The sequence below is a fragment of the Stegostoma tigrinum genome, chromosome X, assembly GCF_030684315.1.
Source record: "Stegostoma tigrinum isolate sSteTig4 chromosome X, sSteTig4.hap1, whole genome shotgun sequence".
NCBI lineage: Eukaryota > Metazoa > Chordata > Chondrichthyes > Orectolobiformes > Stegostomatidae > Stegostoma > Stegostoma tigrinum.
This window is the reverse complement of record NC_081404.1, coordinates 4,417,298-4,489,386: the sequence shown is the minus strand read 5'-3', so window position 1 is coordinate 4,489,386 and position 72,089 is coordinate 4,417,298.

Here is a 72,089-nt window from a genome sequence, read left to right as displayed (position 1 = left end):
CGCTCCCTCAGCACTGACCCTCCGACAGTGCTGCGCTCCGTCAGCACTGACCCTCCAACAGTGCCCACTCCCTCAACACTGATGCTCGGACAGTGCAGCACTCCCTCAGCACTGACCTTCTGACAGTGCGGCGCTCCCTCAGCACTAAGCGTCTGACAGTTTCCGTTCCTTCAGCACTGATCCTCAGACAGTGCAGTGCTCCCTCAGCACTGACCGTCCGACAGTGCTCACTCCCTCATCACTGACCCTCTGACAGTGCAGCACTCCCTCAGCACTGACCATCCAACAGTGCGGCGCTCCCTCAGCACTGACCGTCCGCCAGTGCCCACTCCCTCAGCACCGACTGTCCGACAGTGCAGCACTCCCTCAGCACTGACCCTCTGACAGTGCAGCGCTCCCTCAGCACTGACCCTCCAACAGTGCGGCGCTTCCTCAGCACTGACCCTCCGATAGTGCCCACGCCTTCAGCACTGACCCTCCGACAGTGCAGCACTCCCTCAGAACTGACCCTCTGACAGTGCGGTGCCCCCTCGGCACTGACCCTCCGACAGTCCCCACTCCCGCAGCACTGACCCTCCGAAAGAGCGGCACTCCGTCAGCCTTACCCTCCGACAGTGCCCAGTCCCTCAGCACGGACGCTCCAACAGTGCGGTGCTCCCTCAGCACTGACCCTCCGACAGTGCCCACTCCCTCAGCACTGACCCTCCGTCAGTGCGGTGCTCCCTCGGCACTGACCCTCCGACAGTGCCCACTCCCTCAGCACTGATGCCCCGACAGAGACCACTCCCTCAGCACTGACCCTCCGACAGTGCCCACTCCCTCGCAATGATCCTCCGACAGTGCGGTACTCCATCAGCACTGACACCCCGACAGTGAAGCGTTCCCTCAGCACTGACCCTCCGACAGTGCCCACTCCTTCAGCACTGACCCTCCGACAGTGCCGTGCTACCTCAGCACTGACCCTCCGACAGTGCCCACTCCCTCGCAATGATCCTCCGACAGTGCGGTACTCCATCAGCACTGATACCCTGACAGTGAAGCGTTCCCTCAGCACTGACCCTCCGACAGTGCCCACTCCTTCAGCACTGACCCTCCGACAGTGCGGTGCTACCTCAGCACTGACCCTCCGACAGTGCCCACTCCGTCAGCACTGACTCTCCGACAGTGCCCACGCCCTCAGCAGTGACACTCCGACAGTGCCCGCGCCCTCACCACTGATCATCCAACAGTGCCTACTCCCTCAGCACTGACCCTCCGACAGTGCCCACTCCCTCAGCACTGACCCTCCGACAGTGTCCACGCCCTCAGCGGTGACACTCAGACAGTGCCCGCGCCCTCAGCACTGACCCTCCGACAGTGCCTACTCCCTCAGTACTGACCATCCGACAGTGCCCACTACTTCAGCACTGACCCTCCGACAGTGGGGTCCTCCCTCAGCACTGACCCTCCGACAGTGCCCACTCACTCAGCACTGACCCTCCGATAGTGTAGCACTCCCAAAGCGCTGACCCTCCGACAGTGCCCCACTCCCTCAGCACTGACCCTCTGACAGTGCGGCGCTCCCTCAGCACTAAGCGTCTGACAGTTCCCGTTCCTTCAGCACAGATCCTCAGACAGTGCAGTGCTCCCTCAGCACTGACCGTCCGACAGTGCCCACTCCCTCAGCACTGACCGTCCGACAGTGCTCACTCCCTCATCACTGACCCTCTGACAGTGCAGCACTCTCACAGCACTGACCCTCCGACAGTGCTGCAATCCCTCAGCACTGACCCTCCGACAGTGCCCACTCCCTCAGCACTGACCATCCGACAGTGCACCGCTCCCTCAGCACTGACCCTCTGACAGTGCGGCGCTTCCTCAGCACTGACCCTCCGATAGTGCCCACGCCTTCAGCACTGACCCTCCGACTGCGCTGTGCACCCTCTGCACTGACCCTCCGACAGTGCAGCACTCCCTCAGAACTGACCCTCTGACAGTGCGGTGCCCCCTCAGCACTGACCCTCCGACAGTCCCCACTCCCGCAGCACTGACCCTCCGAAAGATCGGCACTCCGTCAGCCTTACCCTCCGACAGTGCCCAGTCCCTCAGCACGGACGCTCCAACAGTGCGGTGCTCCTTCAGCACTGACCCTCCAACAGTGCCCACTCCCTCAGCACTGACCCTCCGTCAGTGCGGTGCTCCCTCAGCACTGACCCTCCGATAGTGCTGCACTCCCTCGGCACTGACCCTCCGACAGTGCCCACTCCCTCAGCACTGACCCTCCGACAGTGCCCACTCCCTCGCAATGATCCTCCGACAGTGCGGTGCTCCATCAGCACTGACACCCCGACAGTGAAGCGTTCCCTCAGCACTGACCCTCCGACAGTGCCCACTCCTTCAGCACTGACCCTCCGACAGTGCCGTGCTACCTCAGCACTGACCCTCCGACAGTGCCCACTACTTCAGCACTGACCCTCCGACAGTGCCCATACCCTCAGCAGTGACACACCGACAGTGCCTGCGCCCTCAGCACTGACCATCCGACAGTGCCTACTCCTTCAGCACTGACCCTCCGACAGTGCGGTGCTACCTCAGCACTGACCGCCCGACAGTGCCAACTCCCTCAGCTCTGACCCTCCGACAGTGCCCACTCCCTCAGCACTGACCTTCCGACAGTGCCCACGCCCTCAGCGGTGACACTCCGACAGTGCCTACTCCCTCAGCACTGACCCTCCGACAGTGCCCACTACTTCAGCACTGACCCTCCGACAGTGGGGTCCTCCCTCAGCACTGACCCTCCGACAGTGCCCACTCACTCAGCACTGACCCTCCGATAGTGTAGCACTCCCACAGCACTGACCCTCTGACAGTCCCACTCCCTCAGCACAGACCCTCCGACAGTGCGGTGCTCCCTCAGCTCTGACCCTCCGACAGTGCCCACTACCTCAGCACTGACCGTCCGACAGTGCAGCGCTCCCTCAGCACTGAACCTCCAAAAGTGCAGCACTCCCTCAGCACTGACTCTCCGACAGTGCGGCGCTCCCTCAGCACTGACACCCCGACAGTGCCCACTCCTTCAGCACTGACCCTCCTACAGTGCGGTCCTCCCTCAGCACTGACCCACTGACAGTGCCCCACTCCCTCGGCACTGAGCCTCCGAATGTATCCACTCCCTTAGCGCTCATCCCCCGACAGTGAAGCACTCCCTCAGCACTGAACCTCGGACAGTGCGGCGCTCCCTCAGCACTGACCCTCCGACATTGCCGCACTGCCTCAGCACTGATCCTCCGACAGTGCGGCACTCCCTCAGCACTGATCCTCCGACAGTGCGGCGCTTCCTCAGCACTGACCCTCCGACAGTGCAGCACTCCCTCAGCACTGACCATTCGACAGTGCAGCGCTCCCTCCGCACTGACCCTCCAACAGTGCCCACTCCCTCAGCACTGACCCACTGACAGTGCAGCACTCCCTCAGCACTGACCCTCCGACAGTGCCCACTCCTTCAGCACTGACCCTCCAACAGTGCCCACTCCCTCAGCACTGACCCTTCGACAGTGAGGCGATCCATCAGCACTGATCCTCCCACAGTCCCCACTCCCTCAGCCCTGACCCTCCGACAGAGCAGCACTCCCTCAGCACTAACCCTCTGACAGTGTGGCACTCCCACAGCACTGATCGTCCGACCATGCCCGCTCCCTCAGCACTGACGCTCTGACAGTGCCCACTCCCTCAGCACTGACCCTCCGACAGTCCCCACTCCCTCAGCCCTGGCCCTCCGACAGGGTCGACTCCCTCAACACTGACCGTCCGAAAGTGCAGCACTCCCTCAGCACTGACCCTCCGACAGTGTAGCACTCCCTCAGCCCTGACACTCTAACTGTGCCCACTCCCTCAGCACTGACCCTCCGACAGTGCCCACCCCCGCAGCCCTGACCCTCCGACAGTGCCCAATCCATCAGCACTGACCCACCGACATTGCAGCACTCCCTCAGCACAGACCCTCCGACAGTGTGGCACTCCCTCAGCACTGACCCTCCGACAGTGTGGCACTCCCTCAGCACTGATTGTCCTACCATGCCCGCTCCCTCAGCACTGACGTCCGACAGTGCCCAATCCATCAGCACTCACCCTCCGACAGTGCAGCACTCCCTCATTACTGAGCGTCCGACAGTGCAGCACTCCCTCAGCACTGACCCTCCGACAGTGCAGCACTCCTTCAGCACTGACCCTCCTACAGTGCGGTCCTCCCTCAGCACTTACCCACCGACAGTGCCCCACTCCCTCGGCACTGAGCCTCTGAAAGTGCCCACTCCCTCAGCATTGACCACCCGACAGTGAAGCACTCACTCAGCACTGACCCTCGGACAGTGCCGCACTCGCTCAGCACTGACCCACCCACAATGCGGCGCTCCCTCAGCACTGACCCTCAGACAGTGCGGCACTCCCTCAGCACTGATCCTCCGACAGTGCGGCGCTTCCTCAGCACTGACCCTCCGACAGTGCAGCACTCCCTCAGCACTGACCATTCGACAGTGCAGCGCTCCCTCCTCACTGACCCTCCTACAGTGGTCACTCCCTTAGAACTGACCCTCCGACAGTGCGGCACTCCCTCAGCACTGACTCTCTGACAGAGCCGACTCCCTCAGCACGGACCCTCCGACAGTGCGGCACTCCCTGAACACTGATTCTCTGACAGAGCCGACTCCCTCAGCACAGACCCTCCGACAGTGCGGCACTCCCTAAACACTGATTCTCTGACAGAGTCGACTCCCTCAACACTGACCCTTTGACAGTGCCCACTCCCTCAGCACTGAACTCCGGCAGTGCCCACTCCCTCAGCACTGACCCTCCGACAGTGTTAACTCCCTAAGCACTGACCCTCCTACAGTGGTTAGTCCATCAGCACTGACCCTCCGACAGTGCGGTGCTCCCTCAGCACTGACACTCTGACAGTGCCCACTCCCTCAGCACTGACCCTCCAACAGTGCCCACTCCCTCAGCACTGACCCTCCGACAGCGCCCACTCCCTCAGCACTGACCCACTGACAGTGCAGCACTCCCTCAGCACTGACCCTCCGACAGTGCCCACTCCCTCAGCCATGACCCTCCGACAGTGAGGCGATCCATCAGCACTGATCCTCCCACAGTCCCTACTCCCTCAGCCCTGACCCTCCGACAGAGCAGCACTCCCTCAGCACTGACCCTCTGACAGTGTGGCACTCCCACAGCACTGATCGTCCGACCATGCCCGCTCCCTCAGCACTGACCCACCGACAGTGCAGCACTCCCCCAGCACTGAAACTCCGACAGAGCGGCACTCCGTCAGCCTTACCCTCCGACAGTGCCCAGTCCTCCCTCAGCACTGACCCTCCGGCAGTGCCCACTCACTCAGCACTGACCCTCCGATAGTGTAGCACTCCCACAGCACTGACCCTCCGACAGTCCCACTCCCTCAGCACAGACCCTCCGACAGTGCGGTGCTCCCTCAGCTCTGACCCTCCGATAGTGCCCACTACCTCAGCACTGACCGTCCGACAGTGCAGCGCTCCCTCAGCACTGAACCTCCGACAGTGCAGAACTCCCTCAGCACTGACCCTCTGACAGAGCGGCACTCCCTCAGCACTGACTCTCCAACAGTGCGGCGCTCCCTCAGCACTGACCCCCCGACAGTGCCCACTCCTTCAGCACTGACCCTCCTACAGTGCGGTCCTCCCTCAGCACTGACCCACCGACAGTGCCCCACTCCCTCAGCACTGAGCCTCCGAAAGTATCCACTCCCTTAGCACTCATCCCCCAACAGCGAAGCACTCACTCAGCACTGACCCTCGGACAGTGCGGCGCTCCCTCAGCACTGACCCTCCGACAGTGCCGCACTGCCTCAGCACTGATCCTCCGACAGTGCGGCACTCCCTCAGCACTGATCATCCGACAGTGCGGCGCTTCCTCAGCACTGACCCTCCGACAGTGCAGCACTCCCTCCGCACTGACCCTCCTACAGTGGTCACTCCCTTAGAACTGACCCTCCGACAATGCGGCACTCCCTCAGCACTGACTCTCTGACAGAGCCGACTCCCTCAGCACAGACCCTCCAACAGTGCGGCACTCCCTAAACACTGATTCTCTGACAGAGCCGACTCCCTCAACACTGACACTTTGACAGTGCCCACTCCCTCAGCACTGACCTCCGGCAGTGCCTACTCCTTCAGCACTGACCCTCCGACAGTGCGGTGCTACCTCAGCACTGACCGCCCGACAGTGCCAACTCCCTCAGCTCTGACCCTCCGACAGTGCCCACTCCCTCAGCACTGACCTTCCGACAGTGCCCACGCCCTCAGCGGTGACACTCCGACAGTGCCTACTCCCTCAGCACTGACCCTCCGACAGTGCCCACTACTTCAGCACTGACCCTCCGACAGTGGGGTCCTCCCTCAGCACTGACCCTCCGACAGTGCCCACTCACTCAGCACTGACCCTCCGATAGTGTAGCACTCCCACAGCACTGACCCTCTGACAGTCCCACTCCCTCAGCACAGACCCTCCGACAGTGCCTACTCCCTCAGCACTGACCCTCCGACAGTGCCCACTACGTCAGCACTGACCCTCCGACAGTGGGGTGCTCCCTAGGCACTGACCATCCGACATTGCCCACTCCCTCAGCACTGAAACTCCGACAGTGCCCACCCCCGCAGCCCTGACCCTCCGACAGTGCCCAATCCATCAGCACTGACCCACCGACATTGCAGCACTCCCTCAGCACAGACCCTCCGACAGTGTGGCACTCCCTCAGCACTGACCCTCCGACAGTGTGGCACTCCCTCAGCACTGATTGTCCTACCATGCCCGCTCCCTCAGCACTGACGTCCGACAGTGCCCAATCCATCAGCACTCACCCTCCGACAGTGCAGCACTCCCTCATTACTGAGCGTCCGACAGTGCAGCACTCCCTCAGCACTGACCCTCCGACAGTGCAGCACTCCTTCAGCACTGACCCTCCTACAGTGCGGTCCTCCCTCAGCACTTACCCACCGACAGTGCCCCACTCCCTCGGCACTGAGCCTCTGAAAGTGCCCACTCCCTCAGCATTGACCACCCGACAGTGAAGCACTCACTCAGCACTGACCCTCGGACAGTGCCGCACTCGCTCAGCACTGACCCACCCACAATGCGGCGCTCCCTCAGCACTGACCCTCAGACAGTGCGGCACTCCCTCAGCACTGATCCTCCGACAGTGCGGCGCTTCCTCAGCACTGACCCTCCGACAGTGCAGCACTCCCTCAGCACTGACCATTCGACAGTGCAGCGCTCCCTCCTCACTGACCCTCCTACAGTGGTCACTCCCTTAGAACTGACCCTCCGACAGTGCGGCACTCCCTCAGCACTGACTCTCTGACAGAGCCGACTCCCTCAGCACGGACCCTCCGACAGTGCGGCACTCCCTGAACACTGATTCTCTGACAGAGCCGACTCCCTCAGCACAGACCCTCCGACAGTGCGGCACTCCCTAAACACTGATTCTCTGACAGAGTCGACTCCCTCAACACTGACCCTTTGACAGTGCCCACTCCCTCAGCACTGAACTCCGGCAGTGCCCACTCCCTCAGCACTGACCCTCCGACAGTGTTAACTCCCTAAGCACTGACCCTCCTACAGTGGTTAGTCCATCAGCACTGACCCTCCGACAGTGCGGTGCTCCCTCAGCACTGACACTCCGACAGTGCCCACTCCCTCAGCACTGACCCACCGACAGTGCAGCACTCCCCCAGCACTGACCCTCCAACAGTGCGGTGCTCCCTAAGCACTGACCATCCGACAGTGCCCAGTCCTCCCTCAGCACTGACCCTCCGGCAGTGCCCACTCACTCAGCACTGACCCTCCGATAGTGTAGCACTCCCACAGCACTGACCCTCCGACAGTCCCACTCCCTCAGCACAGACCCTCCGACAGTGCGGTGCTCCCTCAGCTCTGACCCTCCGATAGTGCCCACTACCTCAGCACTGACCGTCCGACAGTGCAGCGCCCCCTCAGCACTGAACCTCCGACAGTGCAGAACTCCCTCAGCACTGACCCTCTGACAGAGCGGCACTCCCTCAGCACTGACTCTCCAACAGTGCGGCGCTCCCTCAGCACTGACCCCCCGACAGTGCCCACTCCTTCAGCACTGACCCTCCTACAGTGCGGTCCTCCCTCAGCACTGACCCACCGACAGTGCCCCACTCCCTCAGCACTGAGCCTCCGAAAGTATCCACTCCCTTAGCACTCATCCCCCAACAGCGAAGCACTCACTCAGCACTGACCCTCGGACAGTGCGGCGCTCCCTCAGCACTGACCCTCCGACAGTGCCGCACTGCCTCAGCACTGATCCTCCGACAGTGCGGCACTCCCTCAGCACTGATCATCCGACAGTGCGGCGCTTCCTCAGCACTGACCCTCCGACAGTGCAGCACTCCCTCCGCACTGACCCTCCTACAGCGGTCACTCCCTTAGAACTGACCCTCCGACAATGCGGCACTCCCTCAGCACTGACTCTCTGACAGAGCCGACTCCCTCAGCACAGACCCTCCGACAGTGCGGCACTCCCTAAACACTGATTCTCTGACAGAGCCGACTCCCTCAACACTGACCCTTTGACAGTGCCCACTCCCTCAGCACTGACCTCCGGCAGTGCCCACTCCCTCAGCACTGACCCTCCGACAGTGTTAACTCCCTAAGCACTGACCCTCCTACAGTGGTTAGTCCATCAGCACTGACCCTCCGACAGTGCGGTGCTCCCTCAGCACTGACACTCCGACAGTGCCCACTCCCTCAGCGCTGACCCTCCGACAGTGCCCACTCCCTCAGCACTGACCCTCCGACAGTGAGGCGATCCATCAGCACTGATCCTCCCACAGTCCCCACTCCCTCAGCCCTGACCCTCCGACAGAGCAGCACTCCCTCAGCACTAACCCTCTGACAGTGTGGCACTCCCACAGCACTGATCGTCCGACCATGCCCGCTCCCTCAGCACTGACCCTCCGACAGTCCCCACTCCCTCAGCCCTGGCCCTCCGACAGGGTCGACTCCCTCAACACTGACCGTCCGAAAGTGCAGCACTCCCTCAGCACTGACCCTCCGACAGTGTAGCACTCCCTCAGCCCTGACACTCTAACTGTGCCCACTCCCTCAGCACTGACCCTCCGACAGTGCCCACCCCCGCAGCCCTGACCCTCCGACAGTGCCCAATCCATCAGCACTGACCCACCGACATTGCAGCACTCCCTCAGCACAGACCCTCCGACAGTGTGGCACTCCCTCAGCACTGACCCTCCGACAGTGTGGCACTCCCTCAGCACTGATTGTCCTACCATGCCCGCTCCCTCAGCACTGACGTCCGACAGTGCCCAATCCATCAGCACTCACCCTCCGACAGTGCAGCACTCCCTCATTACTGAGCGTCCGACAGTGCAGCACTCCCTCAGCACTGACCCTCCGACAGTGCAGCACTCCTTCAGCACTGACCCTCCTACAGTGCGGTCCTCCCTCAGCACTTACCCACCGACAGTGCCCCACTCCCTCGGCACTGAGCCTCTGAAAGTGCCCACTCCCTCAGCATTGACCACCCGACAGTGAAGCACTCACTCAGCACTGACCCTCGGACAGTGCCGCACTCGCTCAGCACTGACCCACCCACAATGCGGCGCTCCCTCAGCACTGACCCTCAGACAGTGCGGCACTCCCTCAGCACTGATCCTCCGACAGTGCGGCGCTTCCTCAGCACTGACCCTCCGACAGTGCAGCACTCCCTCAGCACTGACCATTCGACAGTGCAGCGCTCCCTCCTCACTGACCCTCCTACAGTGGTCACTCCCTTAGAACTGACCCTCCGACAGTGCGGCACTCCCTCAGCACTGACTCTCTGACAGAGCCGACTCCCTCAGCACGGACCCTCCGACAGTGCGGCACTCCCTGAACACTGATTCTCTGACAGAGCCGACTCCCTCAGCACAGACCCTCCGACAGTGCGGCACTCCCTAAACACTGATTCTCTGACAGAGTCGACTCCCTCAACACTGACCCTTTGACAGTGCCCACTCCCTCAGCACTGAACTCCGGCAGTGCCCACTCCCTCAGCACTGACCCTCCGACAGTGTTAACTCCCTAAGCACTGACCCTCCTACAGTGGTTAGTCCATCAGCACTGACCCTCCGACAGTGCGGTGCTCCCTCAGCACTGACACTCCGACAGTGCCCACTCCCTCAGCACTGACCCACCGACAGTGCAGCACTCCCCCAGAACTGACCCTCCAACAGTGCGGTGCTCCCTAAGCACTGACCATCCGACAGTGCCCACTCCCTCAGCACTGAAACTCCGACAGAGCGGCACTCCGTCAGCCTTACCCTCCGACAGTGCCCAGTCCTCCCTCAGCACTGACCCTCCGGCAGTGCCCACTCACTCAGCACTGACCCTCCGATAGTGTAGCACTCCCACAGCACTGACCCTCCGACAGTCCCACTCCCTCAGCACAGACCCTCCGACAGTGCGGTGCTCCCTCAGCTCTGACCCTCCGATAGTGCCCACTACCTCAGCACTGACCGTCCGACAGTGCAGCGCCCCCTCAGCACTGAACCTCCGACAGTGCAGAACTCCCTCAGCACTGACCCTCTGACAGAGCGGCACTCCCTCAGCACTGACTCTCCAACAGTGCGGCGCTCCCTCAGCACTGACCCCCCGACAGTGCCCACTCCTTCAGCACTGACCCTCCTACAGTGCGGTCCTCCCTCAGCACTGACCCACCGACAGTGCCCCACTCCCTCAGCACTGAGCCTCCGAAAGTATCCACTCCCTTAGCACTCATCCCCCAACAGCGAAGCACTCACTCAGCACTGACCCTCGGACAGTGCGGCGCTCCCTCAGCACTGACCCTCCGACAGTGCCGCACTGCCTCAGCACTGATCCTCCGACAGTGCGGCACTCCCTCAGCACTGATCATCCGACAGTGCGGCGCTTCCTCAGCACTGACCCTCCGACAGTGCAGCACTCCCTCCGCACTGACCCTCCTACAGCGGTCACTCCCTTAGAACTGACCCTCCGACAATGCGGCACTCCCTCAGCACTGACTCTCTGACAGAGCCGACTCCCTCAGCACAGACCCTCCGACAGTGCGGCACTCCCTAAACACTGATTCTCTGACAGAGCCGACTCCCTCAACACTGACCCTTTGACAGTGCCCACTCCCTCAGCACTGACCTCCGGCAGTGCCCACTCCCTCAGCACTGACCCTCCGACAGTGTTAACTCCCTAAGCACTGACCCTCCTACAGTGGTTAGTCCATCAGCACTGACCCTCCGACAGTGCGGTGCTCCCTCAGCACTGACACTCCGACAGTGCCCACTCCCTCAGCGCTGACCCTCCGACAGTGCCCACTCCCTCAGCACTGACCCTCCAACAGTGAGGCGATCCATCAGCACTGATCCTCCCACAGTCCCCATTCCCTCAGCCCTGACCCTCCGACAGAGCAGCACTCCCTCAGCACTGACCCTCTGACAGTGTGGCACTCCCACAGCACTGATCGTCCGGCCATGCCCGCTCCCTCAGCACTGACGCTCTGACAGTGCCCACTCCCTCAGCACTGCCCCTCCGACAGTCCCCACTCCCTCAGCCCTGGCCCTCCGACAGGGTCGACTCCCTCAACACTGACCCTCCGAAAGTGCAACACTCCCTCAGCACTGACCCTCCGACAGTGTAGCACTCCCTCAGCACTGACACTCCAACTGTGCCCACTCCCTCAGCACTGACCCTCCAACTGTGCCCACCCCCGCAGCACTGACCCTCCGACAGTGCCCAATCCATCAGCACTGACCCACCGACATTGCAGCACTCCCTCAGCACAGACCCTCCGACAGTGTGGCACTCCCTCAGCACTGACCCTCCGACAGTGTGGCACTCCCTCAGCACTGATTGTCCGACCATGCCCGCTCCCTCAGCACTGACGTCCGACAGTGCCCATTCCATCAGCACTCACCCTCCGACAGTGCAGCACTCCCTCATTACTGAGCGTCCGACAGTGCAGCACTCCCTCACCACTGACCCTCCGACAGTGCAGCACTCACTCAGCACTGACCGTCCGACAGTGCCCACTCCTTCAGCACTGACCCTCCGACAGTGCAGTCCACCCTCAGCACTGATCCTCCGACAGTTCCCGTTCCTTCAGCACTCATCCTCCGACAGTGCGGCACTCCCTCAGCACTGATTCTCTGACAGAGCCGACTCCCTCAGCACTGAACCTTTGACAGTGCCCACTCCCTCAGCACTGACCTCCAGCAGTGCCCACTCCCTCAGCACTGACCGTCCGACAGTGTTAACTCCCAAAGCACTGACCCTCCTACAGTGGTTAGTCCATCAGCACTGACCCTCCGACAGTGCGGTGCTCCCTCAGCACTGACACTCCGACAGTGCCCACCTCCTCAGCACTGACCCTCCAACAGTGCAGCACTCCCTCAGCACTGACCCTCCGACAGTGCCCACCCCTTCAGCACTGACCCTCCAACAGTGCCCACTCCCTCAGCACTGACCCTCCGACAGTGAGGCGATCCATCAGCACTGATCCTCCCACAGTCCTCACTCCCTCAGCCCTGACCCTCCGAGAGAGCAGCACTCCCTCAGCACTGACCCTCTGACAGAGTGGCACTCCCACAGCACTGATCGTCCGACCATGCCCGCTCCCTCAGCACTGACCCACCGACAGTGCAGCACTCCCCCAGCACTGACCCTCCAACAGTGCCGTGCCCCCTCAGCACTGACCCTCCGACAGTCCCCACACCCGCAGCACTGACCCTCCGACAGAGCGGCACTCCGTCAGCCTTACCCTCCGACAGTGCCCAGTCCCTCAGCACAGATGCTCCGTCAGTGCGGTGCTCCGTCAGCACAGACCCTCCGACAGTGCTGCACTCCCTCGGCACTGACCCTCCGACAGTGCCCACTACCTCAGCACTGATGCCCCGACAGTGCCCACTCCCTCAGCACTGACCCTCCGACAGTGCAGCACTCCCTCAACAATGACCCTCCGACAGTGCCCACTCCCTCAGCACTGACCCTCCGACAGTGTGGTGCTCCATCAGCACTGACACCCCGACAGTGAAGCGTTCCCTCAGCACTGACCCTCAGACAGTGCCGCACTCCCTCAGCACTGAACCTCCGACAGTGCAGCATTCCATCAGCACTGATTCTCTGACAGTGCAGGACTCCCACAACACTGACCCTCCGACAGTGCCCACTCCTTCAGCACTGACCCTCCGACAGTGCCCACTCCTTCAGCACTGACGCTCCGACAGTGCGGTGCTACCTCAGCACTGACCGCCCGACAGTGCCAACTCCCTCAGCTCTGACCCTCCGACAGTGCAGCACTCCCTCAGCACTGACTCTCCAACAGTGCCCACTCCCTCAGCACTGACCCTCCGACAGTCCCCACTCCCTCAGCCCTGGCCCTCCAACAGTGTCGACTGCCTCAACACTGACCCTCCGACTGTGTAGCACTCCCTCAACCCTGACACTCCAACTGTGCCCACTCCCTCAGCACTGACCCTCCGACAGTGCCCACCCCCGCAGCACTGACCCTCCGACAGTGCCCAATCCATCTGCACTGACCCACCGACATTGCAGCGCTCCCTCAGTGCAGACCCTCCGACAGTGTGGCACACCCTCAGCACTGATTGTCCGACCATGCCCGCTCCCTCAGCACTGACGTCCGACAGTGCCCAATCCATCAGCACTCACCCTCCGACAGTGCAGCACTCCCTCATTACTGACCGTCCGACAGTGCAGCACTCCCTCAGCACTGACCCTCCGACAGTCCCCACTCTCTCAGCCCTGGCCCTCCGACAGTGTCGACTGCCTCAACACTGACCCTCCGACAGTGCAGAACTCCCTCAGCACTGACCCGCCGACAGTGCCCACTCCCTCAGCCCTGACACTCCAACTGTGCCCACTCCCTCAGCACTGACCCTCTGACAGTGCCCACTCCCGCAGCAATCACCCTCCGACAGTGCCCAATGCATCAGCACTCACCCTCCAACAGTGCAGCACTCCCTCATTGCTGACCCTCCGACAGTGCGGCGCTCCCTCAGCACTGATCCTCCGACAGTTCCCGCTCCTTCAGCACTGATCCTCCGACAGTGTGTTGCTCCCTCAGCACTGACCCTCTGATAGTGCCCACTCCCTCAGCACTGACCCTCCGACAGTGCAGCACTCCCTCAGCACTGACCCTCTGACAGTGCCCACTCCCTCAGCACTGACCCTCTGACAGTGCCCACTCCCTCAGCACTGACCCTCTGACAGTGCCCACTCCTTCAGCACTGACCCTCCGACAATGCAGCGGTCCCTCAGCACTGACCCTCCGACAGTGCGGCGCTCCCTCAGCACTGATCCTCCGACAGTTCCCGCTCCTTCAGCACTGATCCTCCGACAGTGTGTTGCTCCCTCAGCACTGACCCTCCGATAGTGCCCACTCCCTCAGCACTGACCCTCCGACAGTGCAGCACTCCCTCAGCACTGACCCTCTGACAGTGCCCACTCCCTCAGCACTGACCCTCCGACAGTGCAGCACTCCCTCAGCACTGACCCTCTGACAGTGCCCACTCCCTCAGCACTGACCCTCTGACAGTGCCCACTCCTTCAGCACTGACCCTCCGACAATGCGGCGCTCCCTCAGCACGGATCCTCCAACAGTTCCCGCTCCTTCAGCACTGATCCTCCGACAGTGCAGTGCTCCCTCAGCACTGACCCTCCGACATGGCCCACTCCTTCAGCACTGACCCTCCGACAGTGCAGTGCACCCTCAGCACTGACCCTCCGACAGTGCAGCGGTCCCTCAGCACTGAACCTCCGACAGTGCAGTGCACCCTCAGCACTGACCCTCCGACAGTGCGGCGCTCCCTCAGCACTGATCCTCCGACAGTGCAGCACTCCTTCAGCACTGACCCTCCGACTGTGCTGTGCACCCTCTGCACTGACCCTCTGACAGCGCCCACTCCCTCAGCACTGACCCTACGACAGTGCGATGCTACCTCAGCAATGACCCTCTGACAGCGCCCACTCCTCAGCACTGACCCTCCAACAGTGCAGCACTCCCTCAGAACTGACTATCCGACAGTGCAGTGCTCCCTCAGCACTGACCCTCCGACAGTGCTGCACTCCCTTGGCACTGACCCTCCGACAGTGCCCACTCCCTCAGCACTGATGCCCCGAAAGTGCCCACTCCCTCAGCACTAACCCTCCGACAGTCCCCACTCCCTCAGCACTGACCCTCCGACAGTGCCCGCTCCCTCAGCACTGACCCTCCGACAGTGCCCGCTCCCTCAGCACTGACCCTCCGACAGTGCCCGCTCCCTCAGCACTGACCCTCTGACAGTGCCCGCTCCCCCAGCACTGACCCTCCGACAGTGCCCGCTCCCTCAGCACTGACCCTCCGACAGTGCCCGCTCCCTCAGCACTGACCCTCCGACAGTGCCCGCTCCCTCAGCACTGACCCTCTGACAGTGCCCGCTCCCCCAGCACTGACCCTCCGACAGTGCCCGCTCCCTCAGCACTGACCCTCTGACAGTGCCCGCTCCCTCAGCACTGGCCCTCTGACAGTGCCCGCTCCCTCAGCACTGACCCTCCGACAGCGCCCGCTCCCTCAGCACTGACCCTCCGACAGCGCCCGCTCCCTCAGCACTGACCCTCCGACAGCGCCCGCTCCCTCAGCACTGACCCTCCGACAGCGCCCGCTCCCTCAGCACTGACCCTCCGACAGTGCCCGCTCCCTCAGCACTGACCCTCCGACAGTGCCCGCTCCCTCAGCACTGACCCTCCGACAGTGCAGCACTCCCTCAGCACTGACCCTCCGACAGTGCCCACTCCCTCAGCACTGACCCTCCGACAGTGCCCACTCCCTCAGCACTGACCCTCCGACAGTGCCTGCTCCCTCAGCACTGACCCTCCGACAGTGCCCGCTCCCTCAGCACTGACCCTCCGACAGTGCCCGCTCCCTCAGCACTGACCCTCCGACAGCGCCCGCTCCCCCAGCACTGACCCTCCGACAGCGCCCGCTCCCTCAGCACTGACCCTCCGACAGCGCCCGCTCCCTCAGCACTGACCCTCCGACAGCGCCCGCTCCCTCAGCACTGACCCTCCGACAGCGCCCGCTCCCTCAGCACTGACCCTCCGACAGCGCCCGCTCCCTCAGCACTGACCCTCCGACAGCGCCCGCTCCCTCAGCACTGACCCTCCGACAGCGCCCGCTCCCTCAGCACTGACCCTCCGACAGCGCCCGATCCCTCAGCACTGACCCTCCGACAGCGCCCGCTCCCTCAGCACTGACCCTCCGACAGCGCCCGCTCCCTCAGCACTGACCCTCCGACAGCGCCCGCTCCCTCAGCACTGACCCTCCGACAGCGCCCGCTCCCTCAGCACTGACCCTCCGACAGTGCCCGCTCCCTCAGCACTGACCCTCCGACAGTGCAGCACTCCCTCAGCACTGACCCTCCGACAGTGCCCGCTCCCTCAGCACTGACCCTCCGACAGTGCCCGCTCCCTCAGCACTGACCCTCCGACAGTGCCTACTCCCTCAGCACTGACCCTCCGACAGTGCCCGCTCCCTCAGCACTGACCCTCCGACAGTGCCCGCTCCCTCAGCACTGACCCTCCGACAGTGCCCGCTCCCTCAGCACTGCCCTCCGACAGTGCCCGCTCCCTCAGCACTGACCCTCTGACAGTGCCCGCTCCCCCAGCACTGACCCTCCGACAGTGCCCGCTCCCTCAGCACTGACCCTCTGACAGTGCCCGCTCCCTCAGCACTGGCCCTCCGACAGCGCCCGCTCCCTCAGCACTGACCCTCCGACAGCGCCCGCTCCCTCAGCACTGACCCTCCGACAGCGCCCGCTCCCTCAGCACTGACCCTCCGACAGCGCCCGCTCCCTCAGCACTGACCCTCCGACAGCGCCCGCTCCCTCAGCACTGACCCTCCGACAGTGCCCGCTCCCTCAGCACTGACCCTCCGACAGTGCCCGCTCCCTCAGCACTGACCCTCCGACAGTGCAGCACTCCCTCAGCACTGACCCTCCGACAGTGCCCACTCCCTCAGCACTGACCCTCCGACAGTGCCCACTCCCTCAGCACTGACCCTCCGACAGTGCCCGCTCCCTCAGCACTGACCCTCCGACAGCGCCCACTCCCTCAGCACTGACCCTCCGACAGCGCCCGCTCCCTCAGCACTGACCCTCCGACAGCGCCCGCTCCCTCAGCACTGACCCTCCGACAGCGCCCGCTCCCTCAGCACTGACCCTCCGACAGCGCCCGCTCCCTCAGCACTGACCCTCCGACAGCGCCCGCTCCCTCAGCACTGACCCTCCGACAGCGCCCGCTCCCTCAGCACTGACCCTCCGACAGCGCCCGCTCCCTCAGCACTGACCCTCCGACAGTGCCCGCTCCCTCAGCACTGACCCTCCGACAGTGCCCGCTCCCTCAGCACTGACCGTCTGACAGTGCCCGCTCCCCCAGCACTGACCCTCCGACAGCGCCCGCTCCCTCAGCACTGACCCTCCGACAGCGCCCGCTCCCTCAGCACTGACCCTCCGACAGCGCCCGCTCCCTCAGCACTGACCCTCCGACAGCGCCCGCTCCCTCAGCACTGACCCTCCGACAGCGCCCGCTCCCTCAGCACTGACCCTCCGACAGTGCCCAGTCCCTCAGCACTGACCCTCCGACAGTGCCCAGTCCCTCAGCACTGACCCTCTGACAGTGCCCGCTCCCTCAGCACTGACCCTCCGACAGTGCAGCACTCCCTCAGCACTGACCCTCCGACAGTGCCCACTCCCTCAGCACTGACCCTCCGACAGTGCCCACTCCCTCAGCACTGACCCTCCGACAGTGCCCACTCCCTCAGCACTGACCCTCCGACAGCGCCCGCTCCCTCAGCACTGACCCTCCGACAGTGCCCGCTCCCTCAGCACTGACCCTCCGACAGCGCCCGCTCCCTCAGCACTGACCCTCCGACAGCGCCCGCTCCCTCAGCACTGACCCTCCGACAGTGCCCGCTCCCTCAGCACTGACCCTCCGACAGTGCTCGCTCCCTCAGCACTGCCCCTCCGACAGTGCCCGCTCCCTCAGCACTGACCCTCCGACAGTGCCCGCTCCCTCAGCACTGACCCTCCGACAGTGCCCGCTCCCTCAGCACTGACCCTCCGACAGTGCAGCACTCCCTCAGCACTGACCCTCCGACAGTGCCCACTCCCTCAGCACTGACCCTCCGACAGTGCCCACTCCCTCAGCACTGACCCTCCGACAGCGCCCGCTCCCTCAGCACTGACCCTCCGACAGTGCCCGCTCCCTCAGCACTGACCCTCCGACAGTGCTCGCTCCCTCAGCACTGCCCCTCCGACAGTGCCCGCTCCCTCAGCACTGACCCTCCGACAGTGCCCGCTCCCTCAGCACTGACCCTCCGACAGTGCCCGCTCCCTCAGCACTGACCCTCCGACAGTGCAGCACTCCCTCAGCACTGACCCTCCGACAGTGCCCACTCCCTCAGCACTGACCCTCCGACAGTGCCCGCTCCCTCAGCACTGACCCTCCGACAGTGTCCAGTCCCTCAGCACTGACCCTCCGACAGTGCCCACTCCCTCAGCACTGACCCTCCGACAGTGCCCGCTCCCTCAGCACTGACCCTCTGACAGTGCCCGCTCCCTCAGCACTGACCCTCCGACAGTGCCCGCTCCCTCAGCACTGACCCTCCGACAGTGCCCGCTCCCTCAGCACTGACCCTCCGACAGTGCCCGCTCCCTCAGCACTGACCCTCCGACAGTGCTCACTCCCTCAGCACTGCCCCTCCGACAGTGCCCGCTCCCTCAGCACTGACCCTCCGACAGTGCTCACTCCCTCAACACTGCCCCTCCGACAGTGCCCGCTCCCTCAGCACTGACCCTCCGACAGTGCTCACTCCCTCAGCACTGCCCCTCCGACAGTGCCCGCTCCCTCAGCACTGACCCTCCGACAGTGCCCGCTCCCTCAGCACTGAGCGGCACACTGATTTTGCCAATCAGCTGATTGCTGTGGCTGTTTTTGTTGTTTGGCTGACTGCTCCTTTGATGACTATCGCACAGCATCAACTGGTCACCTTAAAAATGGTTCCCATTCCACTGCCACCATGTTGGAATAGCAGGATTGTTTATGGTGGTGTTTGCGACAGAAGGTTGTCTGAAAGCAAACCATAGTCATGGAGCAGGTGTGAGTAGAGAGGTTCAACTGGGCATTTTCATGAACCTTGCTCATTCAGGATTAACTAACATGTGATACCACATCCTTTGACATCACTGAAGATGTCATCTCCTTGTTATCCTATAGCTATTCATCCTGCATACTGCACATGAAGGGTTTGGACTGAATGCCTGAAGGTCATTTTGTCCAGGGTGGGGAAAGTGATTAAATTTTCTGGCTGGCTCGAGATGCTGGATCGTGTTTTTCACTTCCTCCAATTGAAGTGAAGACCAATTAATTTTCTGAAACACTTATACAAGTCCTGTGTTACTCAGTGCATGGACACATCATGTCAAAGTCCTTGAAAAGGATCCAGACAGCCCCTTAAGTTCTGGAGAGCGAACAAGAAAGATTTTAATCACGGTGTAACCTGAGGCCACAATGCCTGGGAAACCAAGCCCCCTGAACCGACTTGTTTTCAAATCTGACATCACATGGGGCAGTTATAATGGGGTCTTTGCAGACTTCAGAAGAGCTGACTCATCGAGCAAGCATTTCTCACACAAGACTCATGGTGCCTGACTGAGCCATTGTTTGGAGCCAATGATGGGCAGTGCTCACTTGCCCTTGTAGTCCTGTTTGCATTCATGAGATGCAAATCTTTGCAAGAAGAGTCCCTGGACTGTTAGAATTCCGTTTTAAAGGACACTAGGTGACCCTTGTTGCAGTGCACAGTGGGTCATCTCAGCCAAATAGTGGGTTTTCCTCAAACATGTCAAGATGGCGTCTGCTCCATCTGCTTTTACCTTCCTTTCTTACTTTGTTTTTTATTTTAACTTTAACTATAGACTTACTTTCAGTGGAGGTGCCAGATGACATCAAGGTGACCAGCAGGTCAGAGGCAATGTTTGTTCCTGATGGTGGCAGAGGGAGTCACATTTATGTTCCCAGCCACAGTGTGAGAGGCGAGAGTGGGTCCCCTGCCTGGTGCAAGAACTGGCAGCTTCGGCAGTGGCTGCATTGCCCACATCGGCCCAGAGCGACCTCATGGCAGCGGCACTGGTAAAGACAAGATGGCGGTGGCGAATGGTGACATGGTTCTGCAGTGAATGGGCTCGAGGCTGGCCGACTGCTTCCTGCTGGTAACAGTCTCAGGTGTGGAAGAGCCCGGATCCAGACCATGGTTGATAAGGACTGTAATGATGGACTTCTAACTTATTTCTTTACTGTCCTACTTTAGATTAGATTCCCTACAGCGTGGAAACAGGCCTTTTGGCCCAACAAGTCCACGCTGCCTGCTGAAGCATCCCACCCAGACCCATCCCCCTATAACCCACACACCCCTGAACACCGTGGCAGTTTAGCATGGCCGATCGACCTAACCTGCACATCTTTGGACTGTGGGAGGAAACCGGAGCACCCAGACAAAACCCACACAGACACATGGGGAATGCGCAAACTCCACACAGACAGTCACCTGAGGGTGGGACCGAACCTGGGTCCCTGGCGCTGTGAGGCTGCAGTGCTAACCACTGAGCCACCGTGCCACCCAGGATTAAACTGCACAAACTACCAGTCAAGAGCTACTGCTCAGTGAGACTGCAGTTCTGTCAGTCAATCTCATGTGCCCTACTTTATACTGAGTGCAACAGCTTCGGTCATGTTATTTGTTCCAGGAGCCATCTGTTGTCCATCCTCGACAACCATCTTCTGGGATACGACTGGGTGACTCACTCAGCCATTTCATAGCATATTGCTGTGGGCCTGGAGTCACATGGACACCAGCAGATCTCCTCCCCTGAAGGACATTACTGAGCACGACAGGTTTTGAAACGAAAATTCAATGATTGTGTGTTTACTGTTCCTGAAACTAATTTTTTTTAAATTCCAGATTTGTTGAATTCATTGAATTCAGATTCTTCAGATGCCATGGTGAGATTTGAACTCGTGCTTTCTAATCTTTAGTCTGGGCCTCTAGGTTACTAGTGCTTTAACATAACCATTACGGATAGGCTGGGACTTCTTTCCCAAGAATGAAGGAGGCTGAGGGGTGACCTTATAGAGGTTTGTAAAATAGTGAAGGATTTCGATAAGGTGAATAGACAAGGTCTTTTCCCCAGGGTGGGGGAGTCCAAAACGAGAGGGGCATAGGTTTAAGGTGAGAGGGGAAAGATATAAGAGGGACCTAAGGGGCAACTTTTTCACACAGAGGGTGGAGTGTGTATGGAATGAGTTGCTGGGCAAGTGGTGGAGGCTGGTACAGTTACAGCATTTAAAAGGCATCTGGGTGGGGACATGGATAGGAAAGATTCAGAGGGATATGGGCCTGACGGCATGGACGAGTTGGGCCAAAGTGTCTGTTTCCACGCTCTATGACTCAAAAGACGATACGGATGCTGGAATGCTGGAGAAACTCAGCATCTGTGGAGAGAAACAGTGTTAACATTTCCAGTCAGAACATAACCACTATGCCACTTGATCAGAAAAAGTTACAGCACGTTGTTTCCTACAGCATTCGGGGTTTACAACGGTGAGGCAGTGTAGGTCTCGGTAGGATTAGATTTTGAATTTGTGATGAGCTGTTGTGGACTCCCATCATTTCTCCAACTGCCCGTGGTTATCAGCACATTCAACAATTCAGACCCAGCAATCTTCCTGAACAGCAGAGCAGGCTCCAGGAGCCGAATGGCCCACTTCTGCTCAGAAGTCCTCTGTTGCTTTGGAAACCCCATAGACCAGTGCTGTAAAAGCAGATCTTGACCATAGGATGACCTCATCTCCTTAACGCCATGATGGCACATCAGCATTTATTGCCCATCCCTAGTTGCCCTCTGAGAAGGTAGTGGTGAGCTGCCTTCTTGAACTGCTACAACCCATGTGCTGTATGTGGACCCACGAGGGATTCATAGACATAGAGGTTTACAGGACAGAAAAAGGCCCTTCAGCCCACCAAGTCTGTGCCAGTCAAAAAGAGCCCAATGATTGAAGTTCCTCAATTTGATACTGAAGGAATGATGTTATATTTCCAAGTCAGAATGGTGAGTGACTTAGAGGGGAACATGCAGCATTTGCTTTGCAGTATGCACTCACGAACATGCTAGATTTCTGGAAACCCTAATCATGAGCATCATCTGGAGGGAGGACCTGAGATTTACTAAGAGTGCTTTCGGTAGAAGGAGGGCAAGGTCACGTAACCTTCAGTGTAGACTATTGCTCGGAATGGCATTGAGCGCCGACTCCAGGTGCAGCACCTGCAGGATTTCAAGGCCACTCACCCAGATTTGGAAATGGCTATTCATCCATCATCAACACCAGGGCTTTCAGTTCAAATCCAGTCTTCCTATTCGAATCTTTAGAAGAAAAACAGCAAGTTTACACACTCTGGAAGTGCCCATCCCTTGAAGCTGCCCTTAGCCTGAACTCAACAGCAAGAAACGAAGTACAGGCCACTTCCTTTGGCAGGAGCCCCTATAAATCAGCCTGGGTGCTTTTGGAGCCAGCTGGTACAGTAGGTAAGGGCAGCTTCATTCTGATTCGGGCATGTTTTGAGGTTTCTATCAGAGAGGTTGGGACTGTGGGTTCCTTTCCTCACTGCTGTGAAAATGATTTTTTATCCTCAGCTCCCAATTTTGTCGCCATGGTCGACCAGTGAGCTGTCTCACTTCAATATCTAGTTTTAAAGACAGATTGCTGAAAAGCTTTGCTGAGCACCTGGGTTGACTTATGCCAGTTTGAAAGTCTTTTGATTCTTTGATCAGAGATGAACAGGGGTTGATGTGGATGGCTCAGTGTTTAGCACAGCTGCCTGGCAGCGCCAGGGACCTGGGTTTGATGTTACACTCAGGCAACTGTCTGTGTGGAGTTCTCCAGCCACGTTGTGTTTTTGTCAGAGGGTGGCATAGGTGGTAAAGAGATCATGCCGCAGAATCATCGTAGAATCCCTACAGTGTGGAGGCAGGCCATTTGGCCCATCGAGTCTGCGCCGACCCTCCAAAGAGCATCCCACCCAGACCCACAACCCTACCCTATCCCTGTAATCTTGATTTCTCATGGTTGATCCATCTGGCCTGCACATCCCTGGGCACTATGGGACAATTTAGCACGGCCAATCCCACCCTATCCTGCACATCCCTGGACACTATGGGACAATTTCTGATGGCCAATCCCACCCTAACCTGCACACCCCTGGGCACGATGGGACAATTTAGCACAGCCAATCCCACCCTAACCTGCACATCCCTGGGCACAAGGGTACAATTTCCCATGGCCAATCCCACCCTAACCTGCACATCCCTGGGCACTATGGGACAATTTAGCACAGCCAAACCCACCCTAACCTGCACATCCCTGGGCACTATGGGACAATTTCCCTCGGCCAATCCACCCTAACATGCACATCCCTGGGTACTATGGGACAATTTAGCTCGGCCAATCCACCCTAACCTGCACATCCCTGGACACTATGGGACAATTTACCACAACCAATCCCACCCTAACCTGCACATCCCTGGGCACTATGGGACAATTTAGCTCGGCCAATCCCACCCTAACCTGCACATCCCTGGGCACTATGGGACAATTTAGCACGGCCAATCCACCCTTACCTGCACATCCCCGGGCAATATGGGACAATTTCCGATGGCCAATCCCACCCTAACCTCCACGTCCCCGGGCAATATGGGACAATTTCCGATGGCCAATCCCACCCTAACCTGCACATCCCTGGACACTATGGGACAATTTAGCACAGCCAATCCCACCCTAACCTGCACATCCCTGGACACTATGGGACAATTTAGCACAGCCAATCCCACCCTAACCTGCACATCCCTGGACACTATGGGACAATTTAGCACGGCCGATCCCACCCTAACCTGCACATCCCTGGGCACTATGGGACAATTTCCCACGGCCAATCCACCCTTACCTGCACATCCCTAGACACTATGGGACCATTTAGCACGGCCAATCCCACCCTAACCTGCACATCCCTGGGCACTATGGGACAATTTAACACAGCCAATCCCACCCTAACCTGCACACCCCTGGGCACTATGGGACAATTTAGCACAGCCAATCCCACCCTAACCTGCACATCCCTGGGCACTATGGGACAATTTAGCACAGCCAATCCCACCCTAACCAGCACATCCCTGGGCACTACGGGACAATTTCCCACGGCCAATCCCACCCTAACCTGCACATCCCTGGACACTATGGGACAATTTAGCACAGCCAATCCCACCCTAGCCTGCACACCCCTGGGCACTATGGGACAATTTAGCACGGCCAATCCCACCCTATCCTGCACATCCCTGGACACTATGGGACAATTTCCGATGGCCAATCCCACCCTAACCTGCACATCCCCGGGCACTATGGGACAATTTCCGATGGCCAATCCCACCCTAACCTGCACATCCCTGGACACTATGGGACAATTTAGCACGGCCAATCCCACCCTAACCTGCACATCCCCAGGCACGATGGGACAATTTCCGATGGCCAATCCCACCCTAACCTGCACATCCCTGGACACTATGGGACAATTTAGCACAGCCGATCCCACCCTAACCTGCACATCCCTGGACACTATGGGACAATTTAGCACGGCCGATCCACCCTCACCTGCACATCCCTGGACACTATGGGTCAATTTCCCACGGCCAAGGCCACCCTAACCTGCACATCCCTGGACACTATGGGACAATTTAGCACAGCCGATCCCACCCTAACCTGCACATCCCTGGACACTATGGGACAATTTAGCACGGCCGATCCACCCTCACCTGCACATCCCTGGGCACTATGGGTCAATTTCCCACGGCCAATCCACCCTAACCTGCACATCCCTGGGCACTATGGGATAATTTCGCATGGACAATCCATCCTAACCTGCACATCCCTGAACACTATAGGGCAATTTAGCGTGGCTAATCCACCCTAACCTGCACATCCCTGGACACTATGGGGCAATTTCCCATGCCCAATCCACCCCTACCTACATATTACTGGGCACTATGGGACAATTTCCCATGTCAATCCACACTAACCTGCATCTCCCTGGGCACTATGAGACAATTTCCCACCGTCAATCCATCCTAACCTGCACATCCCTGAACACTATAGGGCAATTTAGCATGGCCAACCCACCCTAATGTGCACATCCCTGGACACTACGGGGCAATTTAGCTTGGCTAATCCACCCTAACCTGCACATTTTTGGAATGTGGCGTCCAATGGGAAATGAATATTTTACTCACAGAGCAGAAGGAGGCCATTTGGCCTGTTGTGCCTGCTCTGGTTCTATCCCCCGAGTGCCAATCTCCTGCCTTCTCCCCATTTACCCACACATCATTTCTCTCCAAATAACCATCCAATGCCTAGGTTGAACCTGCACGCCACCACCCCACCCCCAATCAAATTTTCCCTCAGAATTTCCATCGCTTTCATCATAGATGTAATCAGGATTGGAAGAAAACCCTCAGTATAATGTGCACTTTAACATAAGTAAAGAGTTTACAGGATGACTCTCAGGGCAAGTGAGAGATGAAAGGGACTCGGAGAGTTTTCAATCCAGCCGCACAGCAGAGCCTCTTCTAGAGTGGTACAGATACCCAAAGCCCAAAGAAACCCAAGAGAACGGAATTCCAGGCTTGAGTCTACAGGAGGTACATACCCCACGGATAGAGCACATTCAATTGCATGGTGACAGCAGAGTTCCCTCACAACTCAACAATGAAACCCCATCAGCAAAAGGTTCTTCCTGCTTTATAATCGGAATGGGAATTGCCCCCTATTCTCCTGGACCAAATATTCCAGCAGTACCCAGAGAATTCTATCTTTAAATAAGCAAAATCGAAAGCAACAGTCCAGAGTAAAGATGCCTCCGAGAGCAGAACGTTGACCAAACAGCATCCTCCTAACCTTATGACCAGTAAGTCCTGCTGAAATCCATACTCATTAAAGTTTCACGAGGCGCCGGGGGGGATGGGTGGGGGTTGGAAACGTGGCTTTTACCAGCGAACATTGCTCACAGTTCCCATGGCAACTTCTTCCCGCCTCTCCATATGGCTTCTGCAAAATAATAGACAAAAGCAGTGTTCACAGTGCCGTGCGACAGCACAGAAAGCCATTTTCCCTCCAAACGTTTGGCAAAACAATCATGGAAGAGCTGTTCAAATTTTCCAGGGCGGTGCTGCATTAAGTCAAATAGGGGCATTGTCCGCAGGCTCAAACATTGTTCGACTTCACCGTGTAGCAGGGTCGATGCGGCTGAGGCCCGATGGAAAATTCAGCTCATTCCAGTTCGAGCCAGTTCTGACATTCTAATGGCTTGAACTGCCTTTTGTAGCATTCACATTCCTGCTGCCTTTCAACGCCACTGTCATTTTTATCTGGGCTTCTGCTAGACTCCCCAGGATCGTTCCTCGGGCACCACCCATCACATTCCTTCAGCTTCTGGTGTTGAAAGCAGAATTCAGCTTCATGGCCTCACAAAACTCAACTTGAAGTGTTTCCTTCTAAAAACGAAACCATTTCAGTCGATTAAGCTGGCGAGCACAATTCTATTTATTGTCCAGTTTTTGGGAGATGATTCATATTTTCTGAAGGAGCATGTTCACATTCCTATCAGCTTTCCTATGGAGGACCTTCAGAGCCAACAGTAAAGTATGGTCAAGAGCTGCAATTAGGCCCAAGAAATGGGCGCCTAAATCTGTGAAGTATTTTTATATCAATTCATGTTAACTAGATGCAAGATTTATTAGGCTGGGTGTTGCCAGAAAGCACCAAAGTGCTGTTCATTTCAGGTTTCTCTCCATGAGGCCGAGTGAGGTTTCTCGCACTATTGTCCCAATTGCCTAGTTATCCATAGAAACATAGAAGATAGGAGCAGGAGGAGGCTATTCCACCCTTCGAGCCTGCTCCATCATTCTTCATAATCATGTCTGATCATTCAAATCAATAACCTAATCCTGCTTTCTCCCCATCACCTTTGATCCCATTCGCCCCAAGTGCTATATCTAGTCACCTCTCGAATACATTCAATATTTTGGCATCAACTACTTCCTGTGGTAATGAATTCCACAGGCTCACCACTCTTTGAGTGAATAAGTGTCTCCTCATCTCCATCCTAAATGATCTACCCCAAATTCTCAGACTGTGACCTTACCCACCATCGGGACCCACCCACCATTGGGAACATCCTCCCTGCATCTGCCCTGTCCAGTCCTAATAGAATTTTGTAAGTCTCTATGAGATACCCCCTCAGTCATCTGAGCTCAAGCAAAAACAATTACAGTCTAGTCAAGAGAGACAATAGGAACTGCAGATGCTGGAGAATCCGAGATAACAAGGTGTAGAGCTGGATGAACACACAGGCCAAGCAGCATCTTAGGAGCGCAAAAGCGGACATTTTGGGCCTAGACCCTGCAATCTAGTCAATCTCTCCTCATATGACAAACCTGCCATCCCAGGAATTAGCCTGGTAAACCTTTGCTGCATCCCCTTGAGAGCAAGAGCATCCCTCCTCAGAAAAGGAGACGAAACCACACACAATATTCCAGGCGTGTTCTCACCAAGGGTCTGTATAGCTAACAACACATCCCTGCTCCTGTACTCGAAACCTCTCACAATGAAGGCCAACATACCGTTTGCCTTCTTTACTGCGTGCTGCACCTGCATGCTCACCTTCAGCAGCTGGTGCACAAGGTCACCCAGATCCCACTGCACACTCCCCTCTCCCAATTTACAGCCATTCTGATAGTAATCTGCCTTCTTGTTTTTGCCTCCAAAGTGAATAACCTCACATTTATCCAAATTATACCTCATCTGCCGTTAATTTGCCCACTCACCCAAGCTGTCCAGATCATGCTGAAGGTCACATACTACTCCCCTGATAGTGTCTGTCTCATCTGATGCCAGCCCAATGCTCCCACTGCAGGAGAGATCCCACACCTTCAGATCTCTGGTGCCATCATTAACCACCCACTGCGTACCCGGACAAGCTCTGTCAGTGCGAAGCTGCCCTGCACAGTTCCTGAGATTAGCCCCTGGACGGGGAAGGCAGGGTGAAATTGGTGCCCCACCCCACCAACTATGAGGGCAGGGACCTGCTGGATGGGGACGTGCAGAGGAAAGGCTTCCTCTACCCCCAGGACCAGCTGTAGAGGCCACAATACCAGACCATGCCAGCCTGGTCCAGCCAGAGGTGGGCACCCGGGTCAGTGCAGTCTCAGCTGCCTGGAGGAAAGCCCAGCTCCGCAGGAAGGAAGTCAACAACCTTCTCCACTTCACCAAAGTAAGTGCCACCATCCTCTCCCTGATACCTCACACTCACTCTCTCTCTGCTCCTGTACCCACTACCCACCATGCTTCATGCTCTGACACTCTCACTATCACCTACAACACCTTTTCTCACCCACTCTCACTCACCCTAACCCCTGGCACCACTAACCCTCCATGCCCTCTGTGCTACCCACTGACTCACGCCACTTCCCCAACTTACTCCAACAGTAATAGCCATGCTACCCACTTCCATCTCCTTTAATACCTGCCCCTGCTCCCTCCACCTCACTCCAGGAGGAAAGCAGCCCACATTTGGGCATAAAGTCAAGACAGGTGCTGGCCTGCCTGACATTATCACCCCCTGTGAGGAGAGGATCCTGACCCTGGGTGCTCCAAGTGGTGGACTGACCATGTCCACGCCTCTGGACTGGCATGGGGGTCTGACGTGACTGAAAACACTCTCCCCCGACTTGACTGAGGACTACCCTTTGGATTTGAGATATGTTCTTGAAGCATGTGTTGCATGTTTGGTGTGCACGCTTCTGGCATATGGCGCAGGTGTGAGATTGATGTGGTACAGTTTGTAGGGCTAAGATGTCAACATTCAACTGGTCACTGCTGCCATCCATTACAAGCTGCCTGGCTTTGTGTCTGTGCCAGACATACTGTGAATCTCTATGATCTGGCTGAGGGGGCAAAGCACATAAAGACATCAAAGTAGGCACAAATCAAGTGAGTGCTAAAAGACCAAAGAAGCAGCCCTTGGGGCCGCCCTGGTCCAGTGCGTGAACTGCGTGCCAGACCCTTTACACAAAGCATCCTTACAATGAAAGATGCCAATCAACACCATGAGTGCAGTATTGACGGACAGAAGTGCCCTGCAAGTGAATTGGAGGTATGCCATGGTGATGTGGAGAGGCTGGCATGCATCGGGCGCCAAGATCCATGGACATGAGATGCATGCATTCTATGCCCATGGAACATGCCTCAAGTCATGGCACCAGTGTCCAAGATGGAGGATCATGTGACAAGCTGCAGTCACCAGGTATTTGCTTGGAATTTTGTTGGGAATTCCCTGGTTTCTCTCTTCTGCGGGTGGGAGAATGGACCAGTGCTTGTTAATGAGGTGAAGTGAAGTAATAATTAGCGCGATAGTCAGCATTAATGTACTCTTGCTGCTTACAAGTGAGAACCTCACTTTGACATTGGGAAGATCTTGTGGACATCTCACCCATTTTCCCAAAATTCCTCACCAGAGCCCACATTGTTTCAGGGCTGGGAAGATTCCAATTCACAGTGTGCTATGGTGGGATTTGACATTGCTTTTTCACATTGTTGGATCACCATCACAGTGCTACTGGAGGTGATGGTGGTATTATTGCTGGACTGGTCACTGTTCTGAGGACCTTGGTTCAACCTATGGTGGAATTATAAATTAGTAAACATTGGAATTATGATCTTACCAGTGGAAAACCCCTCTGGTTCACTAATGTCCTTTAGTGAAGGAAACTGCCATCCTTACCTGGTCTCAGACCTAATGTGGTTGACTCTTACCTGCCCTTCAGAATGGGCAATAAATGCTCGCCTAGCTGGTGATGCCCTCATTCTGTGCATGAAAACTAAAAGTAACCTCTATCCCTGTTTTCCTTTGCACGTATTCTTTTCAATAGTTTTTGGGGGTTTATTTAGTGGCAATGGATCCGTATTTGATTGCATTGGTTTCAGCAAATTAGTTTTACTGTTTAAGCCTGTAAGTAGTGCTAGAGACCCTCTGAGCACCAGATGAAAACATGGGGAATTCTGGAACCAACTGTAGCTCCTTGCAAAGAGTGCGCACGTCTTGAAGCTTCTGTAAATTGAAAGACATTTTTAAACTCTGTAAATGACCTGCTTGGATTTGGGATGACTGATCTCTGTCTATATTCCTACAAGACTCTTCTCCACAGCTTCCCTACCCAAACCCTTCGCCAGATGAAAGGAAAATTTGTGTTTCATCTTACACTTTTCATCACCTGAAGCTATCTCAAATTGCTTCATAGCTGATGAAGCACTTTTTGAAGTGTAGTCCCTTTTGGAATGTCAGGAAAGCAGCTGTCAATTTACACAAAGCAAGTTCCCACAATCAACAACCACAATAGTAACTAGACTCCGTCTATACTTCCTGCTGCCTCAGGAAGGTAGCTAACAGCCAAAGACCCTTCCCAACCCACTTATAATCTCTTCCCACCTCTACTGTTGGACAGAAGATATAAACGCTTAAACACACTTACCAACAGATTCAAGGACAGCTTCTTCCCCACTGTTATTAGACTTCTGAATGGGCCTCTCAAATTTTAAATTTTATGCTGACCTCACTGCTTGTTCACCTTCTCTGCAGCCGTAACATTGTACTATTACCCTAATGCACTTTGTATGATATGATCTGCCTGTACTGCATGCAAAACCAAACTTCTCACTGTACCTAGGGACATGTGACAATAATAAATCACATCAAATCAAATCAAAAAACAAAATCTACAGGGGGAGGTGATGGCCCAAGGGTGTTATCACTAGACTATTAATCCAGAGTCCCACAAAATGTTGTGGGGAACTCAGTTTGAATCCAACCAACATAGACAAAGGCGTTGGAATTCAATTTTAAAATCAAATCTGGAATTAAGAATCTAATGATGACCAGTTGTTGAGGGAAAAGCCCACCTGCTTCACTGATGTCCTTTAGGGAAGGAAATCTTCCAACCTTATCTTTAAGGCCTACATATGACTCCAGACCCACAGCAATGACTCTTAACTACCCCTGAAATGGAAAACAAGCCATTCAGTTCAAGGCCAGTTAGGGATGGGCAATAAATGCTGGCCTTGCCAGTGATGCCCACATCCCGCATGTGAATATTATTCACTGTCTTGAAATATCAGACTTGATCTTTGAGCTCAGGCTTTTGAGTGGGCCTTATGAATGAAACACTGTATTTTCAATTACTCAGAGCTATGCAGAGGCAGCATCAGTTTCAATGTGAATGCTGATTTTATTTACATGGCTTGCAAATGCCCACTGCATGCTCCAGCTCTTCGAATTTTCTTTACTTTTCTGAGTCTACAGCCAGACATCACCAATCAAGCAGAAAGTGTCAAGCGTAACAAATTCTCATAATCAAACATGATTGACCATGAAATCGTATTTTTCCCACTTTTAAAATGAAAAACTTAGTTTTACATTAACAATTCGAGTGGTCAATTGCGTGCTGCACATTGCCCCAAACAAGCGCCTCATGTGGATGGGGAATAGTTATAAAATGTCGCCAACCAAAGGTAGGGTAGCCCACAGAAACAGTTGAGGTCTTTGCAGATGACACAAAGCTGGCTGTGAGGAGAATGAAGAGATGTTGCAGTGTGATTGGGGCACATTGAGTGAGTGGATAAACGCACAGATGCAATATAATGTGGGTAAATTTGGGAGCAAATTATGAGACCTGGGTGTCCTTCTACACCAGTCACTGAAGGTAAGCCTGCAGGGGCAGCAGGAGGTGAAGGAGGTAAATGGGATGTTGGCCTTTATCGTGAGAGGATTCGAGTACAGGAACAGGGATGGCTTGCTGCGATTGTACAGGGCCTTGATAAGACCACACTGGGAGTATTGGGTGCAGTTTGGGTTTCCTTATTTGGTGAAGGATATTCTGGCGATGGAAGGAGTGCAGCGAAGGTTAACCAGACTGATACCTGGGATGGCAGAACTGACGTATGGGAAGATATTGGATCAATTAGGATTATATTCACTGGAGTTTACACTACCAATACAACTCTAATAGAATTAGACAGGGTCAATGCAGGAAGGCTGGTGGGAGAGTCCAGAACTAGGGGTCAAGGATATAGTGCAGGTCATTTAAGGTCAGGCTAAGGGAATGCACTAAATGCCAAAGCAAGGTAGGAATGCTGTAAACATTGCAGTAGGCACAGTGAGTGAGCACTAAGAGATTGGAAAAGTAACCCTGAGATGCAGCCTGGTCCCGTCTGCGAGCTGTTATTGGTGCAGGTATCCAAGATACTGAGCTAAGGAGAAATGGCTTCACCCAGACACTAGAGAGTCTATGGAATTCTCTATGACAGAAAGCAGATGTGGCCAAAACATGTTTTCAGAAAGGAATTATATATGGTTTTTAGGGATAACAAGATCAAAGGGAGGAAGCGGGAACAGAGCACAGAATTGGATGATCAGCATTGAATGGTGGAGCAGGCTCGAAGGGCTGAATGGCCTACTCCTGCTCCTATTCTCTATGTTTCAGGCAGGGCAATGCCCATATTTGTGGACAGCATTCTGGATGTTTATCATTTATTTTGGTGCCAACATTAAATTGGTCGATGGAGGAACGTCACATACAGGTGAATTGTATCTCTAGGATTAACCTGGAGATCAGCTTCCTGTTCTGACCTTCCCTCCACTTTGTGTGATTGGTGGGTTAATTTAGTCCAGTATCGTAATCAGAAGTTCAAAGCTTGGAACCTGGCATTAATCAACAGCGAATTCTCTGAACATGCTAATTCCCTGCCGAAAATGTGAGAAACAACAGATGTGTTTTTATAATTCAGTACTTTAACAGTATAGCTCTGACTGAACTGACCAAATCAGCCAGGGACAGGAGACCATATCATTCATACGTTTGAAGGGGGAAGGTTTTGCTTTGGCCTCGTTTAATTTTGAGCCACCATCTGATTCAGGTCATGTGGTGCGTGATATTTTTAAGGGGGATACAATTTTTCTTTTTAATCGTTTGCAGGATGTGGGTGTCACAGGCTGGGCTGAGCATTTATTGCCCGTCCCTAGTTACCAATTAAGAAGGTGGTGGTTAGCTGCCTTCATGAACCACTGCAGTCCATGTGCTGTAGGTGGACTCACAATGTCTTTGGGGAATGACTTCTAGGATAGTGACCTGGTGACACTGAAGGAAAGGCGATATATTTTCAAGTCAGAATAGTGAGTGGCTTGGAGGGGAACTTGCAGAGGCTGGTGTTCCCATGTATCTGCTGCCCTCGTGCTTCTCGATAGAAGTAGTTGTGAGTTTGAAAGATGCAGTTGTGCATCTTGTAGATAGAGCACGTTGCTGCTACTGAGCTTCGGTGGTGGAGGGAGTGGATGTTTGTGGATGTAGTGCCAATCAAGAGGGCTGCTTTGTTTGGATGGTGCCAAGCTTCTTATGCTGTTGGAACTGCAACCATCCAGGCAAGTGGGGAGTATTCCATCACACGCCTGACTAAGTCGAAGAGTTATACAGCATGGAAACAGGAAACAGACTCTTTGGTGCAATCCGTCCACGCCAGCCAGGTATCCTAAACTGATCTTGTCCATCTAACACTTTCCTATTGAGCACACACAAAAGTGGCCTAACCCAAGTGGTGTACTGCAAGGGTCGGTGTTGGGTCCACTGCTGTTTGTCATTTTTATAAATGACCTGGATGAGGGCGTAGAAGGATGGGTTAGTAAATTTGCAGACGACACTAAGGTCGGTGGAGTTGTGGATAGTGACGAAGGATGCTGTAGGTTGCAGAGAGACATAGATAAGTTGCAGAGCTGGGCTGAGAGGTGGCAAATGGAGTTTAATGCAGACAAGTGTGAGGTGATGCACTTTAGTAGGAGTAACCAGAAGGCAAACTACAGGGCTAATGGTAAGATTCTTAGCAGTGTAGATGAGCAGAGAGATCTCGGTGTCCATGTACGCAGATCCTTGAAAGTTGCCACCTAGGTTGACAGGGCTGTTAAGAAGGCATACAGTGTTTTAGCTTTTATTAATAGAGGAATCGAGTTCCGGAACCAAGAGGTTATGGTGAAGCTGTACAAAACTCTGGTGTAGCCGCACTTGGAGTATTGTGTACAGTTCTGGTCACCTCATTATAAGAAGGATGTGGAGGCTTTGGAAAAGGTGCAGAGGAGATTTACTAGGATGTTGCCTGGTATGGAGGGAAGGTCTTACGAGGAAAGGCTGAGGGACTTGAGGATGTTTTCATTAGAGAGAAGAAGGTTGAGAGGTGACTTAATTGAAACATATAAAATAATCAGAGGGTTAGATAGGGTGGATAGGGAGAGCCTTTTTCCTAGGATGGTGACGGCGAGCACGAGGGGGCATAGCTTTAAATTGAGGGGTGAAAGATATCGGACAGATGTCAGAGGTAGTTTCTTTACTCAGAGAGTAGTAAGGGAATGGAACGCTTTGCCTGCAACGGTAGTAGATTTGCCAACTTTAGGCACATTTAAGTCGCCATTGGACAAGGATATGGACGTACATGGAATAGTGTAGGTTGGATGGGCTTGAGATCGGTATGACAGGTCGGCACAACATCGAGGGCCGAAGGGCCTGTACTGTGCTGTAATGTTCTATGCTCTATGTTCTATACCTGCAACATGACCTCCCAACTCTTATGCTCAATACACTGACCAATAATGGCAAGCATACCAAACGCCTTCTCCACTGCCCTGTCTACCTGTGATTCCACTTTCAAGGAAATATGCACGTGCACCCCTTGGTCTCATTTTTTTTTAGCAAAGCTCCCCAGGGCCCTACGGTTAAATGTGTAAGCCCTACCCTGGTTTGCCTTTCCAAATTCCCAACCTCACATTCATCTAAATTAAAATCTATCAGCTGCTCCTTGGCCCATTGGCCCATCTGATCAGGGTTTGCCTTGTAGATGGTGGACAGGCTTTGGAGAGTCAGGAGATGACTATCTCGCCAGTGTTGATAATGGAGGATTCAATATTGGTAATGCCATTGAATGTCAAGGGGCGGTGGTTAGATTGTCCATTATTACTGTTTCTTATCATAGATAAAAATGCCTTGAAATACCATTCAGCTGGAGGCTGGCAGAGTGGAAGTTTGTTTCCTGCTGCCCATCAGGGTCCATTGTGTGTGAAATACATTGGCATAGGGTGGAAGCTTGCCGGCCCCTGAGCAATGCGGACAATGGTGAGAAAGTCGGGAGAATGGTGTGAGATTGGCAACAAGGAGCTTCCAAGCATCGAGAGCGAAAAGTCACGCTTTTCAACTGTGTATTGACCAGTGAGATGCAAAACTTGTTAGTGATTCGTGAGACTCCTATTTACATCCAATGACATCTCCTTGTGGGTTAATCTCACTTCATTGATATGCAGCTTCCTCTTGTCCAGTGTTCAATGTCCAAGGAAAAACGTTGCATGACCATGCTTATGAGAGTGCACCATGTCCCACTGGGTGGAGGGTTATGGTACACCGTCAATTGGGAGGGATGTGAATGCTGACTGCTCACATCACTATTCTGTTTCTTACATTCCCCACACAGATCCAGCCACAAGATGGTTAGTTGTAGCTGTGGCTGGGCTGTTACAAAGAAGTTACAAAGATGTGAGCAAAGCCAGTTCCAGGTGCAACCTCCAGTGGCTCCCCCCGTCGAGGTATCACACTTGCAGGTCGTCTTGAGATGCTGAGGAGGTCCAGGAGGACCAGAGCCCATCGTTCTCCATACTATTTATGGTGGCCCTATGGCGAGCACTTCTGCTTCACGGCACCAGGGATCCATGTTCAGGTCCACTCTCAGGTGACTGTCTGTGTGGAGTTTGCACATTCTCCCAGTGTCTGCGTGGGTTTCCTCCGGGTGCTCCAGTTTCCTCCCACAGTCCAAAGATGTGCAGCTGAGGCGCATTGGCCGTGCTAAATTGCCTATAATGAGCAGGCTCGGTGGATTAGCCTTGGGAAATGCAGGGGTAGGGTAGGAAGGGTGGGTCTGGGTGGGATGCTGTACGGAGGGTCAGTGCAGACTCAATGGGCCAAATGGCCTGCTACCGCCCTGTAGGGATTCCATGATGCTATTTCCTGCAGCTGATTGAGTTACAGTGCTCCCACAGACTGAGGGCACCCCTGGGTACACTGTCACTGAACTATGCTAAAGACTGTAAAGGGGCTGAATGGCCAACCTATCCCTGTGACTGTCAGGTCAACAGCTGAGCGGAGTTTCCATGCAGCTTCCATGAGGGAGAGATGGCGGCAGTGGAGAATATGACAGATAGCTACAAGCGGCCAAGGAACAAAAGTGTCAAGGAAACAAAGCGACAATCAGAGGAAAAGGGAGAGCAATCGGAATTTGTGATCACTGGCGATTGTGTACCCAGTCGCACTTTAGCCTCCACAATGGAGACTAGCTGACGGAATTGTGGAAAATAAAAGGAGTTTCCTTTGGAGTGCATCAGAGCCATTTCTTCCCATTGTGCTATTGTACATTGTAACGCGATTGAAATAAATTATACAGCTCTGGACAGAACTCCCATTCTTCGCACAACTTTCAAAACCCTGCCTGGTTGTTTCCCATTACTCAATGGATCCATTGTCCACTAGCATATAGTCCACAACAAGTTTATTTGAATTTATGCTATGGACCAGATTCTATGACTTGCAAAATGGCATCAGAAAAAAAGATAGTGTAATGGGGGACCTTTATCAGCAATAATGGCCAAATGTTCATGCTTGGCTTCCATGTACTATCCCAAGATCCTAATCGGGAGAATTAAGCTGAATTCTGAATGTCGCTGGTGAATGTGCCCTTTATTGAGTGCAATCACAGTGCTGTAATTATGGATGATTGATGAGGAATGAGATGCTGTTTCTTTCCCCTCTGCATTTCCCAACCCCGCCCTGCCTTCCGCAGGATAATTTGTCCCTCCCTCCGTACTTGCCTGTTGAATTGTGGCCCTGGGCCCAGTGGTTGCCGATTCTGGTTTAGAGGATTCCTAAGCCACTCAGAGCCACTTTGTCAATACCCCTTATCGGGCATGGTGGGCACCCTCTAGGTATTCACTCTCCCTTCAGCTAGGCATCTGTGCCAATATAATGTGGGTTCAAGGCTCACTCATCACTTGCTCTTCAAAATCTAGTCTACTGCACTCAATGTGGGGCTGAGGGAATCCTGCACTGTTTAAGGACTCCATCTTAAAACCAACACCATGACTTCTCTTTGGTGGAGGTGAAATCATAGAATCCCTACAGTGCAAGAGCAGGCCATTTGGCGCATCAATTCCACACCAAGCTGCTAAAGAACATCCCACCCCACCCCTGCAATCCAGCATTCCCTATGGCTCACCCAACCAGCCTGCGCACAACACGGCAATTTACCATGGCCACTCCACCTAACCTGCACGTCTTTGGACTGTGGGAGGAAACTGGAGCACCCGGAGGAAGCCCACGCTGACACGGGTAGAATGTGCAAACTCCATACAGTCACCCAAGAGTGGAATCAAACCTGAGCCTCTGACTCTGTGAGGCAGCATTGCTAACCACTGAGGCACCTCGCTGCAACAGACCTCCCACAGCGTGGAGAAGCAGAGCTGTGTTTCCCCCTACCCCATCCATGTCCTCACCAAGGTGTGTGCCTCAATCAACATCACAGCCAAGCAAATTGCCCGGTCATTCCTGCCTTTCTGTTTGTAGGGGCTTGCTGTGCCCAAGTTGGCTGTTATGTTTAATATGTTCCAGTAGTAACTACACTTCAAAAGCCTTACATTTGCAGAAGGCCTTTCACTAGCACAGCCTGTCCCAAGCCGCTCTGCAGCCAATGAGGCTCTTTCTCGAAGTGCAGCCACTCTTGTAACATGGGAGATGTGCTAGTGATGTTTGCACAGCAAGATCCTACAACAGCAATGTGGTCATCCGCTGTGAGTGACGTCCAGCATGGGATGAAGAAGTAAGAGCAGAAGGAAGCTATTTGGTCAATTGAAGAGGAAACAACCCTGAGACTTGGCAAAGTTGAAACTCAGGTGGGAAAACAGCATTCGGATTAAGTCTATTCCTTCTCCTGGCCTCCCATTACCTTTTCTTTGCAACCTTTTTCTCACCCCCTCCCAATAGATCTCCTACAGTGTGGGAGCAGACCATTCAGCCCATTGAGTCACTGTATGGCCAATCTATCTAACCTGCACATTTCGGACCATGGGAGGAAACCCACACAAGCATAGAGAGAATGTGCAAATCCACACAAATAGTGGAATCGAGCCCAGTGCCCTAGCACTGTGAGGCAGAAGTGCTAACCACTGTGCCATCCTACTTTCTCAGAGTAAATTCTCCAGGGTAATTCTGGTGCATTTGGTGACCATAGACTGCCGTCAGTGACAGGCGTCAGCCTTGGAGACCACTGCAAAGAAATCCTTGTAGAAGAGCCTAAAAGGACATCAAACAGGCACCTGAGCTAATATGATCGAAGGCCTTTTTTTGCTGCCTCTCTCTTGGCATTGTAGGGGCAGTTACAACAAGATCATCGTCATGTTGGTGACAGGCAGCTTAAGTTAACTGGCTAAATGCCTCTGCTAAATTAGCAAGTGGTAAGGTGTCACACGAACTCACATGGATGGCTCATATTCTTTTTCCTGTCTCAAACCTAGTGCCAATTATCCCCACTTGCCCTTTGCCATCCTCAGGAAGCCTGATTATAGTCAAATGTTCAACTTTCACATTGAAGAGCTGGTGATAAGATCTTGCTATTGTTCAGTAGCAGTTTAAGAGAGCCCCATTTCAGCAAAAATTTCCCTCATAATCTGCATTGGGGCTGCAGAGATCAGATTTGATGAGTGTTACTGCTGTTGAACTGATTTACAACGCAGAGGCCATTAAAGAAAAATTATATTGCTGTAACATTATCAGATTCCAGTCCAGTAAAAGAGACAGAACATACAGTTCTTGCATGAGACAGATGCTGTTCAAGCAACTTGTAATGAAATATCAGTCAACATTAAAGGAATGATATGGTTACTTTGAATTGCTTTAGGATTGCCAAGGGTAATGCGTTGGGGGTAATCCAGACTGTAGTTTTAAGTTTGAGAAATTTGCAAAGCCTTTTAGGGACAATTGTTTCACACTCTTATACACAGAGTGAGCAATGATCCAAGATATTGATGGTTCATTGGGATAAATCAGACCTAAACATTCAGGTTCACTTTACGTTCCAGCCTCCGTTATATTTCTGCAAGCATTCCTCAGTTTCAGTTATTTCACTGGATTGCGACCAGTGCTCACAACGAGAAAGAGCACTCTGAGTTACTTTGTAAACTTGCATTATACTGATTGAATTGCACTATCCCTCTGTACGCTCACTTGTAGCCCATGGAAATAAGCCGGGTCTCATCTCACCAAGTGTTTTCGTAGTCCACCTTCAAGCAGGTTGGAGATATGCACACGCGGGCATGTGCAAAATGCATGTACCCAGCCCCAGGTTGCAAGTCCTAATATTACACCCGAGGGTTATGCTATTGCTCAGCTGGATATTTGTGGCTCAACCTCACTTGCTCCTGAATCACAAGGTACAGGCTTCAAGTTCCATTTATGGGCACGAAAATCAAGAATTACGATCCTGTGCATCTATCTGCCTGGAACAAGCTATTCAGCCTATCATGTCCTTTACCAATGCCCTGAAGAGCATCCCACCCTAGCCCCACAACCCAACTATCACTGTGGGTAATTTCCTATGGCTAACCAACCTAGCCTGCACATCCCTGACACTGTGGATAATTTCCTATGGTTAACCCACCTAGCCTGCACATCTTTGGACAGTGGGAGGAAACCGGAGCACCCAGAGGAAACACATGCAGACACAGGGAGAATGTGCAAACTTCACACAGACAGCCAGCCCAGGCTGGAATCAAGCCCAGGTCCCTGGCTGTATGAGGCAGCAGCACTAACCACTGAGCCACCGTGATCTGTCCACAAGTCTGTCTTTCTTATTAGTTAACATGGGCAGGCATTAATTGAAACACTTCGTGTTCAGGGACCCAAAGGGCTTTTTAGTGTTACTTTATCAAAGGTAAGATCAGATGGAATCATATGAAGAATTGTGTGGTCTAAAAAGTGTCACACTTCATAAAGATATACATAAAACCAAAAATTGCAATTGGTTTTAAATAATCAACTATGTGTGATGTGACCAATCAAATAGTAAATGCCTTAATTCCACGGCAGAGCTAGTATTCATCTACAGCAACATACATCAGGAATGAGCAAATCTATCATATAACTTCTCCAGGTACCTTGAGCTGCCAATTACTTTCGGAACCACTGCTGGGGAGCAAAGCCATCAATGCTATTTTCGACATTATGCGATCATCAAAGCTTGTACAACTCTCATAAAAAGCCTACTGAATTCAACTTTGAAACTTAATCCGAGAATTAAATGCTTTCCAGAAGTTCCTCTCATTCAAGCTGTGATCTTGGCAAATTCACTGCTAACTTGTGCCAGATTGAGAGAAGGTCTGCTCTGGGTGATTTGCCCGGAATCATTTAAACTGCGATAAAGATGAAAATTGCACTCCATTCTGGACTGGTCACAAACATTGTTGTGCTAATGCAAGGTTTGGTCCTTTGCTATATTAAAATTAGAAAGTACATTTCTGGTTAACAGCATTCGCACAAGCATGCAGTGAGGATTTCATACAGATGCTTGAGTGGCACTGTGTATTGAGAGAAGTTCTATTATTATGTACGGTATCTTCAAGAAGATTGAGGAGGAACGTTGTTGGAGTCTTGAGTCTTCTCAAGGTAACTGTTTATTCATATTCTATGAATGATATACACTTTGACTTCACACAAGATTACATAAAACATAGAATAGCACAGCACAGTACAGACCTTTCAGCCCACGATGTTGTGCCACCTATTATCCTACTTAAACTACCCTGCATACCCTACATTTTACTGTCCTCCATGTGCCTATCCAAGAGTCGCTTAAACATCCCTAAAGTGTCTGACCCCATTCCACTGTCAGCAGTGCATTCCACGCACCCACCACTCTCTGTGTGAAGAACCTACCTCTGACATCTCCCCTATACCTTCCTCCAGTCACCTTAAATTATGCCCCCTTGTAATAGTCATTTCCACCCTGGGAAAAAATCTCTCGCTATCCACTGTATCTATGCCCCTCATCATCTTGTACACCTCTATCAAGTCACCTCTCATCCTTCTTCGCTCCAATGAAAAAAGCCCTAGCTCCCTCAACCTTTCCTCATAAGACCTGCCCTCCATACCAGGCAACATCCTGGTAAATCTCCGCTGCACCCTCTCTGAAACTTCCACATCCTTTCTATAATGAGGTGACCAGAACTAAACACAATATTCCAAGTGTGATCTCACCAGCGTTTCATAGAGCTGCAGCATAACCTCGCAGCTCTTAAACCCAATTCCCCTGCTGATGAAAACCAACACATCATATGCCTTCTTTACAACCCTATCAACTTGTGTAGCAACTTTGAGGGATCTATGGTCGTGGAACCCAAGATCCCTCTGTTCCTCCACACTGCTAAGAATCCTGCCGTTAACCCTGTACTCTGCATTCAAATTCAACCTTCCAAAATGAATTATTTCACACTTATCTGGGTTGAATTCCATCTGCCACTTCTTTGCCCATCTCTGCATCCTGTCAATGTCCCCTGGCAACCTACAACAGCCCTCCATGCTATCCACAACTCCACCAACCTTTGTGTCATCAGAAAACTTACTAACCCACTCTTCCACTTCCTCATCCAAGTCATTTATAAAGATCACAAAGAACAGAGGTCCCAGAACAGAGCCCTGCAGAACACCACTGGTCAACGAGCTCCAGGCTGAATACTCTCCATCTCCTACCACCCTCTGTCTTCTATTGGACAGCCAGTTTTGCATCCAGACAGCCAAATTTCCCTGATTCCCATGCCTCCTTACTTTCTGAATGAGCCTACCATGTGGAACCTTTTCAACTGCCTTGCTAAAATCCATTTACACCACATCCACTGCTCTGCCTTCACTGATGTGTTTTGTCTCATCCTCAAAGAATTCAGTAAGGCTTGTGAGGCATGACCTGCCCCTCACAAAGCCATGCTGACTGTTTCTAATCAAACTGTGCTTTTCCAAATAATCAGAAATACTATCTAGCGAGTTTTGAGAAGATTTGTAGCTCAGGTTGAGGTTCTGGATTGTGAGTTTGCTCGCTGAGCTGGAAGGTTAGTTTTCAGACATTTCGTCACCATTCTAGGTAACATCATCAGTGAGCCTCCGACGAAGCGCTGGTGTTATGTCCCACTTTCTATTTATCTGGTTAGGTTTCCTTGGGTTGGTGATGTCATTTCCTGCATTGGTGATGTCATTTCTTGTTCTTTTTCTCAGAGGATGGTAGATTGGCTCCAAATCAATGTGTTTGTTGATGGAATTCCGGTTGGAATGCCATGCTTCTAGGAATTCTCGTGCGTGTCTCTGTTTGGCTTGTCCTAGGATGGATGTGTTGTCCCAATCAAAGTGGTGTCCTTCCTTATCTGTATGTAAGGATATGAGTGATAGTGGGTCATGTCGTTTTGAGGCTAGTTGATGTTCATGTATCCTGGTGGCTAGCTTCCTGCCAGTTTGTCCAATGTAGTGTTTGTCACAGTTCTTGCAAGGTATTTTGTAGATGACGTTCGTTTTATTTGTTGTCTCTCATACTATCTCTCAGAATCCTCTCCAATAATTTGCCCACCACAGAAAAAGACTGACTGGTCTGTGATTCCCAGGATTATCCCTACTCCCTTTCTTGAACAAGGGAATGACATTTTCCATCCTCCAATCTTCTGGTACTACTCCAGTAGATATTGAGGACACAATGATCATTGCCAAAGGGGCAGCAATCTCTTCCCTCACTTCCCATAGAAACTTTGGGAATATCCCATCTGACCCAGGGGACATATCTATCATCATGTTTTTTTTTTCAAAATTTCAATGCATCCTCCTTCTTAACATCAACCTGTTTGAGTATATCTGCCTGTTTCAAACTGTCCTCACAAACGTCAATGTCCCTCTCACTGGTGAATACTGAAGCAAAGTATTCATTAAGGACCCTCCCTACCTCCTCTGATTCCGTGCACAAGTTCCCTCCACTGTCCCTGATTCGCCCTTTTTTCACTCTGGGTCATCCTCTCGTTCCTCACATAAGTATAGAAGGCCTTGGATTTTCCTTAATCCTACCCACCAAGGTTTTCTCATACCCCCTTCTAGCTCTCTTCAGTCCATTCTTCAGTTCCTTCCTGACTACATTGTAGACCTCTAGAGCCCTGTCCAATCCTTGCTTCCTCAACCTTAAGTAAGCTTCATTCTTCCTCTTGACTTGATGTTCCACATGCCTTGTCATCCAATGTTCCTTCACCTTACCATCCTTTCCTTGCCTCAGTGGGACAAACCTATCCAGTACTCGTAGCAACTGCTCCCTAAACAACCTCCACATTTCTGTTGTGAATTACATTGCAGTCTCTGTCTTCAGTGTTTTTCCGCTGCTGACATAGCTCCCGATCTCAGTATTCAAATGTTGACCATTTACTCAATAGAAATTAGATTATTCCTGAGCAGTCAGGGAGGAGAACTGGCATAGAAAGCCCATTGGGCAATGGCTGTGGTTGAAGTTTGTTTGTAACATTGTCTTTCGGATTGTTTCGGTGAGCAATGACTTCCTTATAACTCTTTGTAAAAGTATTCATGGACACTGTTCTCATTTTAGTCACCTTTTATGTTATTCACTCATGGGATGTCGATATCACAGACTGGACAGCATTTATTGCCCATTCCCAATTGCCCCCTTGAGAAGGTGGGTGTGAGCTGCCTAATTGAACTGCTGCAGTCCATGTGCCGTATTTAGACCCACAATGCCCTTAGGGAGGGAATTCCAGGAGTTTGACCCAGCAACAATGAAGGAACAGTGATATATTTCCAAGTCAGGATGGTGAGAGGTTGGAGGGGAACTCGCGGGGGGTGGTGTTCCCATGTGTCTGCTGCCCTTGTCCTTCTAGATGGAAGTGGTTGTGGGTTTGGAAGGTGCTGCCTGAGGATCTTTGGTGAATTTCTGCAGTGCATTTGTAGATAGTACACACTGCTGCTACTGAGTGTCGGTGGTGGAGGGAGTGGATGTTTGTGGGTGTGGTGCCAATCAGGTAGGCTGTTTTTTCCTGGATGGTGTCAAGCTTCTAATGCTGTTGGAGCTGCACTCATCCAGGCAAGTGGGGAGTATTCCATCACACTCCTGCCTTGTGCTTTCTAGATAATGGACAGGCTTTGGGGAGTCAGGAAGTGAGTTACTTGCTACAGTATCCCTAGCCTCTGGCCTCCTCTTGTTGCCACAGTATTTATTTGGTGAGTCCAGTTGAATTTCTAGTCAATGGTACCCCCTAGGATGTTGATAATGGTGGTGGCCATGCCATTAAATGTCAATGGGCAGTGGTTAGATTGTCTTTTATTCAAGATGGTCATTGCTTGGTATTTGTGCGGTGTGAATGTTACTTACTTTATACATCCTGACTGCTTTATTTTGAATTCGCCTCCATCATGACTGTAGGCTAAATCTTACCACAAAGTGGCCAATGCCAATTTTGGTGAATTTCATTGAGGGTTTCTCTCTGTGAGCCCCAGCAAGATTTCTCATGGTCTCTTCTCAAACCTGCCTCATGATATATGGAGCGCTTTGGCATGCAGCCACCATATTCTCCCACTCAGGGAGAGTACAGGACATTGTCAGGACTTTACAGGATTCCTGGCACTGGCATCACAGTGTGTCCGGTCAAGCTCTGGCAGCTGGACAGTGGGAGCACGAGGTTAATGGCCATGTGAGACACTAATGGCAATTGCAGAGAAGTAAATGGCGAGCTGGGGTTGCCAGGAAACTTTCCCATCCAGAATGGCCCCCATCTCATTTCTATCCAGCAGGTGAGGGAATGGGAAACTGCCGATAAATGAGGCATGATGGTGGAATAATAAAAAGGTTAATGCTGTTGATGCATGCAAACGTCCTCTCACTGCTTCCTAGTGAGAATCTCATCTCACCATTCCACATTCCGAAATGGAAAATATGACCTTTTTCGCTCTTGACAGTGGGGAGCTCCTTGTTGCTAATCTCATGCCATTCCCTCAATTTTCCTGCCTTTCCCCACCATATTTAGTGATTAGGGAGAATCCACAGTGCATTTCCCTTTTGTTTGAACCACAAAGTTGTCTGTCACTGTTTTGTCAAGTGCTAAACAATGACTGACTTTTATACAACAGTTATTACTGGATGAATACTGACTGACATGAGCCAGACTGACATTGTTCCTTTCGCTGATCAATGGAAGCATGCATAATTGAGGAACATTTTTGTGCTCTCTGCACATCATGATCTTTGCAGCAAAGTATTGTGTGTGCATCAGAGACTTAGTATAATGTGAATGACATTGTGCATTGACATTCCGTACTTTAGTTGGAGTGTAACAAAATATCAACTGGAGGAGCGTCAAAGTTTGGTATTTCAAAATTTTCTCCAGCCATCTGTTGGAATGCAGATTGATGACTGGTGACCATCCTTAGGTACCTTCTACGAATGCCACACTTAAATGCCATAGAAACATGTTTGTGTGTGTGTCTGTGTGTATGTGAGTACGTGTGTGTCTGGGTTTGCGCAAATATGTATATCAGTGAATGTGTGTATAAGTGAGTGTGTGTGACTGAGTGTGTGACCAAGTGTATGCGTGTGTGTGTATGTGTGTGTGTCTGGGTGTGTGTGTCTGGGTGTGTGTGTGTCTGGGCGTGTTTGGGTTTGTGCGTGTGTGTATATGAGTGAGCGAGTGTGTACAAGTGAGCATGTATGTCTGAGTTTGTGAGTATGTGTGTGTGTGTGAGTGAGCGAGTGTGTGTAACTGTATGTATGAGTATGTGTGGATGTGTGTATCAGTGAGTGTGTGTATGTCAGGTCGTGGGTGTGTCAGGGTGTGTGTGTGTTAAGGTTTGTATGTGGCACTTCTCTGTCCTATTTTGCCTGGAATGATGCACATATCTGGGGAGACTGGGACCTTGTATCTTTCCCGACTTTATAATCGTGGAGGATCTTATTGCTACTCTAATTACATTTGTAACCATGAGTGAATAGATGCCAACAGCGATATCTACAACCTTCCAATTTTGGCCTCTTCCCATCTCTGGCTGTCATCTCTTCACCGATAATGGCTGTGCCTTCAGCACTCTTGGACCCTAAGCTCTGGAATCCTTTTCCAGCCTTCTGCTCTTCCCCTTTCTCCTTCAAAACTGTTCTTAAACTGTGTCTGAGACAGTAAGAACTGCTGATGCTGGAGTCAGAGATAACACAGTGTGGAGCTGGAGGAGCACAGCAGGCCAGGCAGCATGTGAGGAGCAGGAAAGCTGACGTTTCAAGTCGGGACCCTTCAGAAATGGGATTTTCTGAAAAAGGGTCCTGACCCAAAATATCAACTTTCCTGCTCCTCTGATGCTGCCTGGCCTGCTGTGTTCCTCCAGCTCCACACTGTTAAACTGAGTCTCCTGTCCCAATATTTCCTTACGTGGCTTGGTGTCAAATTTCGTTTAATAATACTGTTGCAAAGTATCAGGGGATGTCCCTAGTATGTCAAAGGCTCTACGTAAATGTGAAATTGTTGTATAGCTATAGAAGGCACAACTCTGAAAAGGTCACTGTCAGATTCTCTGTCCCTCTCACTCAGTCGTTCATTGAATATCGCTGCTCGCCTACACTTATTAATAGGAAATAATTGTTTACTTGGAGCAGCAAGTCCATCTGACATGCTTCAGCAAAAAGCATGAAGCAAAATATTCATGCAGCTGTTTGCCCAGCACTGGTAGCCACATATACAGTGGGCATCTGACAGGCACTGAATGATTGGGAGAAGGTGGCATCTTGTGCACTACATCAGGCCTTTCATCGATCAGGGTATCAGCAACCAGCAGCCTTAATCTTTGGCACAAATAGACAACACCTCTGCTTACTGGGGGGGTTGGGGGTTAGCATGCTGCTTTATCATGTGTAGAACATAGGCCTAAATCCATTCAGATAAAAAAGCCCCCTCAGTTTTCTGGCTTGATGTGAACTTTCTGGCTTGATGTGAACTGTGTTTACAGCACAGAACGATCCCATGCTTTGTGCTGATTGGCAATTCCCATCAGAAAAGCTTTGACGTGGTGAGGTATTAACGAGCACCCTTGCCCAGGCCAGCAAACAGGAGCAGGAGGTGGGGGCAAATTCCGGTGAGACCTTGCGGACGCTGATTGTAGCACGTAAGCATCCTCAGGCTGACGCGCTTGGAGGCTGCAGAAGTATATCTTACAGCTTGCAATGCAAGAAAAACAGAGCTGCAAACTTTCACTCAGCAAGACCTCCCAAAGATTTCCATGGAGTTGCGACTGATGGAGCCCTTCCTCCTGCACAACGGTAGTGCAGGGCAGAGAAATCCCTTTCTCCTCTTAAATGATGTCACGGGGTCGCAGCACATCCACCTGAAAGGGCAGGCAAAGCATTGATTTGATTTGATTTGATTTATTATTGTCACATGTACCTAGGTACAGTGAAAAGTTTTGTTTTGCTTGCAATACAGGAAAATAATATCATACAAAGATCATAGGGTCACAGAACAGAGTGAGGAATACAAAGTTATACAATATTGCACAAAAAGCAAGATCAACATTAGATTTGAAATTTGAGATCCATTCAGAAGTCTAATAACAGCAGGGAAGAAGCTGTTCTTGAATCTGTTCATACATTCGTTTAAGCTTTTGTAGGTTCTACCTGGTTAAACATCCACAACCGAATGACAACACCTCAAACAGTGCTACGTTCTGTCAGTATCAGTAAAATTACTGCTCCAGTAATCTAGTGATGGACAAAGTCATAGAGTCTTATAGCACAGAAACAGGCCCTTCACCCCACCATGTTTACGCTGAACGAACTGCACTGATCCCATTTATCTGCATTTATCCCATAGCCTACATTACCTGCCATTTGTGCCATATTAAAGGCCGCTTAATAAGACTGTGACTCCTGGTATCGTAGGATCTGCCTCTAGCTGGGTAGAAAGTTAGCTTAAAGGCAGAATGTAGCGATTCATGGAAACTGCTTGTTTTTCTGACTAGAGGCTGGTAGTCAGCAGTCTCCAAGGGTTGGTGCTAGGACTACTGCTTTGTGTGATGTATGTAAATGACTTTGATGTTGGAATATAGAGGGAAATGTCTAAATTTGCCAAATGGGACCAAAGCAGTGGAAAACAGCAAAGTTGATACTTGTACACTGCAACAGGGCATTAATACTGTAGCAATATAGACTGACGAGTGGCAGATGCAGTTTAATGTAGAGAAGTGTGAGCTGATGTGGTCTCATAATCTGAGACATGAGTTCAAATCCTGCCATGGCAGGCAAGGACCTGAAATTGAGCTAATGAAAATCATAGAACCATCCAGCACAGAAGAGGCTTTTTGGCCCATCCAGTCCATGCCACCAAAATGACACCAAACCTACACTTTTCAGGGTTAGACCCATAGCTGCAAATGCTACAAAAACAAAATAAATCTGGAGCTAAAACTGCTGGATTATTGGTTAGAAATTCTCATCGCGTTCGCTCATGCCCTTTAGAATTACAATTAGGTCAATTCTCACATGTAGTTAAGTTACAAAAGAACACGAGTACCATGAAAAGTGTACAATGTTGCCAACACTGTGTCATCTTAGGTTCAAATCTTCGGTACAAAAATAGGGAAAGTACTATATTACAGATGTACATAGTATACTTATAAGGAAAGAAATTTGCTGTCCTTACTCGGTCTGGCCTACACATGACTCCAGGCCCACAGCAATAGGATTGATTCTTAACTGCCCTCTGAAAGGGCCTCACAAACCACTTAGTCGTATTCAAGAAAGTGACTCAGCAACACACACCACCTCCTCAAGAACAGTGAGAAATGGTTAATAAATGCTGGTTTTCCCAGTAATGCTCACACCCTCTAATTGAATCAAGAAAGAAAACAGGAAATTCGATTTTTATATCTGACTGTGTTGTACCCGATCTCAGAACTCCTGGCAACATATTTCACCTTGCAATCTATTTGCCCATCCCCTGTAAAATAAGGTAGCTTACTGGCTAAGAGTGTTTGCCACTGCAATGAAGTCGATCGTACCTTTCTATATTATACACAAATGGCAAGCATTGCTGAGAAAAGAGACAATGCTATTGAAGCTTTTGATCTTGCCCTCATCAGGATCCAAGTGCAAGAATGCCAAATCTCAATGGGAACAGGCAATTTATGCTGCATGTGAAAAGACAGGAACAGGATACTGATTGTGGATGATCAGCCATGATCATAATGAATGGTGGTGCAGGCTCGAAGAGCCAAATGGCCTACTCCTGCACCTACTGTCCATTGTCTATTGTCTACTGGGTGGCAAGCCAAGCCTGATTGGTTGAGCCAAGGCCATGGAGAATGTACCAGGGATCTAGTATCCCCAATAATTTTATTTAATCAAAAAAAAGAAAGGCCAGGATATGTTCCTTTTCCTTCCAGAGGACAAATGCATATATCTGAATATGTGCAGCTTTGTGCGACTGGATAGCATCGAGGTCCAGCAACTTGTGAAGCAGTTAACCTCCTCACCACCTCCACCCCACTGCCTCCAAACACTCAAGCCACCTTTCCCCGATAACAAGTTCCAGACTCCTGGCATGTAAATGGCAATAGAGGCTGTGCAGTGATGGTTTTACAGACTGATCCCTGGGATGGCAGGACTGACATATGAAGAAAAATTGGATTGGTTAAGACTATACTCACTGGATTTTAGAAGAGTGAGGGGGGGAACTTACGGAAATCTACAAAATTCTAACACAGCCAGAATCATAGACTCCCTACAGCGTATAAGCAGGCCAATCAGACCATCAAATCCACACTGACCATTCAATGGGTGTTCCACCCAGCCCCACCCCCCTACCCTATTCTTGTAATCCTGCATTCCCAAGGTTAATCCACTTAACCTATACCTCTTTGGACTGTGGGAGGAAACTGGCGCACCCTGGAGGAAACCCAAACAGACACAGGGAGAAGTGCAAACCAAGGCTAGAATCAAACCCGGGTCCCTGGCACTAACCACTGTGCCACCACACCAGGAAGGATGTTCCTGATGACCAGTCGTTCACAGTCTAAGTATATGCAGTAGGTTATGTACCAGTGAGATGAGGAGGAATGTCCTCACCCACAGAGTGGGGAACCTGTGGGATTCTCTGCCACAGATGGTGGTTGAAGTTGAAATTCTAAGTATTTTCAAGAAGGAGTCAGATATAGTTCTTAGGGTTAAGGGTTCAAAGGAAGAAAGTAGGAACAGGATATTGTGTTGGATTAACAGCCATGATCCCACAGAATGGTGCAGCAGGCTCTAAGGGCTGAATGGCCTCCTCCTATTTTCTATGATTCTATGTTTGTCATGGGACACCAATATGGAGGGAAGGGGATCTCATTGATACAGTGGCTTTCCTAAGGCTGTGAAGCTGTCAATACATCAGCTGACATTTCACCCTCTGCTAGGTGTCCTTCGAGGGGGCAACACATATCCCCATCTTACCCGCCCTTTCAGAGCTGCACCTGTTATTTGTTGGTTTGTATCTTTAAATAACACTGACATTGTGACCAAGCTCAAACATGGCCAGGCTTATTGTAGCTGGCACACTATCAAGTGCTTCACATGGGCTTAAATATAGCTAACATTTTCGAAGATTGTGTTTCACTGACACCTTTCCACATCAATTTTGCTTGATACCAAACTCCAGAGTCCACATTAACTCATACTATTTCAACAACTGTCCTTGCAATTCCTCATCAACAACAAAATGCTTCCAGTTAGGATTTTGTGTCCATGCGGATTCCAACATTGCCTCTGAGGTTTGAAGCCTACAGAGGCAGAACAGCTCATGTCACACTAAGCAGCTTGGTACTTACACAGTGCTTGTCACAGGGCTAGTTAAGGCTCAAATCTGAAGAAAGTATAGGTCGATCCTATAAAGTGAATGGAGAACTTGAAAGGCTAACACTGCAAGGCGTGCAGAGAAGGCTGGGAGGCATTTTCCCTCAGTTGTTCTTCAAGATTCTTTGGGGACCACAATTGCCTAAAATTTGCAGCTAAAATAAGGGAAGACTGTAGGTAATACTGATTTCCAACCCAGAAGTAAAAGGAAATTTGACTAGAGATAGTAGGAACTGTAGGTGCTGGAGAATCTGAGATAACAAGGTATAGAGCTGGATGAACACAGCAGGCCAAGCAGCATCTTAGACGCAGGAAGGCTGACGTTTCAGGCCTAGACCCTTCTTCAGAAATGGGCATTTCTGAAGAAGGGTCTAGGCCCGAAACGTCAGCCTTCCTGCTCCTAAGATGCTGCTTGGCCTGCTGTGTTCATCCAGCTCTATACCTTGTTATCTACGAAATTTGGCTAGTTTGGCCAAAATTTTACTACTTCAGTTTCCTAAATGTTTTGGACCAGTTTTGGAACACCAACTGCTGATTCGCGTAGCTCCATCTTTAGCACTAGCAATAGCCTTGCACTGACAACAGTCTAGCACTAAATGTAGACTAGCATTAACAATGACCTGATGTTAGCAATAGTTTGGCTCAAACAATACTCTCACACCAACAACAGTCTTGCACTAACAATCGCCTGATACTAGCAATAGTGTTGCACTAACAATAGTCTATCACTAACAGTAGTCTCATACTGACAACAGTCTTGTACTAATAATGGTCTATCACTCACAATCTCCTGATACTACCAATAGTTTACCATGAGAAATAGCCTAGCAGTAGCAATAGACAAACATGAGCAAGAGGTCACACTTGCAGTTGACTAGTAGCAGCAATAGTGCAGCACTAGCAATGGTATAGCACTAGCAACAGTCTGGCACGAGCAGCAGTTTAGTACCAGCAATGGTCTGGCAGTAGCAATGGTCTAACACTCGCAATCGTCTGGCAGCATCAGTTTGGTGCTAGCAATTGTCAGGAACCAGCAATGATGTAGCACTAACAATGGTCTAGCACTAGCAACGGCATAGCACTAGCAATGGTCTGTCACTCACAATGGTCTCCGACTAGAAACATTTTGGCACTAGCAGTGGTCTAGCTCTTGCAATGGTCTACCTCTAGCGATGGTCTGGCAATTGCAATGGTCTGGCACTAACAATCGTCTAGCATTAGCAATAGTCTGGCATTCTCAATTGTCCGCAACTAGCAATGGTTTGGCACTAGCAATGGTCTGGCCCTTGCAATGATCTAGCATGAGCAACGGTATAGCATGAGCAATTGTCTGGCATTAGTCTGGCACTAGCAATAGTCTGGCACTAGCAATAGCCTGGCAATAGCAGTGATCTCGCAATACCAATGGTCTGGCACTAGCAATAGTCTGGCACTAGCAATAGCCTGGCAATAGCAGTGATCTCGCAATACCAATGGTCTGGCACTGGCAATGGTCTACTATGAGCAATGGTCCTGCACTAATAATTTTCTGGCATTAGCAATGGTCCAACACTCGAAATGGTCTTGTACTAGCAATGGTCTGGCACTAACAATGGTCTAGCACTGGCAATGGTAGAACACTAGCAATGGCCTTACACGAGCAACAGTCTGACACTAGCAATGGTTTAGCATGAGCAATGTCCTGGCAGAAGCAATGGTCTGGCACCAGCAATTGTCTGGCACTAGCAATGGTGTAGCACTAGCAATGGTCTAGTAATACCAATGATGTAGCACTGGCAACAGTCTAGGAATAGCAATGGTCAATGCTTTCTATGCTTGGCTTGAGAATACCACTGGCTTGGCAACACATGCCCCAACACAATGGTCTAACAGCTAGCAATGGACTGGCACTAGCAACAATTTGGCACTACAAATGGTCTAATACGAGCAATGATCTGACACTAACGATGATGTAGCACTGGCAATAGTCTGACTCTAGCAATAGACTGGCACCAGCAATGGCCATTCACTAACAATGATGTAGCTCTGACAATGGTCCAACCCTAGCAATTGTTGAGCACTAACAATGATGTACTACTGGCACAGGTCTGGCACTAGCAATGATCTGGCACAAGCAATGATGTGACACAAGCAATTGCCTGGCTCTAGCAATGGTCTAGATTTGGAATGATCTGGCACTAGCAATGGTTTGGCACGAGGAATGGCCTAGTACTTGCAATGATCTGGCACTATCGAAAGTTTTGCACAAGTGATGGTCTGGCACTAACAATGATGTAGCTTTTGCAATGGTCTAACACTCGCAATGGCATGGCACTAACCATCGTCTGGCATTAGCAATAGTCTGGCACTCTCAATGGTCTGCGCTTAGCAATGGTTTGGCACTGGCAATGGTCTGGCACTAACAATGATGTAGCTCTGGCGATGGTCTTGGATGAGCAATGGTCAAGCACTAGCAATGGTCTGGTAGAATAGATAATGGTCTAACAATGGCAGTGGTCTGACACTAGCAATGGCCTAGCACTAACAATGATGTAGCACTGGCATGGCCTGGCACTAGCAGTGATCTGGCCATAGCAATGATCCACCACTAGTAATGGTCTAATGTTAGCAATGGCTTGGCACTAGCATTAGTGTGGCACTAGCAGTGATCTAGCACTAGCAATGATTGGCACTAGCAATGATCTAACGCGAGCAATAGTCTGACACTAACAATGATGTAGCACTGGCAATAGTCTGGCACTAACAATAATCGAGCACTAGCAATAATGCAGCACCACCAATGGTCTGCCATTGGCAATGGTCTGGCACTATCAATGATATGGCACGAGCAAAGGTCTACCAATGATCAAGCACTGGCAATGATCTGGGATGAGCAATGGTTCAACACTAGTAAGAGTCTGGTGCTAACAATAGTGTAGTACTGGCAATAGTATTGCACTGGGAATGGTCCAGTATGAGCAATGTTCTGGCGCTAGCAAATCTCTAGCACAAGCAATCTTCTGGAACTAGAAATGATCTTGCACCAGCAATTATCTGGCACCAGCAATGGCTTGGCATAAGCAATGCTCTGACAGTGGCAATGGTATGGAACTAGCAATAGTATAGTATGAGCAGTGGCCTGGGACTAGCAACGGTCTAGCACTAATAATGTTCTAGCGCTAACAAATGTCTAGCACTAGCAATGGCCTAGCACTAGCAATGGCCTAGCACTAGCAAGGGTCTAGCACTAGCAAACGCCTAGCACGAGCAATGGCCTAGCACTAGCAAGGGTCTAGCACTAGCAATGGCCTAGCACGAGCAATGGCCTAGCACTAGCAAGGGTCTAGCACTAGCAATGGCCTAGCACTAGCAATGGCCTAGCACTAGCAATGGCCTAGCACGAGCAATGGCCTAGCACTAGCAAGGGTCTAGCACTAGCAATGGCCTAGCACGAGCAATGGCCTAGCACTAGCAAGGGTCTAGCACTAGCAAACGCCTAGCACGAGCAATGGCCTAGCACTAGCAAGGGTCTAGCACTAGCAATGGCCTATCACGAGCAATGGCCTAGCACTAGCAAGGGTCTAGCACTAGCAATGGCCTAGCACTAGCAATGGCCTAGCACTAGCAATGGCCTAGCACGAGCAATGGCCTAGCACTAGCAAGGGTCTAGCACTAGCAATGGCCTAGCACTAGCAAGGGTCTAGCACTAGCAATGGCCTAGCACTAACAATGGCCTAGCACTAGCAAGGGTCTAGCACGAGCAATGGCCTAGCACTAGCAAGGGTCTAGCACTAGCAATGGTTTGGCACTAACAATAGTCAGCACTAGCAATAGTCTAGCACTAGCAGTAATCTGGCACAGGCAATGGTCTAGCAGTAGCAATGATCCAGCACTAACAAATGTCTAAAGCTTGCAATGATCTGGCACCTAGCAATAGTCTTGCACTAACAATCGTCTAGTGGTCTAGCACTAGTAATGGTCTGGCTCTAGCAGCTTTTTTTCATATTCATTTGTGGGATGTGTGCATTGATGGTTGTCCAGCATTCCTTGCACGTCCCTATTTGCCCTTGAGAAGGTGGTGGTCATCTGCCTTTTTGAACTGATGCAGTCCTCCTGCTGTGGGTTGACCCACAATCCTATTAGGGAGGGAGTTCCAGGTTTCTGACCCAGTGACACTGAAGGAACAGCGATATACTTCCAAGTCAGGATGGGGAGTGGTTTGGAGGGGAACTTGCAGGGGTGGTGTTCCCATGTATCTGCTGCCCTTGTCCTTCTAGATGGAAGTGTCGTGGGTTTGGAAGGTGCTGCCTGAGGATCTTTGGTGAGTTTGGTGAATTTCTGCAGTGCATCTTGTAGATAGTACACTTTTGAGTGCTTCTGACTGTCGGTGGTGGAGGGAGTGGGATGTTTGTGGATGTGGTGCCAATCAAGCGGGAGCTGCTTTGTCCTGGATGGTGTTGAGCTTCTTGAGTGTTGTTGGAGCTGCACCCATCCAGGCAAGTGGGGAGTATTCCATCACACTCCTGACTTGTGCCTTGTAGATGGTGGGACAGGCTTTGGGGAGTCAGGAGGTGAGTTACTCGTCTCAGTACTCCCAGCTTCTGGCCTGCTCTTGTAGCCACTCTGTTAGTGTGGTGAGTCCAGTTGCATTTCTGGTCAATGATAACCCCCAGGATGATGATAGTGGGGGATTCAGTGATGGTAACACCATTGAATGTCAAGGAGCTGTGGTTAGATTGTCTCCTATTGGTGATGGTCATAGCCTGGCATTTGTGTGGCATGAATGTCAGTTGTCAATTGTCAGCCAAGCCTGTAACTTGTCCAGATCTTGTTGCATGTGAACACAGACTGCTTCAGTATCTGAGGAGACACAAATGGTGCTGAACATTGTGCAATCATCAGCGACTATCCCCACTTCTGACCTTATGATGGAGGGAAGGTCATCGATGAAACAGCTGAAGATGGTCGGGCCTAGGACACTACCCTGAGGGACTCCTGTCTAGCACTAGCAATAGCCTATCACTAGCAATGATCTAACACTAACAAACGTCTAAATCTCACAATGATCTGGCACTGGCAATGGATTGGCACTAGCAATAGTCTTGCACTAACAATCATCTTAGTGATCTAGCATGAGTAATGGTCTAGTGCTAGCAGTAATCTGGCAGTAACAATGGTCTGGCACCAGCAATGATATAGCACTAGCAGTGGTCTAGATTGAGCAATGGTCTAGCCCGGCCAGGTGTTAGATTTGGCAGTGGGTGAGCACTTTGGTGATAGCGATCACAATTCTGTTATGTTTACTTTAGTGATGAAAAGGGATAGGTGTATACCACTGGGCAAGAGTTATAGCTGGGGGAAAGGCAATTACGATGAGATTAGGCAAGATTTAGGGAGCATAGGATGGGGAAGGAAACTGCAGGGGATGGGCACATTAGAAATGTGGAGCTTATGCAAAGAAAAGCTCCTGTGTGTCCTAGATAAATATGTACCTGTCAGGCAGGGAGGAAGCTGTGGAGCACGGGAGCCATGGTTTACAAAGGAAGTGGAATCTCTGGTCAAGAGGAAGAAGAAGGCTTATGTTAGGATGAGGTGTGAAGGCTCAGTTAGGGCGCTTGAGGGTTACAAGATAGCCAGGAAAGACCTAAAGAGAGAGCTCAGAAGAGCCAGGAGGAGACATCAGAAGTTGTTGGCGGATAGGATCCGGGTAAACCCTAAGGTTTTCTATAGGTATTTAAGGAATAAAAAAATGATGAGAATAAGATTAGGGCCAATCAAGGATAGTAGTGGAAAGTTGTGTGTGGCGTCAGAGGAGATAGGGGAAGCACTAAATGAATATTTTTCAACAATATTCACTCTAGAAAACGACAATGTTGTCGAGGAGAATACTGAGATACCAGCTACTAGACTAGGTGGGATTGAGGTTCACAAGGAAGAGGTATTAGAAATCCTACAGAGTGTGAAGATAGATAAGTCCCCTGGGCTGGATGGGATTTATCCTAGGATCCTCTGGGGAGCCAGGGAGGAGATTGCCGAGCCGTTGGCTTTGATCTTTAACTCAGCATTGTCTACAGGAATAGTGCCAGATGACTGGAGGATAGCAAATGCGGTTCCCCTGTTCAAGAAGGGGAGTAGAGACAACCCTGGTAATTATAGACCAGTGAGCCTTACCTCAGTTGTTGGTAAAGTGTTGGAAAAGGTTATAAGAGATAGGATTTATAATCATCTAGAAAAGAATAATTTGATTACAGATAGTCAGCACGGTTTTGTGAAGGGTAGGTCGTGCCTCACAAACCTTATGGAGTTCTTTGAGAAGGTGACCAAACAGGTAGATGAGAGTAAACCAGTTGATGTGGTGTATATGGGTTTTAGCAAGGCTTTCGATAAGGTTCCCCACAGTAGGCTATTGTACAAAATGCGGAGGAATGGAATTGTGGGAGATATAGCAGTTTGGATCAGAAATTGGCTTGCTGAAAGAAGACAGAGGGTGGTGGTTGATGGGAAATGTTCATCCTGGAGTCCAGTTACTAGTGGTGTAGCGCAAGGGTCGGTGTTGGGTCCACTGCTGTTTGTCATTTTTATAAACGACCTGGATGAGGGCGTAGAAGGATGGGTTAGTAAATTTGCAGACAACACTACGGTCGTTGGAGTTGTGGATAGTGACGAAGGATGCTGTAGGTTACAGAGAGACATAGACAGCTGCAGAGCTGGGCTGAGAGGTGGCAAATAGAGTTTAATGCAGACAAGTGTGAGGTGATGCACTTTGGTAGGTGTAACTGGAAGGCAAAGTACAGGACTAATGGTAAGATTCTTAGCAGTGTAGATGAGCAGAGAGATCTCGGTGTCCATGTACACAGATCCTTGAAAGTTGCCACCCAGGTTGACAGGGCTGTTAAGAAGGCATACAGTGTTTTAGCTTTTATTAATAGAGGGATCGAGTTCCGGAACCAAGAGGTTATGGTGAAGCTGTACAAAACTCTGGTGCGGCCGCACTTGGAGTATTACGTACAGTTCTGGTCACCGCATTATAAGAAGGATGTGGAGGCTTTGGAAAGGGTGCAGAGGAGATTTACTAGGATGTTGCCTGGTATGGAGGGAAGGTCTTACGAAGAAAGGCTGAGGGACTTGAGGATGTTTTCATTCGAGAGAAGAAGGTTGAGAGGTGACTTAATTGAAACATATAAAATAATCAGAGGGTTAGATAGGGTGGATAGGGAGAGCCTTTTTCCTAGGATGGTGACGGCGAGCACGAGGGGGCATAGCTTTAAATTGAGGGGTGAAAGATATAGGACAGATGTCAGAGGTAGTTTCTTTACTCAGAGAGTAGTAAGGGAATGGAACACTTTGCCTGCAACGGTAGTAGATTCGCCAACTTTAGGTACATTTAAGTCATCATTGGATAAGCATATGGACGTACATGGAATAGTGTAGGTTAGATGGGCTTGAGATTGGTACGACAAGTCAGCACAACATCGAGGGCCAAAGGGCCTGTAATGTTCTATGTCCTGTGAGCAATAATCTGGTACCAGCAATGGTCTGGCACTAAGAATGATGTAGCACTAGCACTGGTCTGGCACGAGCAATGGTCTGGCACTAGCAATGTAGCACTAACAGTGGTCTAGCACTAGCAATGGTGTCGCATTAGCAATGATCCAGTACTTGCAATCATCTAGTTCTTGCAACGGTGCAGCACTAGCAATCGCTAAGTACTGGCAATAGTTTCACAGTGGCAACGGTCTAACACTCCAAAGTTCTTGCTAAAATCATAGGTAAGCTGAATGGCCAAGGTGTTTTCTGTATGGTAGCAGAGTCCAAAACTAGAGGGGCATTGGTTTAAGATGAGAGAGGAAAGATTTATAAGACACCTTAAGGGGCATCTTTTTCACACAGAGGGTGGTGCGTGTATGGACCGAGCTGCCAGAGGAAGTGGTGGAGGCTGGTACAGTTACAGCATTTAAAATGTATTTGGGTGGGTATGTGAATAAGAGGCATTTAGGGGGATATGGGCCAAATGTTGGCAATTGGATCGAGATTAATTTAGGATGTCTGTTTGGTATGGACGAGTTGGAGTGAAGGGTCTGTTTCCATGTTGTCCAGCTCTATGATTCTATGCAGAGCGATAGTCTAGTACTAGCAAACATTTCAGAGGAGATTTCCAACTAATTGTAGTCACACGAAAACTGAAAATTTGAAAGGGAGCAAGCTGCAATCATGATTTATTAAAGAAACATCAAATTTAAAGAACAGCAAGATGACTGCAATCAGTAAATTCTGGGCTAACTTGCCAATTATGTTCTTTCGGAAAGTTCTGCGTCAAATTCGGTGACGTTCCATTTGTAATTCGCTTTCCCTCCTGCAACACCGGGGTTGTTGAACGAATCAAAGTGCCAGAGCTTCTTGCTGCCTTTTTAACATTTTGTTCACATCGTACTGTAGCTGTCACCTTTGACCCCGTGCTATTGTGGGACTGAGCTGTGCTCCAGTTTGACATAAGAATGTAAGAAACAGGGCTAACATTTGGCCTTCTCTGCTGTTAAGTAAGATCACACTTCCCCGAGTGTCCCCCATGCCCTTGACTCCCTGGTAAATCAAAAATCTGATAGTCGAACCAACCATTGACAATCCACTCAAATTTCTATGTGAGTAATATTTTTCCCAGCCTCACCTCCTCTCTGGGGTAGAGAATTCCAGAGAATAATAACGCTGTCTGCGAAGGAATTCCTTCTCATCTTAGTCTTAGATGGTCAATCCCTTATACTGAAATGTGAATCCTCTGTTCTCGAGAGGTAACATTCTCTCAACATCAATCCTGTACAGTCCCCTCAGAATCCTATGCCCTGTAATGGTAGCACTGATGTCTGAAAAGACTGAATCATTTACGATTATGCTCACTGGAGTTTAGAGAAATGAGGGGGGATCTCATAGACTCCTGAAAATTCTAACAGAACTCGACAGGGTAAATACAGGAAGGATGTTCCTAATGACCAGGGAGAGCCCAGAACTGGGGGCTGAGTCACAGTTTAAGGATACAGAATAGGTCATTTAGGTCTGAGAGGAGGAGAAATGTCTTCATCCAAAGACTGGGGAGCCTGTGGAATCCTCTGCCACAGAAAGTGGTTGAGGCCAATGCATTTCAAGAAGGACTTCGATATAGTTCTTAGGGTGAAAGGGATCAAAGGGTATGGGGGAAGAAAGCAGGAAGAAGCGACTGGGTTGGATGATCAGCCGTGATCATATTGAATTGTGGAGCAGGCCTGGGGAGATGAGTGGCCCACTCTGGCTCCTGCTCCTTTTCCTCACAGTGATTCACGATAACTTCACAGAACTGCGAAGATTCAATTATGATGAAAGACCAAAAAGGGAAGGGTGAAAGTTTGTGAGGGGATCGAAATCTTCCAAACATTGAAAGGATTGGATAAGGCAGACACAGAAAAGGCTGAGACCAAAACTCAGCACCAAGGATATAAAATGGACCAATCCTGTCAAATCTAGAGCTGGGGCAGCACGGTGGCTCAGTGGTGAGCACTGAAGCCTCACAGTGCCAGGGACCCGGGTTCGATTCCAACCTCAGGCACTGTCTGTGCAGAGTTTGCACATTCTCCCCGTGTCTGCGTGGGTTTCCTCTGGGTGCTCCGGTTTCCTCCCATGGTCCAAAAATCTGCAAGTTAGGGCGGCCTGGCCATACTAAATTGCTCATAGTGTTCAGGGATGTGTAGATTAGGTGGGTTGTAGGGAATGGGTCTGGGTGGGATGCTCTGTGGGCCAGTGTGAACTTGTTGGCCCAAAGGGCCTGTTTCCACACTGTAGGGATTCTAGGGATAGTCCTACAATTGGGGCTGACACATCAACTACAAATACCCCCCCCTCTCACCACCCTACACGTCACCTTGGCATGTATGCCATCCAAGGCAAACAAGACCATGGTAAAAGATCTAGAGCCCTGACCAAAACCTAGCAGGGAACTCACACATTCGGAAACAGGGCAATGAGCTCCTGTTCAACCCCTTGAATCAGCCCATTCCCAGGCTCATCAAACGCTTCAGCCATTTGACTGAATCTCAAGGAGCAATTAGGGATGTGCAATAAATGCTGGCCTCTTAGTGACTCCCACATCCTATGAATGAATACATTTGAGAAAACACACTCTCATTGCTGTGAAACACTGGACACCATGAATGCTGCATGTCTGCATCTAATCAAAGCAAAATTGTATTAAAAATAAAACACTTATCAATTACAAGCATTTAATTATAGATGTCAGCTGTACTCTCACATCTGAGTCAGAAGGCTGTGGGTTCAAGTCTGCCTTGGGGAAATTTGAGTTGATAATCCAGGCAGGCGCTACATGCGTAAGTCTGAGGATTACTGTCTTCTGGAGCTCCAAACTTGAAACTGTGAGGTTAAACCAAGGTCTATTTTGCCTTCGTGGGTGAACATAAAGGTCGATTTTGCAGAGGGATTCTCCCCAGAATTTTGACCAATCTTAATGGTCTGAACCAGGGTGACTAAAACAAATGTTCTGTCATGACTGCATTGCTCGCTGTGGGAGCTTCCTGTCCATAAATTGGCTGTCGCATTTCTTCCCATGGCAATAAGTGCTGCCTTGCAGAAGTACTGCACTAGCTGTAAAGCAAAGAAGTCGGTAAAGCATGATATAAATGCAAGATAATAAAGTGTGAAGCTGGATGAACACAGCAGGCCAAGCAGCATCTCAGGAGCACAAAAGCTGACGTTTCGGGCCTAGACCCTTCATCAGAGAGGGGGATGGGGTGAGGGGTCTGGAATAAATAGGGAGAGAGGGGGAGGCAGACCGAAGATGAAGAAAAGAAGATAGGTGGAGAAGAGAGTATAGGTGGGGAGGTAGGGAGGGGATAGGTCAGTCCAGGGAAGATAGACAGGTCAAGGAGGTGGGATGATGTTAGTAGGTAGGAAATGGAGGTGCGGCTTGGGGTGGGAAGAAGGGATGGGTGAGAGGGAGAACAGGTTAGGGAGGCAGAGACAGGCTGGACTGGTTTTGGGATGCAGTGGGGGGAGGGGAAGAGCTGGGCTGGTTGTGTGGTGCAGTGGGGGGAGGGGACGAACTGGGCTGGTTTTGGGATGCGGTGGGGGAAGGGGAGATTTTGAAACTGGTGAAGTCCACATTGATACCATTGGGCTGCAGGGTTCCCAAGTGGAATATGAGTTGCTGTTCCTGCAACCTTCGGGTGGCATCATTGTGGCACTGCAGGAGGCCCATGATGGACATGTCATCTAGAGAATGGGAGGGGGAGTGGAAATGGTTTGCGACTGGGAGGTGCAGTTGTTTGTTGCGAACTGAGCGGAGGTGTTCCTGCAAAGCGGTCCCCAAGCCTCCGCTTGGTTTCCCCAATGTAGAGGAAGCCACACCGGGTACAATGGATACAGTATACCACATTGGCAGATGTGCAGGTGAGCATCTGTTTGATATGGAAGGTCATCTTGGGGCCTGGGATAGGTGTGAGGGAGGAGGTGTGGGGGCAAGTGTAGCACTTTGTGCAGTTGCAGGGGAAGGTGCCGGGTGTGGTGGGGTTGGAGGGCAGTGTGGAGCGGACAATATAAATGCAAGGCTGTCTTTTCTCTTATGTTGAAACAGAACCTTATCTAACACAGTGAAAAGACGGAGTGACCCTAAAAGCAAAGGGATGCTGCTTCAAATCAATATGACATACACCCAACCAACACGTGGTGTCATGGCCCAGTTTTATGATGTTGGTGGGCCTTCCCCGTGACCAGTATCAGCTCTGGTTGTGTAGTTAAGCTTGCAGCATTGCACATTGTTGCCACCAGGACGTGCCGTTGTTCGCTCTTCATGTAATACATTTCTGCCGCCTGATTCTCGCTTTCGGATCTTGAGACGATCTCAATATTGTCACAGCCAACACTCGCACAACTCGCAGGACCTTTCTTTTAAACCCGTGTTTATGTGACAACTTCCCTCCTTCACAACATGGTGAGATCCTTCTCATGGATTTTTTAAAAGGCTTGGACTGTTCCTGAATCTTTGCCCTTGGACAGTCTTTAAACCCTTCATCTGGACTGTGTTTTGAAACTATTCCCATAGGACTGTGACCTTAAACCCTTCACAATGACTGTTTCTTTAAATCCCTTTCCCAGACTGTGTCAAGATATTCCCTGGACTGTGCCTTTAATCCGTTCCCTCGAACTGTCTCTTTCAACTCTTCCCTCAGGTTGTCTTTTCAATCAACATCTCACACAATCTCTTCAAATTATCCCTTCACACTGTCTCCTGAAACCCTTCCCTCGGAATGTCTCTTTAAACTATTACTTCAGGTGCATCTTTAAACGCTTCCATGGACTATCCTATTAAATTCTCCCCTCGGATCGTTATTTACACACATCCATGGACTGTCCTTTCTGTCAATTTTAAATTATTCGCTTGGCGTGTGTCTTGAAGCACTTCCACGAACTGTCTCTTTAAATTCTCCGCTCGGACTGTCATTTTTAAAACATTCCCTCGGATTGTATCTTTAAACTATTCGCTTGAGTTTGCATTTCAACCCTCCTCACTGACTGTCTCTAAGTTGACAACTTGGAGTATGTTTTTAAACTCTCTCTCCTTGGATTGCCCTTTGAACAATTCTCTTGTACTGTTCCTTTAAATAATTTCCTAAGACTGTATGTTTAAGCCATTACCTGGACTGTGTCTTTAAATTCACTTCCCGGAAGCCATTTTTCGGCTAGTTTTTTTTGGGTTGTGTCCTTAAACACAAAGGACTGTCTGTTTAAACTCTCCTCACAGACTTTCATTCTTGAACTATTTCCTCACACTATGTCTTTCAACCCTTCCATGGATTATCTCTTTAAAAAACCTTCCTTTTGGACGATCATTTTTAACCTGTTCCCTCAGACTGCGCCTTTAAATCCTCTCGTCAGACTGTCTGTTTAGGAGTGTCTCTTTAAATCCTCCTCTTGGACTGTCAACTTTGGACTGTTCCCTTTGAAATCATCATTAAACACTTCCCTGGACTGACTGTTTAAATCATTTTCTCAGGCTGTCATTTTTAAAATATTCACTCCAAGTGTATCTTTGAACATTTCCATGGACTGTCTCTTTAAATTTTCCTCTCGGGTTGCGTCTTTAAACACTTCCTTGGACTGTTCCTTCAGGCTGTGAATGTAAACACGTGCCCGCATTGTCTTTTTAAACCCAATGCATGGTCAGTCATTTTAAACATTTTCCTTGAAGTGTGTCTTTAAACACATCATGGAGTGGCACTTTAAATCTTTCCTTTGGTCTGACCATTTTAATTTATTCATTTGATCTCTGTCCTTAAAAATCTCCAAGGGCTGTTTATTTCCATCCTCTTCTAAGGCTGTAATTTTTAAATGTTCATTTGGACTGTGTCACTAAGCATTTTGTGGACTGTGTCTTTGAATCTTCCTATTGAATTGTCTTGAAACTTTAAGCTAGTCCCCAGGACTGTATCTTAAAGCACTTCCACAGACTGTCTCTTTAAATCCTCCTCGCAGACTGTCATTTTAAATCTGTGTCTTTAAACATTTAAATGCCTTCCTCACTATCCTGTCTACCTGTGACGTAACTTTCAAGAAACTATGCACCTGCACCCCTAGGTCTCTTTGTTCAACAGCCCTCCCCATGACCTTACCATTAACTGTACAAGTCCTGCGCTGATTGGCCTTACCAAAAGGCAACACTCCACATCTGCCACTCCTCAACTCAGTGGCCATTCTGATCAAAATCCCATTGTACTTTGAGGTAACCTTCTTTGCGTCCACTACACCTCCAATTTTAATGTCATCTGCAAACTTACTAACAATGCCTCCCGTTTTGTCACCCAACTAATGTATATAAATAACAAACAGCAGTGGACACAGCACTGATCCTTGTGGCACCACGCTGGTCATCGGTCTCCAATTGAACACCAACCCTCTACCAGCACCCTCGGCCTCCTACAGTGAAGCCAATTTTGTATCTTGCTAGCTCTCCCTGGATCCCATGTCACCTAAATCTATCATGCAAGACCTTATCGAAGGCCTTGCTAACGTCCATGTGCAGGGATTGTGACAAAGTCAGCCAAGTGGACCTCGCAGAATACCATCCCACCAGCATCCATATCTAGACGTACATCAGATGCCATTTCTGCCACCTCCAGCAAGATACCACCACCAGACACATATTCCCCTCCCCTCCCTTGTCTGCCTTCAGCAAGGACCATTCCCTCTGGGACACCCTGGTCCACACTTCCTTCACCCCTGCCACCTCCCCACAGCCCCATGGCACCTTCCCCTGTAACTGGCGAAGGTGCAACACCTGCCCATTTACCTCCTCCCTCCCCAGTATCCAAGGGCCCAAACATACCTTCCGGATGAAGCAGCACATCACCTGCACTTCCCACAGTCTAGTCTACTGCATTCACTGCTCACAATGTGGTCTCCCCTACATTGGGGACACGAAGTGTAGACTTGGAGACCGCTTCACCGAACATCTACGTTCTGCTCGCAAAAATCGACACTGCTCCCAGTTGCCTGCCACTTCAATGCACCGCCCTGCTCCCTGGCCAACATCTGTGTCTCTGACTTGCTGCAGTGTTCCATCGAAGCCCAGCGCAAGCTGGAGGAGCAACACCTCATTTTCCGCTTGGTGACCCTACAGCCCTCCGGACTCAATATTGAGTTCAATAATTTTAGAGCCTAAACTCTCCCATGTCCCAGACACCGACCCCACACACCAGGCCTTGTTACCACACAGCCTGCCATTACACACCCCCTGTTGTTAGTCACTAACAGACCCCATTAACCACTATTCACCCTCTCAGCCTGATCATTAGCAACTCCTTTGTCTGTCCAACTGTCTTTCTCTCCCTTTGGGCTCTATCTCCACCTAGCTTTTACCCCCTTACCCCCTCCTTCCCCCTAAGTCTTCTACGTATAAACTGATATTTTCTTAGATACCATCAGTTCTGAGGAAGAGTTGCCAGACCTGATACATTAACTCTGATTTCTCTTCACAGATGCTGCCAGACCTGCTGAGCTCTTCCAGCAACTTCTGTTTTTGTTTCTGTTTATAGCATTCGCAGTTCTTTCAGTATTATACAGAATATGAGTTCCCCGATTGGGGCTGTTAAACTGGTCCAACTGGGGAGCCCTGGCTGACTGATATAAATAGGAGAGTCAGAGGTTTTTCTTTTTATTCATGATGGGATGTCAGCATTGCTGGCTAGGCCAGCATTTATTGTCCAGAGGGCAGTTAAGAGTCAACCACATTGCTGGGGGTCTGGACATTAGTGAACCAGATGGGTTTTTTCAACAATGGTTTCATGGTCATTAGAGCTTTTAATTCCAGATTTTTATTGATTTCAAATTCCGCCATCCTCCATGGTGGGATTCAAACCCAGGTCCCCTGAACAATACCTGAAGTCCCTGAAGTAACGGTCCAGCACTAATACCACTAGGCCAATACCTCCCCAGAGACCTGGCTCTGAGGAAGCCAGACCAGTGTCAAGTGCCATGCAAGTAAAGTAAAGGGTGACTTGGTGATGAGTACTGGCACCTGTGGAGTTATTTCACATGTTGACTACGTCTACCACTCTGCTTTCATCAATCTTCTTGGTCATCTCTTCGAAAAACTCAATCAAGTTAGTGAGACACGATTTCCCATGCACACATCCATGGTGCCTATCCCTAATCAGTCCTTGCCTTTCCAAATACATGTAAATCCTATCCCTCAGAATCCTGTCCAAAAACCTACCCACCACTAAGGTCAGGCTCATCCTGGCTTTTCCTTACAGACTTTCTTAAATAATGGCTCAACATTAGCCACCCTCCAGTCTTCCAGCTGCTCACACATGGCTATTGATACAAATATCTCTGCTCAGGGCCTCACAATGTCTTCCCTAGCTTCCCACAATGTCCTGGGATACACTTGATCCGGTCCCAGACACTTATCTACCTTTACGTGTTTTAAAACATCCAGCACCTCCTCCTCTGTAATTTGGACTCTTTTCAAAACATCAGCACTTATTTCCCTGTGTTCCCTAGCTTCCGTGTCTTTCTCCAGAATAAATGCCGACATGAAATATTCCTTTACAATCTCACCCATCTCCAGTGGTTCCCCACATAGTTGGCCTCATTGGTCTTTAAGGGGCCCTATTGTCTCCCTGGTTGCTTTTTTGCCCAAACTATATTTGTAGAATCACTTGGGATTCTCCTTGACCTTATCTGAGAAAGCTGTTTTATGTCCCCTTTCTGCCCTCCTGATTTCCCCCTTTATGTGTACTCCTACACCCCCTATACTCCTCCAGGGAATCACTTGATCCCAACGGCCTATACCTGACATATGTCTCCATCTTTTTCTTGACCAGATCCTCAATAGCTCTCATCATCCATTGTTCCTTACTCCTGCCAGCATTGCCCTTCACATGAAGAGGAACATACTGGCCCTGAACTCCTGTTATCTGGCTTTTGAAAACCTCCCACTTGCCAGACATGCAAAGTGTTCCCTCATCAACACCTTCATCACTTGCTCTGCCTTATTTCCCAAGAGGGGGTGGGTTTTGCCCCTTCTCTGGTAGGGCCATCTACACTTTGAGAAAGTTTTCTTGAACATCCTTAACAAATTCATGTAGGTCATGCCTTACAAACCTTATCGAGTTTTTTGAGGATGTGACTAGTAAGGTTGATGAGGGTCAAGCTGTGGATGTGGTGTATATGGACTTCAGTAAGGCATTTGATAAGGTTCCCCATGGAAGGCTCATTCAGAAGGTCAGGAGGAATGGGATACAGGGGAACTTAGCTGCTTGGATACAGAATTGGCTGGCCAACAGAAGACAGCGAGTGGTAGTAGAAGGAAAATATTCTGCCTGGAAGTCAGTGGTGAGTGGGGTTCCACAGGGCTCTGTCCTTGGGCCTCTACTGTTTGTAATTTTTATTAATGACTTGGACGAGGGAATTGAAGGATGGGTCAGCAAGTTTGCAGACGACACAAAGGTCGGAGGTGTCGTTGACAGTGTAGAGGGCTGTTGTAGGCTGCAGCGGGACATTGACAGGATGCAGAGATGGGCTGAGAGGTGGCAGATGGAGTTCAACCTGGATAAATGCGAGGTGATGCATTTTGGAAGGTCGAATTTGAAAGCTGAGTACAGGATTAAGGATAGGATTCTTGGCAGCGTGGAGGAACAGAGGGATCTTGGTGTGCAGATACATAGATCCCTTAAAATGGCCACCCAAGTGGACAGGGTTGTTAAGAAAGCATATGGTGTTTTGGCTTTCATTAACAGGGGGATTGAGTTTAAGAGTCGTGAGATCTTGTTGCAGCTCTATAAAACTTTGGTTAGACCGCACTTGGAATACTGCGTCCAGTTCTGGGCGCCCTATTATAGGAAAGATGTGGATGCTTTGGAGAGGGTTCAGAGGAGGTTTACCAGGATGCTGCCTGGACTGGAGGGCTTATCTTATGAAGAGAGGTTGACTGAGCTCGGTCTCTTTTCATTGGAGAAAAGGAGGAGGAGAGGGGACCTAATTGAGGTATACAAGATAATGAGAGGCATAGATAGAGTCGATAGCCAGAGACTATTTCCCAGGGCAGAAATGGCTAGCACGAGGGGTCATAGTTTTAAGCTGGTTGGTGGAAAGTATAGAGGGGATGTCAGAGGCAGGTTCTTTACGCAGAGAGTTGTGAGAGCATGGAATGCGTTGCCAGCAGCAGTTGTGGAAGCAAGGTCATTGGGGTCATTTAAGAGACTGCTGGACATGCATATGGTCACAGAAATTTGAGGGTGCATCCATGAGGATCAATGGTCGGCACAACATTGTGGGCTGAAGGGCCTGTTCTGTGCTGTACTGTTCTATGTTCTATGTTCTAAATTCATGGACTGTCTCTTTAAATCCTCCTCTTGGACTGTCAATTTTAAGCTATTTTTTGTGTCTTTAAATGATTCCCTCAGACTAGCCCTTTATATCCTGCTGTCAGAGTGTCTCTTCAACTATTACCTTGGGCTGTGTCTTTAAACAGTTTCATGGCGGTCTTTTTAAGTCCTCCTCAGCCTGCCATTTTTAATCTGTTCCCTCAGACTGTGTCTTTAAACTCTTCCTATGGACTGTCTCTTTAAATCATCTCCTCTGCCTCTGTATCTTTAAATCTTTCCATTCTAACTGAAGTTATCGACAACACAGCAGTCCATCCTTTTAAATTCTTGGCACTGAATATTGTTTGTGATTAACTACGAAAGTGTGAATCATCAGGACACTGTTTGGGAAAGTTCATTTTAATCCCTTGCTGCCCTTTCAGCTTCCAGAGTGGATCACATTCCCATTGCCATTCCCCTCGGATATTTTCTTTTCTGTGAGTTACACATTCATAGCCTGGAATTCTGATCCCAGCTCCTTCTGGGAATTGTTTTGGGTGAAATTGGAGTATCTGGTTTGGAGGGTTGGGTGAGGGAGTCGTCAGAGGTTCTTGGAGGTGTAAGAAGTTTGGGGGAGGTGCAGTTGGAAGTTGTCTGTTATAAGCTAACATTGAAACCATCTCAACACCATGTTCCTACTTTCTCCCAATACCCCTTGATGGTTTTAAAATCTAAAAACTTATCTATGCCTTTCTTGAAGTTATTCATTGACTTGGCCTTCGCAGCCTTCTAGAGAATTCCACAGGTTCACACTACCCTCTGAATGAAGAAGTTTATCCTGGTCTCAGACCTAGATGGTCTATCCCATATCCTGAGACTGTATCCCCTGGTTCTAGACTCTTCAACCAGGAATAACATCTGCCCTGCATCCAGTCTGTCCAGTCCTGTTAGAATTTTATACATTTCAATCAGACCCTTTGAAACTCTAGTTATTACAGGCCCCAATCTCTCCTCATAGGACAGCCCTGTGGTCCCCAGTACCCATCTATCGTTCAGGCAGCCTCGGGAAAGCACCCAACATAATCAAAGACCCCCCCTCCCACCCTGGCTCTCCTCTCTTCCACTTTCTTCCATCGGGCAAAAGGTATAAAACTTTGACTAGACGTACAAGCAGATTCAAGAACAACTTCTTTCCTGCTGTCATCAGACTTTTAAGCAGACCTCTCAAATGATAATTCTGATCTCTCGCTCTCTCCCTCTGCATCTTCTCTGCAGCTGTGACACTGTATTCTGCACTCTGTTCTGCTACCCTGATGCACATTGTATGGTACAATCTGCCCAGAGCATAAAAAACAACACTTTTCACTATCAATCAATAGTGAACCTCTGCTGCACTTCTTCTGGGCCAGCTGAGACTTACTCAGGAGTTAGACCAACACTTGTCTAACAGTTCCTGGGTAACTATTAATTTAATGGATGTGTAACCTTGTGAATTCTCCAACGCTTAGGGGGTTTCTTTCAGGATTTTATTCTGCTCAAGCAGAGGAATTGTCCCCATGGGTAATCCCCATGGATTTTGCTGCATGTGGGATTCTACAGTGTCTTGACACAGAGCTGCAGTTGCAGGAATAACAATCAGATGATTGGAATACCCTAGGTTCATATCACAAAATAAGTTACTAGTTTGTGGTCAGGCTGACATCTCATTATAAACCCATTGTGTGCTAGGTTTTTTTGTCTCCTTTGTAAACACAATGCCAGCAAAACTCAATATTGCTCAAGCTTCTCTGATTCAAATAAATTAAGAAGCATTCAATATCAACATTTAGTATCAATGTTCAACAGATAAAGCTTTCTCTGGAAGGACTTCTTCAAATTTCAGGAAAGTTTGTTACAGTTTGCACAGGAATCATGGACAAAATTTGGGAACTGGAATGTGTGTTTATAAAGCTTCAAAACACTTCAAGATACCACACATACTTCAACATGCTAGTTTTAAAACATCTTTAACAGCAAAGTCGAAGTGAGCAGCCCTCAGTGCCTTTGCCCCCGGATCTCAAGGGAGCTTTGAGATCTATCAGCTGAGTACACATTGGGCTGCACATGAGTGACAGCACTGTTCCCAGCTTGAATGGAGATCACTGGCCAATTGCCCTGTCAACTAGACCTGGAGTGCACCCTACTGTTACACATTGCGATTGCTTTCATCCATGTGACTTGAAAGGGCTTTTGTGGGACAGTAGTTGTGACCTTGAGAAGCCTCGATTCAAGTCCAACCTGATCCAGACGTGTGTCATGCCATCACTGAGTTGGTTAATCAGGAACTGCTGGATTGTGGTTTACATTATTTGGTCATCTCGCAAGCCCTCATCCATTGCATTTCACGACAGAATTTTTTTGTAACAAAGAATTATACCACCCTGCTTAATCGATGAGCTCCAAATGCTGCAGTTCATGAAAACTGTTCAAGTAGATTCTGTAGATTGGGTGTTGTTTAAATAGACTCGATAGAATGGCACTGTTAAAATGCAATCTGTGGGCTGGGTGCAGTTGAAAGACACTGTACAGAATGGGCACTGTTTAAATACAATCTTGTGACTGTGTGCTGTTTCAATAGAATCTGTAGATGGGGCACTGTTTCAATAGGCTATGTCAACTGGGTGCTACTTGAATAGACATTGGAGGTTGAAAGCTGTTCTTACAGACTGTGTACACTGTATGCTGTTTGAATAGACTCTGTAGACCGGTTGCTTTTTAAATGGACTCTGCAGACTGGGCACTGTTTAAATAGATTCTGTAGACAGTGTGCTGTGGACTATGTTTTATTTCAATAGTCCCTGCAGACTGGGTGCTGTTTGAAGAGACAGTGTAGACTGGGTGCTGTGTAAATAGACTCTGTAGACTGGGTGCTATTTAAAAAGACTGCAGACTGGGTGCTGTTTGAACAGACACTGTAGACTGTGCACTGCTTAAATACACTCTGTAGACTGGGTGTTGTTTAAATAGACACCGTAGACTAGGCTATTAAACTAGACTCTG